We start from the raw sequence: 60,948 nt of genomic DNA, 5'->3' as shown, positions 1-60,948 counted from the left end.
TCAGAAATGTCTCCTTGAAAATCTGAAGTGAGATAGAACAGAGTAAGTGTTTGAAATGCCCTTGTTTGTGAAGCCGAACATACAGCCTGATTGTTCTCTTTTTGCATGCAACAGCCTCCAACAACAAAACGTGTTTATACAGTCAACATTTGGGCCATGCTGGCTCGCTTCCCCGTAATTGAAAAACAATGTGCAGCATATTTCCTGCAAATACTGGCAATCCGACCGGTGACACTTCCCAACACCTCCTGCCGATGTTTGTGCATAACAAATGAAACATTTAAGTTATCTCAGGGCAAAAAAAGAGAAAAAACTCTTGATTTAAACACTTCCATCAATCAGCTGCATATCCAGCACTCATCTGAGCTGTCAGGTGTCATAGATCTGACCTGCTTTCTTTCTTTTTTGCAACCACCAGCTGCAGGTTTGAATCCTTTGGAAAGATCTCTGTGGCCCTTCTGCCTCAGATTGCTCAGCATACAGAAAGCACAGGGACAATACTTTCAGGTTCAACTGATGCCTTTGATCGGAAGTCTAATGGGGTCAGAAAAACAAGACGTAACGAGGACTATCACATCCAGTTTGTGACCGCTCAGGTGTGATTAATGAGCCATTGTCGAGTCCGCCGGCCCGTTTGAAAGCCCAGAGGAACAAAAGGTAAGTACCTTTGGAAGAACATTGTCTGGCAGCTGCACTGTTTGTTATCACACTGTCTGTGTGTGGAGAAGGAGCACTTAGAGCTATTTCAGAATACTCCCACAAACTGAAGGTCCACTAACCGTGGAGGACGAAGTTTCCTGTTGCTGAGCAAACCAGTAATGGACCGAGGCGACGTTAAAATAGCACAATTAGCTGCTGCTGCTGCAAACTGCCTCCCAAATGCACACGTATGAACAAATAAGCTATGTTTCCAGAGGGAGGAAAAACCCTCTTCTTCTGCTGCATTTTCTGGTCGAAGAGAGGCAAACACGGCTCTTACCGTGAAGCAGGTCAAGCTTAATTTATTTGCTGACCCAAATAAGAGCCGGGCAGATGAATGCAAAAGATAGAATAAAAACAGATGGTGTGTTGTCCAAGCAACAAGGAGACGTGGCACCTCACTATAGGCAGAGAGAGCAAGGTCACAATACAAGTAATCTGCTTAGAAAACACATATATTCAGCAGTTATGGAGCCAGATTAGTTTTCATTAAGTTTTTTAATGCAAGGAAACAGGAAATGGGTGCAAATATAAATGTAGCTGCAGTGTTTACACAGTTTGCTCAGTTCTCAGCAGGTTTAAAGGGAATATCTGGTCTGAGCTCCTTTATTCTCCAGCCTGAACCCTCTGAGACAAGCTTTCTGTCATTTCTTTAAGGAGTCTTCAGGAATAGCTTTGGTTTCTACGTATAAAAACAGGAAATTGTTGCTCGAAAGTTAAAAAAAAAGCCTTCTTGACTGATTAAATGACAGAAATGTGATTTTCTTTCTTAAACAGAAACCAGTTCAGACAGTGAAGAAGCTCAGATGATGATTCTGAATAGATTTAGAGCCACATTTGCCCTTTTTCTTGTTTCACTGCGTATAGATGCTAAAAAAATAAGGAAAAAGTGTCCGATCAGACGTTCAAATGACTAAAACTATTCTGTAATAATTACATAATTAATCCAGTGTAGCATCAGCTCACAAATTGGACACTTTCAATCATCTCGGATCTGAATTCAACCAACTTAAAGGGAACTTTGGGCGTATTTGAGAAGATGTGATTAGTTAAACTGCAAAAGTTATGAGCCTAAATTCTTTATGTATTGTCAGGAAAACAGAAAATAGGGATTAAAACATAAAAATAACCAGAATAAAAGGCAAAAAAGAGTTCCAACGAGCTTTAAAGTCCTCTGAGACGAGCTTTCTGTCATTTCTTTAAGGAGTCTTCAGGAATAGTTCTCCAGGCTTCTTGAAGGACATCCCAAAGCTCTTCTTTGGATGTGGGCTGCCTTTTGTTCCGTTCTCTGTCAGATGATCCCACACTGCTTCAATAATGTTGAGGTCTGGGCTCTGGGGAGGATTCATCCCTCCATAAGACCTGTTGCCACTGATTTTCAGTCCACTTCTTGTGTCATTTGGCACAGCTCAGCCTTTTCTCCCTGTTTCCCTTCCTTAAGAACGGCTTCTTGACAGCCACCCTTCCATGGAGACCATTTCTGATGAGGCTTGGGCCAACAGTAGATGGATCAGCTGAAGGTCCAGATGCATCTCTCAGGTCCTGTCAGGTCACAGCTGGATTTTGTTTCCCAACACTTTCAGATCCTGTCCATCTGCTGCAGACAGTCTTCTTTTAAAGGTAGATAACAGGCAACTTTCGCTTTAGCGCGGTCGTGGCGAGCGGAGGAACGGAGGCGCTTGAACGCCCCACGTCATTTAAGTCCCCTGTACGGGGAAAAGAGGTTAGAGGATGAAACCGTGACGGTGTGAAGTTACCGTGGCACAAGAAAGTCAAATGACAGGAAACACATCGAGCATGGCCGCGCATTTGAAGCAGCATCAAACGGTTTCACTGACAGGAGAGAAAACGAACAGCCGCATATCACTGCGGCAGTTACGCAGCGCCTTGTTGCACAATCCGACCGGTTAAAGCGTCACAGACGCTGTGGGCGTGTTTATAGCTGCAGACACGAGGCCAAAGTTCGGTTAAAGGAAGGAAATGTGCCTTTTTATGTTGCACTTTGAGTTCTTTAGGGTTAAACAGAAGATATTATGCCTTGTGCACATTCAGATGATTTTATATATTTTAATTTAATCATTTAAAAGAGTTCATAAACAAACTTTTTTTTTGCAAAAACGATCCGAACCGTGACTTTTTTACATTATTAACATTATTTGATTCACTGGTCTTGCAGCACAGCTGAGGGGCCTCACAGGGGAAGGTCCCGTCACCTTTACTTTTGAAATCTGAGCGAGCAATGGCCAGGAGTCCTTCTGGAGAATCTCAGGTTGCATTTAGGCCCGTAAAAGGTCAGGAGGTCAGCCATATATTCTGGAGCTAACCGTCTGCGTCTTAACCTCATCCAACCCTTCAGCCTCCTCCAGTCAGGCAGCGTGAAACTATTCTTTTAGAGGATTTCATGCATCTGTTGCGTTACGTCGGTATGGCTGAGATTTCCCCAGCTTCTGACCCTCTGGCCTCGCTGCTGTGCAACCGTCCCTGAATTCATTCAGGAGGGTTTTTCAAAGCAAATTAGCATTTTTCCAAAAAAAAGCAAATAGTTTACAGGGTTAAAGCTGGTTTAAATCTATTCTAACACTGAAAGGGAGACCACGAGTTGGCGTTTGTTGAGGTTTTATTTACTCTGGTGAAAGATTGTATTGCAGCTATTGATCATCAAGTTTGATAGAGAGCTTTCTGCAATAGTTTCTCATGTTTAATGATCTTTGATCTTTCTTTTTCCTCAATAGTTTGACTAGTTAATATCACAAAGTTATGATTATCAACAATATCAATATAATTGGAGGTCGTATAAACCAGGGATGTCAAACTCCGGTCCTGGAGGGCCGCTGTCCTGCAGGTTTTAGATGTTTCCCTGCTTCAACGCACCTGATTCAGATTAAATGAAGCTCTTCAAAAGATTGTTACATTCTGCACAAACCAGCTAATGAGGCATTGATCTCAATCTGGTGTGTTGGAGCAGGGAAACATCTAAAACCTGCAGGAAACATCTAAAACCTGCAGGAAACATCTAAAACCTGCAGGGAAACATCTAAAACCTGCAGGAAAACGTCTCAAACCTGCAGGGAAACGTCTAAAACCTGCAGGAAAACATCTAAAACCTGCAGGAAAACATCTAAAACCTGCAGGGAAACGTCTAAAACCTGCAGGAAAACATCTAAAACCTGCAGGAAAACGTCTAAAACCTGCAGGGAAACGTCTAAAACCTGCAGGGAAACGTCTCAAACCTGCAGGGAAACGTCTAAAACCTGCAGGAAAACATCTAAAACCTGCAGGGAAACATCTAAAACCTGCAGGGAAACATCTGAAACCTGCAGGAAAACATCTAAAACCTGCAGAGAAACATCTAAAACCTGCAGGGAAACATCTAAAACCTGCAGGGAAACATCTAAAACCTGCAGGGAAACATCTAAAACCTGCAGGAAACGTCTAAAACCTGCAGGGAAACGTCTAAAGCCTGCAGGGAAACATCTAAAACCTACAGGGAAACATCTAAAACCTGCAGGGAAACATCTAAAACCTACAGGGAAACCTCTAAAACCAGCAGGAAAACATCTAAAACCTGCAGGGAAACGACTAAAACCTGCAGGAAAACGACTAAAACCTGCAGGAAAACATCTAAAACCTGCAGGGAAACATCTAAAACCTGCAGGAAAACATCTAAAACCTGCAGGGAAACGTCTAAAACCTGCAGGGAAACGTCTAAAACCTGCAGGAAAACGTCTAAAACCTGCAGGGAAACGTCTAAAACCTGCAGGGAAACATCTCAAACCTGCAGGAAAACATCTAAAACCTGCAGGGAAACGTCTAAAACCTGCAGGGAAACGTCTAAAACCTGCAGGGAAACATCTAAAACCTGCAGGGAAACATCTAAAACCTGCAGGAAAACATCTAAAACCTGCAAGAAACGTCTAAAACCTGCAGGGAAACGTCTAAAACCTGCAGGAAAACATCTAAAACCTGCAGGGAAACGTCTAAAACCTGCAGGGAAACGTCTAAAACCTGCAGGGAAACATCTAAAACCTGCAGGAAAACGTCTAAAACCTGCAGGAAAACGTCTAAAACCTGCAGGAAACGTCTAAAACCTGCAGGGAAACATCTCAAACCTGCAGGAAAACATCTAAAACCTGCAGGGAAACGTCTAAAACCTGCAGGGAAACATCTAAAACCTGCAGGAAAACATCTAAAACCTGCAGGGAAACGTCTAAAACCTGCAGGAAACATCTAAAACCTGCAGGGAAACATCTCAAACCTGCAGGAAAACATCTAAAACCTGCAGGGAAACGTCTAAAACCTGCAGGAAAACATCTAAAACCTGCAGGAAAACGTCTAAAACCTGCAGGGAAACATCTAAAACCTGCAGGAAAACGTCTAAAACCTGCAGGGAAACATCTAAAACCTGCAGGAAACATCTAAAACCTGCAGGAAACGTCTAAAACCTGCAGGGAAACATCTAAAACCTGCAGGGAAACATCTAAAACCTGCAGGAAACATCTAAAACCTGCAGGGAAACATCTAAAACCTGCAGGGAAACATCTAAAACCTGCAGGAAACATCTAAAACCTGCAGGAAACATCTAAAACCTGCAGGGAAACATCTAAAACCTGCAGGAAAACATCTAAAACCTGCAGGAAAACATCTAAAACCTGCAGGAAAACGTCTAAAACCTGCAGGAAAACGTCTAAAACCTGCAGGAAAACATCTAAAACCTGCAGGAAAACATCTAAAACCTGCAGGAAAACATCTAAAACCTGCAGGAAAACGTCTAAAACCTGCAGGAAAACGTCTAAAACCTGCAGGAAAACATCTAAAACCAGCAGGGAAACGTCTAAAACCTGCAGGGAAACATCTAAAACCTGCAGGAAAACGTCTAAAACCTGCAGGAAAACATCTAAAACCTGCAGGAAAACATCTAAAACCTGCAGGAAAACATCTAAAACCTGCAGGGAAACATCTAAAACCTGCAGGGAAACATCTAAAACCAGCAGGAAAACATCTAAAACCTGCAGGGAAACGACTAAAACCTGCAGGAAAACATCTAAAACCTGCAGGGAAACATCTAAAACCTGCAGGGAAACATCTAAAACCTGCAGGAAAACATCTAAAACCTGCAGGGAAACGTCTAAAACCTGCAGGGAAACGTCTAAAACCTGCAGGGAAACGTCTAAAACCTGCAGGGAAACGTCTAAAACCTGCAGGAAAACGTCTAAAACCTGCAGGAAACGTCTAAAACCTGCAGGGAAACATCTCAAACCTGCAGGAAAACATCTAAAACCTGCAGGGAAACGTCTAAAACCTGCAGGGAAACATCTAAAACCTGCAGGAAAACATCTAAAACCTGCAGGGAAACGTCTAAAACCTGCAGGGAAACATCTAAAACCTGCAGGAAAACATCTAAAACCTGCAGGGAAACATCTAAAACCTGCAGGGAAACATCTAAAACCTGCAGGAAAACATCTAAAACCTGCAGGAAAACATCTAAAACCTGCAGGAAAACATCTAAAACCTGCAGGAAAACGTCTAAAACCTGCAGGAAAACATCTAAAACCTGCAGGAAAACATCTAAAACCTGCAGGAAAACATCTAAAACCTGCAGGAAAACATCTAAAACCTGCAGGAAAACGTCTAAAACCAGCAGGGAAACATCTAAAACCTGCAGGAAAACATCTAAAACCTGCAGGAAAACATCTAAAACCTGCAGGGAAACATCTAAAACCTGCAGGGAAACATCTAAAACCTGCAGGAAAACATCTAAAACCTGCAGGGAAACGTCTAAAACCTGCAGGGAAACGTCTAAAACCTGCAGGAAAACGTCTAAAACCTGCAGGACAGCGACCTTTGAGGACCGGAGTTTGACATCCCTGATATAAACTGTAACTGATATTGGCAGATATGGCAGCATTTACATGCAAAATAATAAGAACCCAACATCTTAACTCGGAAAAGAACCAAACCAAAGTCAAAGCTAAAGAGTTTGCCCCCTTTTTGAGATGCTACACCTTAAGGTTGTTAGATGTTATGAACCCTTAACTGTTGTACTTTAAGGTTAACCAAAGGTTCTTTTTCCAGAGAAGCGCACCTTTGGATATGGAAGAGAAACCTTGATTTATCTGTGTTGACAGATCATAATCCATAAGGATTCTCATACTACCTTAAAACTTCTCTAATTAAATCTGTTCTGTTACAGTCTTGGAGTGAAAGGAAGGACTGAGATGTCCAACCAATTATTGGAAAATCTGGGTCACTGGTAAAGTGGTGCCTGATGTTCCTCTGGATCCGAATTAAGTTAAAATTCCCCTCCACTGAAAACCCCCTTTTTGGTCTTTATCAATGTGTTAACTTGATGCTGTTATCTTTTATGTGTCACAAGACAAATCAAGAGCTGCATCAGCCATCGATGACTTTGACCAAACATGTCCAAAGTCACTGTTGGCAGGCAGAGACGAGGGAAAAGGTGGCGTCACAGCCAAGCCACTTTAAGACCACGGGACACAGATAAGTCTTCAGGGAATCTAATAACTGCTGGCATGAGACTTCAAAACTTCTGCTTTCTCACTCCAAGCATCATTGGAAAATGAGTAATGGGTTCAATCCACTCAGTAACCAATAAACACATCAACTGATGCCAGAGAGCTCCACACAGACTTAGAGAAGTGAAAAAAAGACTCGGAGCACTGGATGTGATGCCCAATCAGAGGGGTTTTAGAAGTGAGTGCCCTATAGTGTGCACTTTTAAAGGGGAACTCCGGTGTTTTTAAACCTTATTTCTGGCATGAAATACGTTCAAATCTAGTCACCGAGAACAGTTTGGTGAAAGTCGGCGTCCTTCAGAAGATATTTAGATAACTGGAGATCCATATAACGGAGTGAACGGGGCTTAGAGGATGCAGCCTCTAAATAAGGCATTATCTGTCTTTATTTCACCAATACTTTAAGAAGAATGAATGAATGAACGTGTGCTATAGCTCTGTTAGCTCATAGCTGCTGTTATGTGGCTACTTGCAGCTATAGGAGAGCTAACGGAGGGATTTCTACACAGGCACTCTACTGGGCCCACTTCATCCACACGCCCCCCTGCAGCACAGTTTATTCACTCCGTGCTCTGTGACAGTCGGCTAACTTCACACAGAGTTTGCTGCTGATAGTTTTGTGCAACATGGCAGGATATTTATCAGATTTTGACAACGTGGACGAGGACTTTGAGTAAGATGGACGTGGCAGCAGTTTACCCGTTAATCTCAGGTGCGGTTTAATCAGCTCCACTCACTCACATGTCTTCATCTTCTCAGCTGCTGTCCTTCGCTCATCCGTTCCTCCACAGTATTTAAGCTCCTGGGTTTGTCAGATCCTTACCGTTACACCTTCCTAGTTTCCTCTTGTTCATGTCAGTTTGTCACTTCAGGTTTTTCTGTTCTTAGGGTTTTGTTTCACAGTCTAAATTGATGATATTCCGGCTATCGTATTAAAGGGGAACTCCGGTATTTTTAAACCTAGACCTTATTTCTCCGGTGAGAACGTCCATCTTACTCAAAGTCCTCGTTCACGTTGTCAAAATCTGATAAATATCCTGCCATGTTGCACAAAACTATCAGCAGCAAACTCTGTGTGAAGTTAGCCGACTGTCACAGAGCACGGAGTGAATAAACTGTGCTGCAGGGGGGCGTGTGGATGAAGTGGGCCCAGTAGAGTGCCTGTGTAGAAATCCCTCCGTTAGCTCTCCTATAGCTGCAAGTAGCCACATAACAGCAGCTATGAGCTAACAGAGCTATGAGCTAACAGCAGCTATGAGCTAACAGCAGCTATGAGCTAACAGCAGCTATGAGCTAACAGCAGCTATGAGCTAACAGAGCTATGAGCTAACAGAGCTATGAGCTAACAGAGCTGTGAGCTAACAGCAGCTATGAGCTAACAGAGCTATGAGCTAACAGAGCTATGAGCTAACAGAGCTATCAGCTAACAGCAGCTATGAGCTAACAGCAGCTATAGCACACGTTCATTCATTCATTCTTCTTAAAGTATTGGTGAAATAAAGACAGATAATGCTTAGCTTCATCATTTTGCCATAATTTAACTCTAATATACTGTCTGTTTTTTTTTACACATCTTATTTTGGAGGATAAGTCTGACTTTTGTCCTCTAACATCAACAGAAATGAGTGAGTCGGGTCCTCGTTTCACCCTGTTGTATAAAAACCATGCAGGGATCTTTTTATAGTCTTCACTCCTGCTGATCTATTCATAAAACCTCGAAGACTAGTTTCTCCCCACAATAATGCTGCTATTCCTTACTGTGTATTTATAGCAATAAGTAGACACAAGTCTGTACATGCAGTAATACTGCAGAGACTCGCCTCCCTTCTGAGGACAAGATCTGCTCTTAGTGACAGCAGAAAGGTCTCGATACACATTGTGTGCGCCTGCAGTCAGGAAATGATACAAGTTGAAGGTGAGGTCACAGCTATAATTACTGATCTGCCTCCCCTCACTTATGATGAAGGGTCAAAGGTCTTCACAGATGTACAGATGCAGAAGTCAGAGGTTGGGGTACACACCCCGAAACATTTAGATTTATAGGTGCTGATTAAAGACTAAAGTACAGCTGATAAACTAAAGCTCATTCATCTTTTTTCTTAAAATAGAAGACATGCAGCACCTCTTGCTCACAGAAAACTGCACCACTCACATTTTGCCCCCATTGTGTTCCAAAGTATGTATCATGGCAGGACTTTCTGTGATTTCTGGCCCAGATGCATCTTGTTAGGTCTTTATGTGCTGAACAGGTGGGCTCAGTTTCCCCAGATGGAGTCTGTCTTTTCTTACTGTGAAAGAGCACAAAGCGAAGGTGAAGCTCCATCCCTTACCTTCCTGGATAAGTCTCTCCTGGCAGAGAGCTGCCCTATCTCACATTGTTCAAACACGAGCGTGGAGCCAGCCTTTGGTTCTTATCCAAAGTAGCTGAAGCAGCTGTGTTTGGACAGACAGGAATTCTCCGAGCCTCTGGTGCGCAGAGGAAAGGCCGGATAGTGCTGTGAATGACGTCCGTTTCAGCTCTGTGCATCACGCAAAAATCCAGTTAGCAAAGATGCGTTCATTCACATCTGCTAGCTTAAACCGTGGAATGTTTCTGCTCTGAAGCAGCAGAAGTTAAACAAAAAAACTCATAAATTCCATTTAACTTTAACCATCTTTGAGCCAACAATAAGAATGAACATTGTCAAGTTTCAGCTTCTCCGATGTGAAGATTTTACAGGTTCATGTATCTTTGCTGGTGTGAGAAAACTGCCCAACAGTAGCCTAAATGGGCCAAAGTGGTTTTGTGGTTTAATCGTTTGGTTTCAGTCTGCAGTCGGCTTTGTTGAACACTCTTTAAGGCTTTGAAGGCTGGAAAACTTCAGTGTTTTGGATGAAAATTGTCCAGTCAGAGGTCAGAAAACACTGTTACTTTAGCTGTACTTTCAGTTAAAAAGTAACCGATCCATCCCCTGCAGCCTTTAGGAGCAGTTGATGCTATTTCACCTGAACACTGTGGGTCAAAGGTGCCTAAATGAAGCCTGGTGAGATCCACCTCCAGAGCATTAAACCCTCTGCAGAGACTTCATCTCCAAAAGCACCTTGAAAGATGTTCTTGGGGAATTTTCAAGCCTTACATTATTATTCAAGCCTGGACTTAAAAGTCCGGACACAAAGTGAACAATCCCTCATTGCCAAATCATTTTCTTTTATTCAAAGAACACAAACAGGAGTTTCCTCTATGCATCGAACACATTCTTTCCTTCTGAGTGCATCTCATGTCCGAGTTTATATCTGAGGTCACATGAATGTGAATTTCATCTCCTGAAATCTTCCTGGCAATAAAAATACAGCATTTCTCCTTTTGTCAGGCCTATGAAATGTGATGTTACAGATACTTTTGAGTGTTTATTATCTCCTTTTTACTTTACCGAAGCATTTTATTAATTGGATCTTACACTTTTGCTGCAGAGCTGTTTTAAGGGTCCCATGCTGTTCTATTCCAGGAGGAGCTTTAAGATGGACTCTTTGGCTAAATGAGGTGTTAACTATGGAGTAAAGTCTCTTTTCTGTAAGAAAATATATATATATACCTGTTCAAGGCGGCAGATGGGTGAGTCAGGGGTTAAACTGCTTGGCGGGGGAAGGAATCCCTGTGGCTCTGTGGTTATTATTATGATTTTTCACTGTTATTTGAACTCTTTAGAGGTAAGGACCAAGTTCCTTTGGGTCAAGTCCTAAGTGTGCACAGTTCGCCTGGTCTGAGTAGATTTTACAGGAGGTTTTATTGTCTTTTTATCCTTTTATTCTGTTATTTATTTCCCTGCTATGTACTAGACGACTCTTTTCCAGTTGTATTTGTAAAAGGGAGACAGATGATGCTGAAATTAATGACAGATAAGAGGTGAGAGTGATGAGGGAAGCCAGAAATAATGAGAAATAAAGTGAGTGATGGGAAGAAAATTAGTTTTTCAATAGCACCCATTCTGTGTGGGTAAGCCTGCATTTTTCTGTCCACCTTTTTGACCTCTTCAATCATCACATCCGTCGGCACGGCGGTACCAGCGAGGCCCAGCTGACGCTGGAGCTCTAAAAGTACATAAACAGGAGGCAGGATGCGAGGAAGGATGACAGAAACAAGCAATTCCACGATCTGTTCAGTTTAAGAATATATTTACATAGATTACAATCATGTTTTAAACATGTTCGAATGCCATGAAAGGGGTTTATTTCAGTAATATTCTGCAGAAAATAAGTCCCCAGCCCTAACACTGGGACATTATAGACCAGTGCATTAGCCTAGCTGCTAGCTAGCTGTGCTGCCATGGTTACCAGGAGGATAACAAAAAGGAGTTCCCTCCCACCTCATCTTCACATGGTAGTGTGACAAACTTTCACTGAAGACAGCTGGAATTAACAGGTTTTAACCGAGTTGTGCCCTCCCTCAAAAATGCTGAGTCATTGGTAGGAGGATAGCTGGAAAACGAGAAAATAATTCACGATAAATCAGAATTTATTCCTTATTCATTCATTTTGTTGTTGTTTCTCTTTGGAAATGAGCCAAAATCCTCAGATTTTGCATGAATAACTGCTGCCACGCAGGGCGTAATGGCTGTAATTTAATGGCACAGCAAACATGGCATAATTAATCTATAAATCTTTGTGTTCCTCCCTTTGTGTTGCTACAGCAACGCTGTGGGGTCACATGATCATCCTTTAAAGCTGCAACAGGATTCGTGGCTCCTCCAGCATTGTTCCGATGTCAAATTTGTGAGGATTTTCTTCTTTATTTTGTTGAGAAAGTTGATTCTGTCTCTTCCAAAGTGTTGAAAATGGTTTTTAATGCTGTGGGGCCCAGTCTCCTGGTTCTTATTAACTCCTGCCTTAGATTGGGAACAGTCCCAGCTGCCTTTAAACACGCTGTGGTCAGGCTTAATCACATAATCATAATAATTTCGACCTGTTTCCAATCTGCCCAGGTTTTAGAAAAAGTTTTTATACAAATACAGTCCTTTCTTGAGGATAACTCTGTTCTTGAGAAGTTCCAATCTGGATTTAGGTCTGGTCACGGCACCGAATCTGCACTGTTAAATGATATCTGTGGATGCTAGGTGCCCTGTTGCCTTAGCCTTGGACTCCGTGGACCATGCAGTCCTCCTATTATCTATATATATATATAAGTAATTATGTTGGCATCCACAGCACTGCATTGAAGTGGTTTACATCTTACTTATCCAGCAGAACCTTCTCCGTTATGGTTGACCTGTCTTCTTCCATTGCTCCTCTCTCCTGTGGAGTTGAGCTAACAGAGCTAACAGCAGCTATGAGCTAACAGAGCTATGAGCTAACAGAGCTATGAGCTAACAGCAGCTATGAGCTAACAGAGCTATGAGCTAACAGAGCTATAGCACACGTTCATTCATTCATTCTTCTTAAAGTATTGGTGAAATAAAGACAGATAATGCCTTATTTAGAGGCTGCATCCTCTAAGCCCCGTTCACTCCGTTATATGGATCTCCAGTTATCTAAATATCTTCTGAAGGACGCCGACTTTCACCAAACTGTTCTCGGTGAGCAGATGAACGTATTTCATGCCAGAAATAAGGTTTAAAAACACCGGAGTTCCCCTTTAACTCCACATTTGTGGTGTGACACACTCAGAAAGATAATTTTCATTGGCTCTGACCTTTCAGATCAGCACCTTGGGATCCAAAAGCATGAAAAGCTACTAAAACCATGCGATAAAGCTACTTTCTCCCAATGCTAGTCAAGTCACACATTGAGAGTGTAACAGATCAAATTATGTAAAGATATCCAGCTAAAATGAGGCTGGTTACAGCAGAAGTATCGGCAAAAACTCTGATGCTTCCGCGAAGCGGAACGTGACACATTGGATGATAGCAAAGGCCTGGAGACTGGATGGCGGCGGCGGCGGGCTTCTGTTTAGCCTCCATTTTGGGCACGTGGAGAAGGTGGCGTTTGGGTAAAAGTGGGATTCGTGACGCACAGCCGAGAAGGAGAATAATAGAAGAAGTGAGATTTTAAAAGGACAGGAAAGAGATGCACTGCCTGGATGAGAAAGGAAGCAGGAAAACCTCTGGATCAAAGCAGTGACATCATGACTGATGTTTGACAGCGTGGGAAAGAGGGCAGACAAGGAGAAGCCCAAGTGGTAAGAAAGAGTGAACAAAACGGATCAGTTCTGCCTTTCTGAACCTTAACCAAAGCTGCATCGGTAACAGAAAAGGTCGGATTCCCTCCAGTGCCTTTGGCCTTCTGACATGTGCTGGAAGAGACGATAATTAGTCAAGAGCTTCAGATTTGATCAGAAGGAACCTTTTGTTCACTCGTGCCACATTATTACATTATAATTCTCCTTTTCCAGGTACAAACAAACAGAAAGATTAAAGGCTTGTGTGTGCTAATCAATCACAAACCTACAGAGTTTATGGCTGACCAAGAAAGAAGTTTGTCCTCCACAATGATTGATTTCACAGGTTAATTAGCAGAAAACAAAAAGCAAGTTTTCCACAGACACTGTAACCAATGATACCAATTATACCAATCAATCACAAACCTACAGAGTTTATGGCTGACCAAGAAAGAAGTCTGTCCTCCACAATGATTGAATTCACAGGTTTATTAGCAGAAAACAAAAAGCAAGTTTTCCACAGACACTGTAACCAATGATACACACACTTCAAAACACGTTTTCTGCGTTTTTTAGCACGATATTCACTAAATTATCAACACGGTGAGTTCCTAATCACCTTCTTAAAGGTACAGGCGCTCACTGTCATCATCTATTAGCTTCACTGAAGCTAATAATGACATTAAACTATGAATTATGAGTGTTTTATGTACAAATGATAATGATAATAATGACTTTAATTGCTTATTTGTATTTCTATTTGCCATAAAATCCAAATAAATTCTCCATAATGAACTCAAATGATTACAATACCAAAACATTCAGTTTGGTAAAAGATGTGCATCTCCTGTTGGTGAGAATAAAAAAAGGGTTTGAATTAAGCATGAAAAAGCTCCCTAACAGTAAGGTTAAAGGTTAAAAAGCCTTTTTGAACCCTGAATCCTTCTCATATTATAACACTGGTTAATGCACCCATTCTGAAAGGTCAGTATTATAATTCTCCTTTTCCAGGTACAAACAAACAGAAAGATTAAAGGCTTGTGTGTGCTAATCAATCACAAACCTACAGAGTTTATGGCTGACCAAAAAAGAAGGATGTCCTCCACAATGATTGAATTCACAGGTTTATTAGCCAAAAAACAAAAAGCAAGTTTTCCACAGACACTGTAACCAATGATACACACACTTCAAAACACGTCTTCTGCGTTTTTTAGCACGATATTCACTAAATTATCAACACGGTGAGTTCCTAATCACCTTCTTAAAGGTACAGGCGCTCACTGTCATCATCTATTAGCTTCACTGAAGCTAATAATGACATTAAACAATGAATTACGAGTGTTTTATGTACAAATGATAATTAAATAATAATAATCATGACTTTAATTACTTATTTGTATTTCTATTTGCCATAAAATCCAAATACATTCTCCATAATGAACTGAAATGATTACAATACCAATGATTACAATACCAAAACATTCAGTCTGGTAAAAGATGTGCATCTCCTGTTGGTGAGAATTAAAAAAGGGTTTGAATTAAGCATGAAAAAGCTCACTAACAGTAAGGTTAAAGGTTAAAAAGCCTTTTTGAATCCTGAATCCTTGTCATATTATAACACTGGTTAATGCAGCCATTCTGAAATGTTAGTATTATCATTCTCCTTTTCCAGGTACAAACAAACAGAAAGATTAAAGGCTTGTGTGTGCTAATCAATCACAAACCTACAGAGTTTATGGCTGACCAAGAAAGAAGTCTGTCCTCCACAATGATTGAATTCACAGGTTAATTAGCCAAAAAACAAAAAGCAAGTTTTCCACAGACACTGTAACCAATGATACACACACTTCAAAACACGTTTTCTACGTTTTTTAGCACGATATTCACTAAATTATCAACACAGTGAGTTCCTAATCACCTTCTTAAAGGTACAGGCGCTCACTGTCATCATCTATTAGCTTCACTGAAGCTAATAATGACATTAAACAATGAATTACGAGTGTTTTATGTACAAATGATAATTAAATAATAATAATCATGACTTTAATTGCTTATTTGTATTTTTATTTGCCATAAAATCCAAATACATTCTCCATAATGAACTGAAATGATTACAATACCAAAACATTCAGTCTGGTAAAAGATGTGCATCTCCTGTTGGTGAGAATAATAAAAGGGTTTGAATTAAGCATGAAAAAGCTCACTAACTGTAAGGTTAAAGGTTAAAAAGCCTTTTTGAATCCTGAATCCTTCTCATATTATAACACTGGTTAATGCACCCATTCTGAAATGTTAGTATTATCATTCTCCTTTTCCAGGTACAAACAAACAGAAAGATTAAAGGCTTGTGTGTGCTAATCAATCACAAACCTACAGAGTTTATGGCTGACCAAGAAAGAAGTCTGTCCTCCACAATGATTGAATTCACAGGTTTATTAGCAGAAAACAAAAAGCAAGTTTTCCACAGACACTGTAACCAATGATACACACACTTCAAAACACGTTTTCTACGTTTTTTAGCACGATATTCACTAAATTATCAACACGGTGAGTTCCTAATCACCTTCTTAAAGGTACAGGCGCTCACTGTCATCATCTATTAGCTTCACTGAAGCTAATAATGACATTAAACTATGAATTACGAGTGTTTATGTACAAATGATAATGATGATAATGACTTTAATTGCTTATATGTATTTTTATTTGCCATAAAATCCAAATACATTCTCCATAATGAACTGAAATGATTACAATACCAAAACATTCAGTTTGGAAAAAGATGTGCATCTCCTGTTGGTGAGAATAAAAAAAGGGTTTGAATTAAGCATGAAAAAGCTCGCTAACAGTAAGGTTAAAGGTTAAAAAGCCTTTTTGAATCCTGAATCCTTCCCATATTATAACACTGGTTAATGCACCCATTCTGAAATGTTAGTATTATAATTCTCCTTTTCCAGGTACAAACAAACAGAAAGATTAAAGGCTTGTGTGTGCTAATCAATCACAAACCTACAGAGTTTAACAAGCATAAGTACACTGTAACCAATGATACACACACTTCAAAACACGTTTTCTGCGTTTTTTAGCACGATATTCACTAAATTATCAACACAGTGAGTTCCTAATCACCTTCTTAAAGGTACAGGCGCTCACTGCCATCATCTATTAGCTTCACTGAAGCTAATAATGACATTAAACTATGAATTATGAGTGTTTATGTACAAATGATAATGATAATAATGACTTTAATTGCTTATTTGTATTTTTATTTGCCATAAAATCCAAATACATTCTCCATAATGAACTGAAATGATTACAATACCAAAACATTCAGTTTGGTAAAAGATGTGCATCTCCTGTTGGTGAGAATAAAAAAAGGGTTTGAATTAAGCATGAAAAAGCTCACTTAAAGGTCAGTATGGGAGAAGCAGGGCAGAAATACAGACTAGCTGTTGTAGGATGTGGCAGCAGGAAACAGTACACATTATGCACAGGATACACCGTACAGAACGGGCGTCTCTTTGAAGACCAAACAGGCGTTGGGAATATGTTTCCTTTTGGACTCTCAGTGCAGCTGCAGATTCATTTCTTTGAGTGAGTGAAATGTTCTCAAATGTTCCGCATATCGTATAAATGTGGCTTTGCAGGTGATTTTATCTGCGATCTCATCTGTGAATGAAGGGCAGCGGATACTGCTTATCAAAGATCGTACTGCATGGGGAAAACAGTCTATAGACACAAGCATTCAGCTGCTGGTGCAGATTCTCCGGATCATGGAAATCTTAGGAGCTTAATGGGGGCAAATCTGCTTTTGAAGATGTTCCTGAAGGCGTTTTAACAGCCATTCGCATCGTGGGTCCTGTGACCAAGACATGAGGTCGGCTGAAGCTGTCAACTCATTTAAATCAGGGCTTAAAACATTACTATTTACTGCGGCTTACCAGTGAACCAGATATTGTAGGATAATCTGCAGCTATTGTTTTTATATTTGTCTGCTGTTGCTTTTGCTTTTTAAGTGCATTTTCTGCACTGTTTTTCTTGCTTTTAGCTTTGGTTTTTAATGCTCTATTGTTCCTTTAATGTATTTCTCTTGTAAAGCACATTGAATTGTCTTCTGTATGAATGGTGCTATAGAAATAAAACTGGTCAGGTGACCCACTGACCTCATGTGACCTTGATGACCTGCCTAGTGTGAGCAGCTCCTCTGCTACATTAGCATTAGCCTCTGGCTGCAACTCCATGTTTCCCAGCCCTGGTCCTCAAGGCACCCCACCCTGCATGTTTCCCTGCTCCAGCACACCCGATTCAAATGAATGGGTCAGGTCTTTAAGCTCTGCAGAAGTCAGAGGACGGCCCACCAAAGCGCCACCTGGTGGACAAATATGAACAATTTAGATTTGAATCTTAACATAAATCGATAGTTGATGTTAAAATAAATGTGGGAACAAAAAAATTTTTAATGAGGGACTTTTTTTTTTGCCATTAAGAACAAATGCGTCAGTTTTTGCGTAGCTTAGCCATTTTATGCTAATTCAAGGAACTGAGACAATAGTTCCAATTTTTTTTTTTTTTAATTAATATCCTCAAATTGTAGCTATATCCATTCAGCACAGCCAAAAAGGCTTGAAAGTGAAAAACTTAATCGCTCAAAATGTCCCTGGGATCCTCTGAGGGTTATCTTATATCATTGCTAAAGCTAACGTTAGCTAATCACATTCATCTCACAACCTGACAACAGCAAAGTCAACTAAGCTTGGTTTTAATCCTCCATGATTGGCAAATGTATTAAAAACTCATAAGCATCATCAAAAAAGAAACTTAATTTATATACAGCACAGTTTTAAAACGGCTGGCTAGCTTACAAACGACAAGTTTAATAGAAACACGGCACCGTACGATAAATCTCTATCTATTAAAAACACTAATAACAAGAAAAGGGTCACAAATGAAAGACGAGCTGCTTTTTAACCGACATATTTGGATGAGAGCGGTCACTTTATTTCTATAAAAAGCCTGTTAACTAACTCTCTGAACATTCACACAATCGGACAGTTTGGGCTTTAATGGTAAAAGTGTGCCACTGTGAAATGGGTTTTCTTCTTCTGGTGACTTCTAGGCACTGATACCAGCCGGCAATTGGACATAATTCAGCATAATGAGTCCTTTTTCTGCTGTTCAGATATAGAGCCTAAGGATATCCGTGCATAACAGGCTTTTTCTCTTTTACAAAGAGCGCTGAGGACTGTGTTCCCACACTTTGGAGGATTTGTTGGGAATGGATGGTCCCTGAAATTATTCAATCGATGCCACTGCAGCCTCAGTTATCATTTAAGTTAATGATGTAAAACAGTTTTCTTTCAATTCTGCTGTTTTGTTGGTTTCATCGATGCTTTAACAGCAAAAATGGTCACATGCAAAGCATTTATATTCCTTCAAACTCAAACTCAATCCCTTATATTCCACTCAAAAGCACCTTTTTTTACTTGAAAGCATCAACGACTTGAGGGGTGGATGAAAGAAAAACTATAGAGGCATTTAAGGCTGTAGGTCTTTGCTAGTAGAGGCTGAACGCCCCAGGATTAGAAGGTGGGACAATGGGTGGAGGATATGGAGAGATAGAGGAAGGGATAGGTCTCAGACAGGAAGAGGCACTAAGAGGAATGTGTCAGACGGGAGGATATGGTCATTCTCAATGCTCTGTGTCTCTTTTCCCAAGAGAAAACGTCATGGTGTGAACATGACAAACACAACAGACACAAAGAGCAGACGTGGTACCACATTCTTTGCTGCACCACCTCTGGTTTCCTCTGTAAGTGTGAAACCCCCCCAGATGAACTCGCTGTGGGCGCATCAGCTGGATGGCGGTAGCTGAGCATCAGAGGTTCTGGCAACTGAAACATTCAGGGGAAAGTGGTGAATAAAGGAGAGATTATCGGGCAGAAGAGAGGCGATGAGCAGCTAGAAAGCATCATCACATGGATGGAGTGTAGCTTATGTCCTCTAGCAGCTATCACCGCTTTTATGTGGACTAAAAACACATTTCTTGCTACAAATACAAAGGAGATGTAAAGATGAATGGATGCTTATTTGCTGCTCTCATCAGAAACGTATCTGCAGCTTTTGAGTCGTGTGTTTGAGGCTATTTTTTGAGGTTATGATCAGCACAAAGCGGACAGAACGCCGTGTTCACTGACTTCTCCTGGTAAATCAGCCTGGTGCCTTATGTTTATTATGTTCTTTATGGCTCTATGGGGTCCAGTTAAAGCTTTTCAATGCATATTCAGAGTATTGATGTGATAAATCATTTATTTACATTCCAATGTTTTGATTCTTTATGTCTCTACTCCATTAAATCTCAGAGGAAAAGTTTTAATTGCCTTGAAAATGTGGGTCATCGATGTGAAACATACCTGAACCTGAAAGCTGGTTGGCTGAGCAAAAGGAAAACAAGAACAGATTGCAATGAATTGCTTTTATTTTTGATCAGAAAGCCCCATTTGACCTCTTCCCATCTTTACCCTGAGGTACCTTCTGCCTCTCTGTTTTAGTTCCTAGACTCTGAACAAGGGCAGAACCTTAAGGGACACATTTATGGGTCTTATTCAACTGGTCCCAGTGTACCTGCACCCTGCAGCGTTTTACAGTTTCTAACTCATGTCGAGGGGTTTGTCTGATGGAGCTGAGGCTGTAAATCAGGATTTTATTGGAGCAGCTTTGTTTAAATGTACTGACACAAACTGACACATTCCCTGTTTTACGAACAGATGGGAGCGGGAGTCGAGTGATTCGAGGTGTTTTTAGCTCAGGTTTTCAGTTTTAAGAAGCCCAGTTTTACCGTTTTATGGCAGTTTAGTTGCACACCGTAGATTAATTTCCTGTGGAGCCACAGGAAATCAACCTTAAAGGAGATATTACACCTTCCTTTTTTTTAATCTGGCACTTTCTCCAGAGGCAGCTCGGACTGACAGATGCCCCGCTGCCACACCTTAGCGTGGCTGGATTAACTCGAGCTCTGCTGCTGCCGTGCACATCGGCCCAGACTTTGGGTGCATCTCAAACAGGACAGGCTTGCAAAAGGCATGTGTATTTCACCATTTAACAGTGTTGACAACTCCCTCGATTGTGGTTAACATCACCTTACAGCATGAAGGTTCCTCATTCAGATCATTTAGACTGTTCTCTCTCCGCCTGTGTGACATTTCACCCACAACCCCCCTCCACTGAGGGCTTTTTGAGCTGCTCATGCTCCCAGTGTTTCATTTTCTTCTGCTCATTCTGAGTGTTTAACGGCACATTTGTCCGTGATGTCGTGTCAAACGAATCATGCATTTTGCTTTCCTCTGACTTTAAAGTACAGTTTGATATGAGTATAAATACAATGCTGCAGAAAGTGAAAAACACAGGGGGGGGTTGAACTAAACTGTCAGCTAATGTAAGCTAATTAAAAGTTAAACTTGGTTGATTTGGTTCTTTTTAGCGACCTCTTTGAGTTTGCTTTTATATAAACCCTTATATGAAAGCCACTTTAAAGTTTAATTATCCTTTAAAACAATAAGCATACCTGAGACTGCAGAATGCAGAAATGAAGAGGAACAGAGCATTCTGGGTTCAGTAAAGCGCTGCTGCAGAAGAAGAATAACCAGCCAGAACTCGAAGTTTGTGGTTTAGTGTTGCAGCAGATGTCACTGTGGTCTGGGCTGGCGCTAAAAAGAAGAAACGGGGTAAAAAACTAAAGCTTCCGAAAGCCCAAAGGGCTCAAGGTGCTGCTCAGCTGTCACTTCACTGCAGACATATGATCTACACTAACAGCCGACCCCCGCTCTCTGATTGGCTACTGTCCTGCTGTGACGTCACCAGGGCTTGCTTATAAAGAGGGGGGGGACAGGCTCAGCTGCTTGAAAGTGAGGGCTGAAAGAGTGTGTTCACACATGAGTGGGAACAAAAAGGAAGCGTGAGACAGAGTGTGTCCCACACGAAAACCCACATTTCCACCTGTAGGAGAAGCCGGAGGAGCCACGTTTTAAAGATGTTGTGGACTTAGTCGTATCTGGAATATGAAGTCACTGGACTGAAGCTGAAAACAAAGCCTGGAGGTAAGAAAACCAACCTTCACAGGCACGCGCTTCGCTCACGCACTGGGCGCAGTCACACAAACATAAAACCCACCATGTGTGACATCCTGCCTGCTTCAGGTGGCACTTAAAGCTTCATTTTTATAGAATAAAAGGAGTTAAAAGAGTTTTATTAACATTTTACTCAGATAACCAGGACCTAAGTGAAGCTTTGACCAGTTTGAAGCTTCTCTCGTGAGGTCTTTCCATCACGCACATCTTTAATATCTTAAAATAATCTTTCAAATTCATTCATCTGTCAAATGAAAGACATTTTTCAGAGAGTTCCAACTCACTTTTCTCTTTGCCGTGAATGTTTTCCGCCATCAGATCCTTTGTACTTTTCACTCTTCGGTCATCTGTTTATTCCGTTAAACGTGTTTACTTTGTGTATTTTCCACAAAGCCTGTCCACGTGCACGCACGGTTGCGTGCACTGTCGCGGGCTAAGTGCACGGTGCCGTTGTAATCGCCATCACTGAGACACCTTTGCTTAATTGTGGAATTTTTATGCCTCTGTAAATGTTTGATAATGGTCCTTAGAGAGCAGGCTCCGCGTGCGCCTGTTTAAACAGTCTGCGGGTAACTGCCGGGATAGTTATTGATCTGATTAGTGGGGGGGGGGGGGGGGGGGGGGGGGGGGGGGGGCAGTGAACAGCCACAACAGCTCGAAACAGTTCGAGGGTCGTCAGGGTAAAGCGCGGCAGGGTCAGACTCACCCTTTATGGACACTGGCCACTGTAAAAATGGGAATAATGAGGCTGGAAGCAGTTTCACGGCTGGTTTGACCCCGCGCGCGGCGCGTAATAATCCATCAGGGCCACGCTCGTTACCACCGAAACGAGCGCGAGCGCAGGTAATGAAAGATCGATTTTTAAAGCGGCACAATCCATCATTTCTGTGTTCGAGGATATTCTCAAAATTGAAAATGCTAATTGGGGGACATTTTCCAGGCGACGACAAATTGTCACGCACGAGCTGTTAAGAGCTGCAGACTGACACGCGCGTGGTAAATATCTGAGGCCGTGTGACAACAGCGTAGCGGCACTGTGAGGCTTTCTGTCCAGGACAGCAATTTGTTCCACTTACGGGATGATTGCCATGAAGCAACAAACTTCTCCGCCCTGGCGGTTTGAAACCATCCCAAAATTCAACAATTTGCTCATTGACCGCAGGAAACACGCACGCACTTTGGTAAACGCGCGTGAATCAATGCGCCTCTTCAGGGCTTCCATTAAAAGTGCGTTTTGATTTTATTGGAATAAAACGCAGCATACAAACAAAAAGAGATGATCCAATGAACCAAACAGCTTCTAGATGCGCGTTAAACCCATAAACCTCACATGTGGCTTCCTTTAAAAGCAAACAGAAACGCTGTAAAACACACGGAGAACCGCCCGATGACTGACTTATCTTAAGCTTTTGCTGACTTAGCGGGATTAACCATCCCCCGACTGCTGATAGGACAGTCAGAGCATGGATCACCACGTGTCTGCTGTCACTTTGGCCAACTCTGAGAAGGCTTCCCTGTAAAGAAAAGTCTTGTTTTATTCATACAGGATAATTAGCGCAGCTTTTCGTGTATTTTACGGGCTCAAAGCCGCTCTGTGCTGCCATACTTTCACATGTGTGTCCATTTTATTCTGGCTGCTGCGCTGCAGCTCTGCGTAATGCATCGGCTCCCATAACCGTAGCTCTTCCCCAGCACCAGCCCGTGGCCCTGCTGCACACTTCAGTGGAGAATTTACACGAGAGGAAAAAAAGAAGACTGCGGCTCAGCGAAGGAGAGACAATGAAAAACATACGATTACATAACACCATATCAGGAGAGAACGCTGCTCGTGGACAAAGGTTATCGCTCGGAGGAGAAAAACGCAAAGACATGCACACAGTTAAAGTGATTAACTCATGATAACACCACGGCACGTTTCCCTTCCCGCGTGAACGACCGCATATGCTCAGTTCTATAAGGTAGCCAGAGTATAGAGACCTATAAGGGCCAGTGTACAGTATCCTTTTCAGAAGATAAGGCGTTCGTTTGCGTGGAGCCAGCTTCAGCATTCCAGAGAGGATTTATGCCTTGTTGGGGTCCCACTGCAGGCTGATATCAGGGAGTGGTACCTTCAGCCTTAACAACCACAAGCAGTTCCCTACATCACTGCCTCACTGAAAGCTGAAAATATGTCAGCAGTTTGTAAGCAAGCCTGGGAAACGTTGCCAGCTTCAGTCCTCCCAGGAAAACTGATGCCAATAAGTGCCGTTAAATTCAGGAACAGTTGTAACACGATCTACTATTTAAAGATCTTAATCTTTAGGTGCAGTTTTGCTCAGAGGTGGCAGGAGCCTTAAAGACGGGCTCGTTTTAGGCTTGTTTTAGGCTCGTTTTAGGCTCGTTTTAGGCTTGTTTTTAGGCTCGTTTTAGTCTCGTTTTAGGCTTGTTTTAGGCTCGTTTTAGGCTAGTTTTAGGCTCGGTTTAGGCTCGTTTTAGGCTCGGTTTAGGCTCGTTTTAGGCTCGTTTTAGGCTCGTTTTAGGCTCGTTTTAGGCTCGTTTTAGGCTCGTTTTAGGCTCGTTTTAGGCTTGTTCTAGGCTCGTTTTAGGCTTGTTTTAGGCTCGTTTTAGTCTCGTTTTAGGCTTGTTCTAGGCTCGTTTTAGGCTCGTTTTAGGCTCGTTTTAGGCTTGTTCTAGGCTCGTTTTAGGCTCGTTTTAGGCTAGTTTTAGGCTTGTTTTAGGCTCGTTTTAGGCTAGTTTTAGGCTTGTTTTAGGCTCGTTTTAGGCTAGTTTTAGGCTCGTTTTAGGATCGGTTTAGGATCGGTTTAGGCTCGTTTTAGGCTCGGTTTAGGCTCGTTTTAGGCTTGTTTTGGGCTCGTTTTAGGCTCGTTTTAGGCTTGTTTTGGGCTCGTTTTAGGCTTGTTTTAGGCTTGTTTTAGGCTCGGTTTAGGCTCGGTTTAGGCTTGTTTTAGGCTTGTTTTGGGCTCGTTTTAGGCTCGTTTTAGGCTTGTTTTGGGCTCGTTTTAGGCTCGTTTTAGGCTTGTTTTAGGCTAGTTTTAGGCTCGTTTTGGGCTCGTTTTAGGCTCGGTTTAGGCTCGTTTTAGGCTTGTTTTGGGCTCGGTTTAGGCTCGTTTTAGGCTTGTTTTGGGCTCGTTTTAGGCTCGTTTTAGGCTTGTTTTGGGCTCGTTTTAGGCTTGTTTTAGGCTTGTTTTAGGCTAGTTTTAGGCTAGTTTTAGGCTCGTTTTGGGCTCGTTTTAGGCTCGTTTTAGGCTCGTTTTGGGCTCGTTTTAGGCTCGTTTTAGGCTCGGTTCACAGGATATAATAATACCTGGGCTTCTGAGTGTATTCCCATTGCTGTTCTTGAAATGTATGTAGATTTTTTTGCAGTTTTACAGGGACTAAAGGAGGAATCAGACCCAGCACTTAGGCCTCATCAGAGTCTGTGTAACCTTCCTGGAAACTGTGAATACCATCATTGGTACAAATTGCATTAGAAGGCACAAACCTGCCTCTTAAAGACCTGCCCTATAAGTTTCTGATCATCTTCATGGATTCTGACTGTGTTGCTCTCTCATTTTGACATTAGATCATGACGAGCACCGTGTCGGTACTGGCTAACCAATCACTGAACGGCACCCTCACTCTGGGCTCACCATCAGGGTACAGCGATGCAGAACTCGTGCTGCTCGGAGTTGCCATGGCTGTTCTGGTTTTGGCCATAGTCTTTGGTACGTAACCAAGCAGCTGGATGGATCGCTAGGGACTCTCCTCTGATTTGATTCACCCTTTCACCGCAGCATGACTTTCTTCTGTGCAGGTAATGTGATGGTGATCACAGCCATCCTGCGGTTCCAGCGGCTCCAAACCGTCACCAACCTCTTCATCGCCTCGCTGGCAGTTGCTGACCTCATCATGGGCGTGGTTGTGGTGCCCTTTGGCGCCAGTAATATCCTGCTGGGAATGTGGAAGTTTGGAAACTTTGTGTGTAACTTCTGGACAGCAACAGACGTGTTGTGCGTCACAGCCAGCATCGAAACGCTGTGTGTGATTGCGCTGGACCGTTACCTCGCCATCACCTTGCCTCTCCGCTACCCAACACTCCTCACCAGGTATAAAAACAGGCATCCAAAGCGAACATTTTCATTCGTACACAATCAAAGCTTCAGTCCTCCACGTTCTCAGATTTTCCAGCATCAACCGGTGATGTCACATCAGGTGTTTTCAGTCTTCTGTCGAGCCAAAGCCTGCTGTGACATCCCAATTTGGGGCGTGGCCAGAGGTGCAGCTTGCTGGAAAATGTGAAGCTATTAACCCATAAAGGCCTGAGGCACTTTCTGCTCATGGATGCAGGTGCACTCATATGTCGCATCAGGTCCTAATGGGTTAAGCAGTGCCGTGGTAATGATTAGCCCTTTTAACTCGGCACGGATATATTCTTCTTCCTGCAGAGGTGGCTCCTTAATGCCTCTCAATTAGCATCGGTTTATATTCCTTTGAATGTTGTGAGGCATTTTGGAAAGAAGCAGTTTTTCCGCTTCACTTTAAAATTGAAGTGCACGTTCAAAGAATGTGTTACCAGCTCTATAATGGCTCTTATGTCTCTGCAGGTCACTGTGCAAAGTCACTGGAGTCGGTGTCAGTTGGGGGTGAATACAAGTTTAAAAATGAAAAGAATCTGGAGGTGTAGAGTTACAAAGAAGTGAGCTCACCAGACTACTGTAGCCACTATGTTCTTAACTTTGCTTGAGGATGGAAGCCCGAGGCAAAACCTGGCAAAATGTTCCACAGACTGATTGAATTGTACTGCAGGGATCGGGCTTTATAAAGGGCGAGGAATGCAGTGTATCATAAAATGGCAGCATCTCTTGGCACATTGTGCTGATTCTTCATTAAGAAATCAATGATCTGTATACAACGTTAAGCCTGTTCTGTACTTGACTTTTAAAGCTTCCACGAAATGGCTTTGGGGGGGTCGCCATGTTCTTGAAAAGCTCAGTAAACTCTGATTGGTCGGGTCCAGTGGCCTGATAAGGCTCCGCCCACCACTCCAGAACAAGTGTCATTGAACAGAAAATATCGTGTACGCTCACGAGTGTAGGATACTGTGCCTTCCAGGTGTTTTAGGCTATGTAGAGGGACACCGATCATGGAAAAACCTTCAGAAAATAGTGTCTTATTGCACAGATTTTCTTTATAAGCCCGACAACAGCAGAATAGCATCGTCCTTTAACAGTTCTAGGAACTATAGATATGTGTTGCTTCCGGCCTGTTACCTCTGCCTGGCCTTCCCCGGACCGTCTTTAACATTTTCTGCCATTTAATACTATAATATAAAATATTCATTGTCTGTTATGTTTCTGTTTCTGTATTTATCAGACGCTTTTATCCAAAGAGACTTACAAATGAAGATATAACAGCTTTATAAAAAGCTAACAATAAGCCAACAATAAGCTAACAATAAGCTACATAGAAGGAACCCAGGAGTCCGACTCTGTCAGAGGGGACAGAGTAGAGATAGGGTGCAGGCATAGAAGGAAGTGCAGAAAGATAAAGTGCAGAGATAGAGGGGGGAGGGAAGTACAAGGTAAGTGCTGGGATAGGAGATGCTCTCTGAAGAGCTGGGTTTTCAGGAGCTTCTTGAAGATAGACAGGGACGCCCCTGTTCTGGTAGCGCTCGGTAGGTCATTCCACCATCGTGGGACGACACATGAACAGAGTTTGGATTGTCTTAGGCGTGGTGTAGGAGCTGCTAGACGACAATCCTGGGACCAACGGAGGGACCCAGTTGGGACAGAAGCCTTTGCAAGAGCCTTCAAGTAGATGGAGCCGTTCCATTAAGCTCTTTGTAGCTAACATCAGGGACTTGAACCTGATGCGGGCGGCTAAGGGCAGCCAGAGGAGCTCAATGAACAGAGGGGGGACGTGTTCTTTTAGGCTGATCCAAGACCAGACGCACCGCTGCGTTCTGGACCATCTGCAGAGGTTTCACAGGCTGGAGACCAGTTAGGAAACCAGTTAGGAAACCAGTTAGGAGACCAGTTAGGAGACCAGTTAGGAAACCAGTTAGGAAACCAGTTAGGAGACCAGTTAGGAAACCAGTTAGGAAACCAGTTAGGAGACCAGTTAGGAAACCAGTTAGGAGACCAGTTAGGAGAGCAGTTAGGAAACCAGTTAGGAAACCAGTTAGGAGACCAGTTAGGAGACCAGTTAGGAAACCAGTTAGGAGACCAGTTAGGAGACCAGTTAGGAAACCAGTTAGGAAACCAGTTAGGAGACCAGTTAGGAAACCAGTTAGGAGACCAGTTAGGAGACCAGTTAGGAGACCACTTAGGAAACCAGTTAGGAAACCAGTTAGGAGACCAGTTAGGAGACCAGTTAGGAAACCAGTTAGGAGACCAGTTAGGAAACCAGTTAGGAGAGCGTTGCAGTAGTGAAGGTGGGAGATGACCATGGCCTGCAGCAGGAGCTGGGGGGCATGTTGGGTCAGGTATGGTCTGATCTTTCTTATGTTTAGTAATGCAAAGCGGCTGAACGAGTAACCGAGGTAACGGGATCTTTGAAGGTTAGTTGGTCACCAATCATGACACCCAAGTTTCTAGCAACCTTTGATGGAACCAGAGAGGGGCTTTAAGCCTGGATTTCAACACGAGATGTGGTGTTGAAGGTGGAAAACAGCAATTCTCAGTAGAAACACGCTCTTGAATAACATCTGTGGACGTGTCCCCAGGCTGGCAGCCACTTCAGTCGGTAGGCACGTGCACGCTGGACAGCACGTGCACGCTGGACAGCACGTGCACAGCTTTTGAGAGACACACAATGATATTACATGCAGTGGATTCTCTAAAAGTATTGGCTAACCTGAATCTCGCCCCTTGTCTCCTGCTGCTGACCAGGGGTCGGGCCTTTGCAGTGGTGCTTGGCGTCTGGGCCGTGGCCTCCCTCATCTCCTTCCTGCCCATCTATCTGAAGCTGTGGGTGTCGGACTGCCCTGAAGCCCGCGAATGCCTGGCCAACGAGAACTGCTGTGAATTCAACACCAACGCGGCGTACGCCGTGTCTTCCTCCATCGTGTCCTTCTACCTGCCTCTGGTGGTGATGATCTTTTTGTACAGCCGGGTTTTCCAGGAGGCTCAGAAACAGCTGGAGAAGATCAGGCGGCGAGAGAGGCACTTCTACAACCTGCATTACTCTGCACAGCTGACTTATCCCGAGGATAGCGATTCCCTGAAAAAACTCGGGGCAGGGACTGCGGCGGAAGAACCGGCAGGAGAGGACCGACTAAACATGCAGCAACCAGGAGACGTCGACACCGATAAAGAAGAGAAGGGTGAAGATAACACGGTGAGGACAGAGAAAGTGGAAGGAAGGCATTGTGCCGCAAAGCGTCTTAAGTTCTGTCTTAAGGAGCAAAAAGCTGTGAAAACTCTGGGGATCATCATGGGAACTTTCACATTGTGTTGGCTACCTTTCTTCATCCTTAATATCATCATAACGTTCCCTAGTGTTGGCGACATTAAGGTGGCGTTTGGATTCTTCAACTGGCTGGGATATTCCAACTCAGCCTTCAACCCACTCATCTACTGCCGCAGCCCCGATTTCAGGCACGCCTTCCAGGAAATCCTTCATTTGAGGGGTAAGGGACGAAGCTGGGGCGGGTGGCGAGTGTGGGGATGGTGCAGCAGGAGGGACCGTTACTCCAAGTCCCCACACAGGCAGAACGGGGACTCAGACCTGGATGCTGTTCAAGAGCAGGACACTCAGGTGGCGTCAGACTGGAAGGGCAGTTTGGAGAGCTCGCTCACCCGAGCTCGACCAAATTCTTGCTCCGTGCAGGTTTTGGATGTCGCTCCTGGTACCTTAACCAACTGGCAGGCCGGCGGCTCGGCCAGCTGGAGCTGTAAGGAAAATCTGGCATCGACTGCTTGACCTGTGCGGATGTTGGTGGTAAATGTCGGTGCCGTAAACCCCGATTTGTTGCAGCTTACTGTATTTGAGTTGTTTGAGACTGAAACGACATCTTTTATGAGGCTGCGTTGTTCGGTGATATTGTGACAAAGTGTTTTTTACTCTACTGCTGGAGCCTTTTCTTTGCAGGCCTCCTAACAAAAGCAAATCCCAAAGGCTCGACTCGTCTCACATAAAAAGAAAACCTCCCTTTACAGTCTGTACCTTTCAGAGAATCCTCATCTACATTCAGCAACTCACCACACCAACAAAGTGATTCCACACATTATTCACCAAAACGCTATCGCTATAGGAACACAGCTGGAAGCAGATGTGAGGAAAGAGGTTTTTACCGACAGCTGGAGCTAAAAACTAGCCTGCTTATCCATTCCAAACATCTTCATCTTAGAAATGTTGCTGGTTTCCTTCCTCACAGTTTGAGTTAAACGCCGTTATGCACTGATGTTGTAGCAGTGCCTTGTTTAAACGAAAGGAGCAAGCCTTTGTGCATTCAGGTCCTTCTTTATTTTCTCACAAATGAAGGACTGATTGGATCCGTCAAACCTTTTTCTCCCCACATGCGACCAGCCCACTTCAAGTGGAAGGTCTGATTAAAGCAGAGCAGCTTAAATAAAGAAATGTGCTGTGGAATAACAAGCAAACGCTCAGACTTGGCATTAACTTTGTGTGTTTTGTTGGAGTTTGTCACTCATATCGCAGAGAAAAAACAAAGTTTCAGGGCCAATAAAGACTTTTCATAGCAGAAGCACCCAGAAACATGCGAGTTAGATAAAATCTCCACACAGCAAAGATTTAAAAAGATAGACTGCACTTTGTTTGCCCCGAGGCTTCAGTTCTCTTTGGAAACAGGAGATCCTGTTTGAGGCTCTGATAAGTTCTGATAAGACTGCCTGTTTTTACCTCTGCTCTGATAAACCGTTAAACCATTTACTGGCGTATATTCCTGTCTAAGATAAACATTTGAGATCCAAACTCGTGACTATCAGACGTCTTCTTTCTTTCAGCATATTCTCTCTTTCATCACTTACTCGCTGGAACGTTTTTTTGCCCCCACCAACATCGCCACGCTCCTTTTATGCCGTCTGCTTTAACTCTATAAACACTGACAGAACCTGGGAGATCATTTCCGTGCAGTTGGGTCTGCTGTTTACATACTGTTGTCTGTTACGCTCGCTGTGAAAGCAAAGCAATCGTTTACACATATTTCAGTGCTAAAAATATGTGGAAACTCGCTGCTCTGTGGAGATATGTGCAAAGTCTGCTCCTACGTGTATTTCTGAGCTGAAACTTGAATTCGAAGGTTGATTAATTGGATTTTTTGTTTTATTTCTTGCTTTTATGTGTCTGTCATTTCATTTTTAAGGAAACTACATCTGAAAGTGGTAAATTAACATGTAAACAAGTCTGAACATGTGAATGGGATTATTGTGATTTAAGTATTTGTGCAATTTAAAGCTTGAAACATGCCATGAATTCCTGTAACTTTCTGTTGGTTTATTGTTGTTTTGCTGTCTATTTTTACTTCACCAGATTTTTTCTGCCACTGCTACTCTGGATAAAAGTAGGAAAACTAATATGTACTGACTGAACCTACTGTGCCACAGTAATACGCACAAAGGAAATGAATCGTTTTGATTTAGGCTTGTGTGTCTATCTTAGGAGTTCTGAGAGAAAAAACGATTTGAAAGTTAGTTTGAGAAGATCTCAAGAAGAAATTATTTTATTTCTACCTCTATCAGAGTCAAATAAATGACATCTCATCACTGTAAATATTTTTCATAAGCTGTAAGTAAAAGAACAAAGTTTAAAATCGTGTTGTTTAAAGTTGTTTAGGTGCGAGTGTGTGTGTGTGTGTGTGTTTATATCCATACAAACAGAGAGGAAAAAATCAGCGGCTGGTTATCTCTAACATGTTTTTTTTAAATTTTTTAAGAGACAAGCTGCATAGTTTTATTTTACACTGATGTTACATGTTTTTATGTTTTAATTCAGCTCAAATGGGCTGCAAATTTAAGTGTTTTGGTGTCACAGGACAGAAGTTTTGGACTCAAAGGCTCAAAGCTAATGCAGTACTTTCCTTTTACAATGCCAGCTACTGCAGAGCAAAGCTTCATCTCGGCACTGGCAGGCGGCGCAGATCCATAATGGGCAGCATACAGCAATTTGTCAAGTTGCCAAAAGCGCTAAAAAAAAACAGAAGGGGAAAAAAGTATCTGACACATTGTTGACCAGGCAGAAAAATTTAACCATGGTTTCCAAGTCTGGGAAAAATCTGGAAAACCTGAGAGCAGGAAACGTGATTCATGTTGCACCGCACCTCTAACCTTTTTAAAGCCCTCGAGACAGTAGCTTTTTGTGCCTGTTCAGCCATCCAAATTATTCATCAAGACTGACTGAGCTTGGATCTGTGGTCTGAGAGGCCTGATGCACAGTGACAGGTGCAGGCAGTCCCAGCAGCTACAGTATCAGCTGCTGGACAGGAAATACAATCACACCCATACACAGCTTTACACTAAGAGGTGCAGTGCATATGTCTGTTTTCAAGGAATGATCCGTAACACGCATATCTTCATTCTGCTTTCCCTCAGTCCTTCATTCATTTGCAGTATTACAACATGGAAGAAGCGTCATCGGTTGGGATTTTGTTTACTTACTTTTACTGGTTGAAAGTCTGTGGTACATTTGACTACATTCAGTAGGACTTAAGCATAAAATGAGCGCCCAGGTGAGTCCATGAGGATATTAAAACATTTTAAGGCCTAAGACTTGACACTTATCCAGTAGATTGTGTCTGTTTACTGCTTTATGCTTTAAATTAACGGTGTTGCAGAGTCTCCTCCTAATAAAGGAGAAGGGCCAGTTGCTGGAGACATGAATTAAATGTTTTGTCACCTTCCTTTTCCCTAACTGTGTATATTGCTGCTCTCACTTCTCAGCCAAAAGCTGCTCTGGGTGTGTCTGTCTTTATCCTATTAAGAGGTGTTAACTGGAATTATGGAACAAACAATCGCACTAACTCTGTGATCAGTTACCCACAAATACTCAAGCACTTACATGCATTATTACACTCCAAACAAAGAGGAATACACGTACGTGCGCACAACCCTTTTGACGGACAATTGCAGTTGATCCGTGTGGATCAGAGGAGTCCGAAAGGGTGTCTTTTCACGCCTTTGCACACATTACACAGCCTAATGTATGTCCTGTAGATAAACACTGGACTACATGCACTCTTTGCTCCTCAGAAGTTGAGGCTGTCCCTGTTCACACTCCATAAAGTGCATGCAAATACAGCACATGTGCACACATGCTCACACATGACAAACTGCGCCATGTAAAATGCAGAAACACACGTGCAACACATCGGAGCAGACAGGCTATGCAGGGTATGGAGAGCACACATTTCACAGATACACAATGTCCTGAGGGAGTGTGCGTTACAGAGAGAAACCTTTGCCAAGTGTATCTTATGATCACAGAGTTTATAGTTGCTGCCGGAGCTGCTGCCGACCCAGCACCTCCTGCCAAAACGGCGGAAAGACTGCAGAAGCATGCAAATAGGCTGCCTGTGTGCTGGTCTGTCTGCTGGTGTCACACATGTGCAAACACCTCCCGTTGCTGTGAGCATATCATAAAGCTGAAAAGTTGGGCTTTGCTGCCTGTCTCAGGGTGCAGTGTGAGAAAAAGGGCTTGACAACACCCGGGTTCTGTTAATGCTTCCCTTAAAATGTCAACAGCCTGAACAGTATCTGCAGTTGCAACACACAAATGCCGATGTTTTTCAAAGGGAATGTTAGTTTTGCACGTTTGGACGTAGATAAAAAGAAATACACAAGCCAAAGATAAAGTACAGTTTGGACAGCTGTGGAGTTTAATTTATACTAAATATGGAATATTTGAATTATGGCATTAATTCCTCTATCTCACATGAGCTTATGTGTGGTTACCTGTACAATATCCAGGGGACATGTGGCGAGGACAGATTCTGTAGGGACATTATTTTTGTTAGGCTGAAAGTATCCTGAGAGTTACTCGACACAAACTGACCTGCGGCAATAAAATGAAAGAGAGGAAGGCAGTAAAAATGATGCATTATTAGTGCCAGCCACTGGGTGGTGTTTGTGAACCACACTGACAGGGTCAAAAAATTGCATTAACTGTGCAAAACACTGCATTATCACTGTATATTTCATGCTAAACTCGCGGGCTAGCTAACTAACATTGTTGCTAGCTAAAAATGTTTCCTGCTTAGCATGATGTTTTGTTTGTTTGTTGTTTGTTTGTTTGTTTGTTTGTCTTCCTTTTAAGGTTTCCAATGTTAAGATGGCTGAGGTGAGAGCAAATACTCTGTACAGATGCCTCCAACAAGAAGCAACTAAAAGCTGTTAAACGATATTGCACAGGCTAAAAGTGTTAGCATAAACGCAGACCTCACCCACACTGACAGATCAGTTCAGTCCAATAACTTAGCCTAATGAAGAAATTCTTAATAAATTTTTTCTTCTTTTAACTAACTGCGACTTTCTCACCAAACTCTGATTGTGTTGTTTGTTAAAATGAGATTTTCCTCATTAAATACATGACTGATGCTGCTTTAGCCCATCAAGAGCAATATATTTTCGTTGATCGATAGCTTCCTTTACCATGCATGTAAAGGGCTTTGTGTTATTCAGACCGAATCACACGCACTTTATCAGGCCTGTTACTTTCTAAAGCTGGCAAAGAATTGAACATGTGACATGAACAGTTATATTGAGACACAACTCAACACTATTCTGAGTTCTTGTAGTTTCAGCCTATAGATGAGGCCTCTTATTCTTGTTCTATTCAGTGGTTGCATTCAAAACCAAGAGACTAAGACCTTTGTTCTAGTTTTGGATCATTGCCCCTAAGTCCCAGTGTTTTTTTTAATAAACTAAATGTTCTTTCTTTATGAATCATACATTTCTGTTGTCGTTTTGTTGTTCTTAAACAGTTTAAACTAGTAAAAAGTGAATTTTTCCATGATGTGTGCAAAATAAAAACTTTGCCTAGTACAAGGAGGGACTTTCTTTCTAGGGTGATAAAGATAGCTTCACTTTCTTGCCAGAAGTTAGATGACCTGATAACACTCACACACATTTGTCGACTATACTTGATAAAAAACAGCTTTGCTTTGCATGAAAAAATTCAAGCGCAGGCCTGAAAATATAATCGTCTTCTTCCTCAGTTTAGTCAAAAAGTCAAATTTATCTGTAGCACATTTCATGTACAAAACAATTCAAATTGCAGAAGAAGAAGGGAGCAGAAAAAGCATTAAAAATATATAAAAGAACATAAATAGAATAAAAAATTAATAAAAACCAGCAACAGTCTGGATAAGTTAAAGATATCCTGCAGATTTAATGCATAGAAACATGTTTTTAACCTGGATTTAAAAGCATTTGGTGATAGTTTAATCTCCTCTGGCAGTTTGTTCCTCTTGTTTGCAGCATAGCAGCTAAATGCTGCTTCTTTAGAATAAGATGAACTGTTTGCTCATGAAGGACAGCATCTTCACAGCTCATCTTTTACATCAAACCCACCTCTGATAGTCTTGTTATTGAGCACAAGCAAAATTGGCATCCTGGCTGGAAACAGGCCTGTCTTCCATGTTGTTAATGTCCCTAAAAGATATGTTTGAACTTGGACCAATACCTGTTCCTGTTCCTAGGAAAAGCAAGTGAATAAATTATCATCCAACACAAACACAGGTTTCCTGGGTGGAAGTAAGTTAATCCCACACCCCGAGCCTTCTTACACAGGTGTCATTAGTCCATGTATTTCTTTTAAACATATTGTTTCATATTTTACGAACTCCCACAGTTTGGGATGCAGGGAACTGGAGTGTCTCAGATGGACAAGATAGGCTGTAAATGTGTCTAAAATGTCCTGCATTTTGCTGATGCCAAAGTGACTATTGCATCTTCCACTGTCCAGTATCTCAGTTTAATGCTGATGGCTGAACGATTGATTAGAGTAGCTCAGAGTAGTGATTGAGAAACCTTTTCCTGCCTCAGCAGCAGCAGGTTTGTTGCCTTTAGAGGTTGCTGTGAAGCGTAGAATCCAGTCTACGGTCCACACAAAGACCTTCAAACCCTCAAAACAGCGGCGAGGATCTCTAAGAGGCGCTCTGCTTAACTTGCAGATGACATTTGGAACCTTGATGGTATTCTTAGAGTTGTGAGTCACGGTCATCAGTGCAGGGTGTTCCTATAATGTCTGTATAGATTTACATGACAGATCCAAATGCTACTGAGGTGATATGCAGCTAGTTCAAGCTCAGCAATGTCAAACTGCATATTTCTGATGTATGAAAATAAAAAAATAAGGCATGCAAAGAGACAAGACATCTTGGGAGTTCCTCAGATAACTTTAATTCAGCCACTTTCACATCAACCTGAGTCAGCTGGACCGTAACTTCCGTCAGGAACTGAGCTCCCTTCGGAGTCTGAAAAGGCAGAGTTGAAGAGTGTGTGTAGGTCCTAGCTGCTCCGCAGCCCGTGACCGAGCACGTGCTGCAGTAACACTGCAACATATGGTGTTGCGCCGGCCGATGGGCCAGTCCTGGCAAAAGCGTGCGTGTGAGTACGTGTCAGCGTATGGATATAATTCCACAATCCTCAGCCTCTCTTTGCAAGGGCTTCATTGACCTTGTTGACCATAAATCCCCCTCCATATCAAACACAATATCGTTCTTCACTCACTTCAAATGAGCACTGATGAGGTCATCAGCACCGCGTTTGAATTGCCATTTAAAGCCGGTGTGCGCGACTCGGAAGTCATCTGTTACCATCCTAATAAAGCCAATCAGTGAGCGTTAATGGATTACATTATATCAGGCCCGATTAGATCTAATTAGATGAGGATCAGATTATCACTCAGACACCCTCTCAGCCAGGCACAGCACCACGCTGACAAAGAAGCGAGACGCAGCCACTACAGTCCATGCAGGCTATTTGAAGCTGCTCTTCTCGCCTCATCGTGAATTATATTATCCAATCATGCCAGCGCGCTTTAGGAGACAATTCAAATACTAAAACCTAATTTGACTCACACTGCTACCAAATAATCCAAAAAGGACACTGAGGTGTTTGAGGCTCGCTTTATGCTCGCATTTTCTCGCTGCCTGGAGGCACTAAAAGGCCATGTAAAGTGAAGAGAACACGCGCAAAAGATGTGTCATAGGCGCATGTGTCGCGTGCATCAGGACGAGATGCGCATTCCCTGGGGTTTCATGTGCAGCCACCAGTAGGTGAACTGCCTATTTAATCCCTCTCTTGTCAAACAGGAGACTCTGCTGGTTTATTTCACGATGCTGCTAATTGCCCTTTAAGCTCTGCCAAAGCCTGCTGGATTTTTCCACCGCCCAAATGCACATTACAGAGGCCGCTTGTGAAGACAGAGAGCAGGTTAGTAGAAAGGTTCCGATGCACTGGCTGGGAGAAAAAGCCCAAAAAAAGGATTAGATTTGACATTAAAATTGAAAAGAACCCTTAAGAAATCCTTTTTTTCTGCTGGCTGCTGACTCTTAAAAGCCAGGCACAGAACAAACGTGTTGTTCAGGGTATAAAGCATCGAATATATCTTCAGTTTTAGCAGTGCACACCATATAAAAACAACCTGTCGTCAAATATTCACGTTAGATATTTCACAAAAAAGTCCCTTTTATTTTCGCACATAAAGAAATATTCCAGGGAGGTATTAGACATGCAGTTAATCAAAGTAACAATGCAATCTGACCACTTTTTAGTTAAATATGTAGGCAATATAGCTCAGTCTCTGATAAAGCCACAAGAGCACCAATAAGCTGAAATAAGTGAATCACAAACAGCCGCACGGGCGCGGATTTTAACTGGAGGGGGGCCGGCGGTACTTAGAATTGCTGTGGAAAATGTTTATGTATTTAGCAGATGCTTTTATCCAAAAAAATAGGGTAAGGGGGGTCTTGCCTAAGGACCCCTACTGGAGGTAATACCTTTCATCCAGGGGATTTGAACCCAGATCTCCTACATGAAAGGTGGGAATCATACCACCAAGAGTTTGTATACTTAGAAGATGCAAAGTGGTCAGATCCTGAACAGATGTTTCCAGGTGTTCTCTCCAAAGGACACACAGGAACAGGCAATGAAAAGGGCACCAAGGCTGTGATCCCCTGTGAAATGAAGCCAAGAAGCTCACAAGCAATGAAGAACAACAGCAACAGCTGCTCTGGTGTCTGATTTTAAATGGCACTGACAGACAGATATTAGTTCTGAGCATTAGTCAGAATCAGTCTCAATCAGCTCATGAACTGTGAAAAGATCTCCGAGATGCACCCTGCCTTTTTGGTGATAACTCAAGACACGAACCTGCACTCATCTCCTGGAAAACTCATTTTCTAAAGTATGTAAAACTGCACAACCCTCATCTTCACTGAATGTTCTGAGGGTAAATAAAGGTTGTTTGGACTGTGAAACAGTCAAGATGAATCTCACTGTGATGGAGTCGAGGAAGGAAACGAAACCGTGGCGTTCGACCCCAAAAAATGTCAAGAAATGGGAAAAAAATGGGGAAAAAAAACCTTTTTACAGACCAAATAAAATGGATGATGGAACATAAGGCTGCTGTAGCTTGTTGTAACTGTTTTTTCTTGTTTTTAATCATAAAAGTTAATTTGTGACAGGATGCACTTGGAAATAAATCTGTACTGAAGCTGTAAAGTCAGCAACATTTCTATACCTCTCAGTATACTTTGCAGTATCTGCAAAAATGACCAAAATAAAGCGCTTAAAGCTAACTTATAGTGTGCTCGGGCCAAACTTTTATAGCCTCCTTTCCTGTGTGAGTTTGAGTCACAGCTGTGCTTTGACCCCTATGTTAAAGTCATGCTAACAGTCTGACTTACAGTGTTCGCCATGTTCACCTTAGCGTGTTACCATGCTGCCACATGCTTCTATTCCAACTGCTCTCCTAACTGGTCTCCTAACTGGTTTCCTAACTGGTTTCCTAACTGGTCTCCTAACTGGTTTCCTAACTGCTCTCCTAACTGGTCTCCTAACTGCTCTCCTAACTGCTCTCCTAACTGGTTTCCTAACTGGTTTCCTAACTGGTTTCCTAACTGGTCTCCTAACTGCTCTCCTAACTGGTCTCCTAACTGGTCTCCTAACTGCTCTCCTAACTGCTCTCCTAACTGGTTTCCTAACTGGTTTCCTAACTGCTCTCCTAACTGGTCTCCTAACTGCTCTCCTAACTGCTCTCCTAACTGCTCTCCTAACTGGTTTCCTAACTGGTTTCCTAACTGCTCTCCTAACTGGTCTCCTAACTGCTCTCCTAACTGCTCTCCTAACTGGTTTCCTAACTGGTTTCCTAACTGCTGTCCTAACTGCTCTCCTAACTGGTTTCCTAACTGGTTTCCTAACTGGTTTCCTAACTGGTTTCCTAACTGGTCTCCTAACTGGTCTCCTAACTGGTTTCCTAACTGGTTTCCTAACTGGTTTCCTAACTGGTCTCCTAACTGCTCTCCTAACTGGTCTCCTAACTGGTCTCCTAACTGCTCTCCTAACTGCTCTCCTAACTGGTTTCCTAACTGGTTTCCTAACTGCTCTCCTAACTGGTCTCCTAACTGCTCTCCTAACTGCTCTCCTAACTGCTCTCCTAACTGGTTTCCTAACTGGTTTCCTAACTGCTCTCCTAACTGGTCTCCTAACTGCTCTCCTAACTGCTCTCCTAACTGGTTTCCTAACTGGTTTCCTAACTGCTCTCCTAACTGCTCTCCTAACTGGTTTCATAACTGGTTTCCTAACTGGTTTCATAACTGGTTTCCTAACTGCTCTCCTAACTGGTCTCCTAACTGGTTTCATAACTGGTTTCCTAACTGGTTTCCTAACTGGTTTCCTAACTGGTTTCCTAACTGGTCTCCTAACTGGTCTCCTAACTGGTTTCATAACTGGTTTCCTAACTGCTCTCCTAACTGCTCTCCTAACTGCTCTCCTAACTGGTTTCCTAACTGGTTTCATAACTGGTTTCCTAACTGGTCTCCTAACTGGTTTCCTAACTGGTTTCCTAACTGGTTTCCTAACTGTTCTCCTAACTGGTCTCCTAACTGGTTTCCTAACTGGTCTCCTAACTGGTCTCCTAACTGGTCTCCTAACTGGTTTCCTAACTGGTCTCCTAACTGGTTTCCTAACTGGTTTCCTAACTGGTCTCCTAACTGGTCTCCTAACTGGTCTCCTAACTGGTTTCCTAACTGGTCTCCTAACTGGTTTCCTAACTGGTTTCCTAACTGGTCTCCTAACTGGTTTCCTAACTGGTTTCCTAACTGGTTTCCTAACTGGTCTCCTAACTGGTTTCCTAACTGGTCTCCTAACTGGTTTCCTAACTGTTCTCCTAACTGGTCTCCTAACTGGTTTCCTAACTGGTCTCCTAACTGGTCTCCTAACTGGTCTCCTAACTGGTTTCCTAACTGGTCTCCTAACTGGTTTCCTAACTGGTTTCCTAACTGGTCTCCTAACTGGTTTCCTAACTGGTTTCCTAACTGGTTTCCTAACTGCTCTCCTAACTGGTTTCCTAACTACTCTCCTAACTGCTCTCCTAACTGGTCTCCTAACTGGTCTCCTAACTGGTTTCCTAACTGGTTTCCTAACTGGTCTCCTAACTGGTTTCCTAACTGGTTTCCTAACTGGTCTCCTGACTGATTTCCTAACTGCTCTCCTAACTGGTTTCCTAACTGCTCTCCTAACTGCTCTCCTAACTGCTCTCCTGACTGGTTTCCTAACTGCTCTCCTAACTGGTTTCCTAACTGGTCTCCTAACTGGTTTCCTAACTGGTTTCCTAACTTGTTTCCTAACTGCTCTCCTAACTGCTCTCCTAACTGGTCTCCTGACTGGTTTCCTAACTGCTCTCCTAACTGGTTTCCTAACTGGTCTCCTAACTGGTTTCCTAACTGGTTTCCTAACTGGTCTCCTGACTGGTTTCCTAACTGCTCTCCTAACTGCTCTCCTAACTGGTCTCCTGACTGGTTTCCTAACTGCTCTCCTAACTGGTTTCCTAACTGGTCTCCTAACTGGTTTCCTAACTGGTTTCCTAACTGGTCTCCTGACTGGTTTCCTAACTGCTCTCCTAACTGGTTTCCTAACTGGTCTCCTAACTGGTTTCCTAACTGGTTTCCTAACTGCTCTCCTAACTGCTCTCCTAACTGGTCTCCTGACTGGTTTCCTAACTGCTCTCCTAACTGGTTTCCTAACTGGTCTCCTAACTGGTTTCCTAACTGGTTTCCTAACTGGTCTCCTGACTGGTTTCCTAACTGCTCTCCTAACTGCTCTCCTAACTGGTCTCCTGACTGGTTTCCTAACTGCTCTCCTAACTGGTTTCCTAACTGGTCTCCTAACTGGTTTCCTAACTGGTTTCCTAACTGGTCTCCTGACTGGTTTCCTAACTGCTCTCCTAACTGGTTTCCTAACTGGTCTCCTAACTGGTTTCCTAACTGGTTTCCTAACTGGTTTCCTAACTGGTCTCCTAACTGGTTTCCTAACTGGTCTCCTAACTGGTTTCCTAACTGGTCTCCTAACTGGTCTCCTAACTGGTTTCCTAACTGGTCTCCTAACTGGTCTCCTAACTGGTCTCCTAACTGGTTTCCTAACTGGTCTCCTAACTGGTTTCCTAACTGGTTTCCTAACTGGTCTCCTAACTGGTTTCCTAACTGGTTTCCTAACTGGTTTCCTAACTGGTTTCCTAACTGCTCTCCTAACTGGTTTCCTAACTGCTCTCCTAACTGGTTTCCTAACTGGTCTCCTAACTGGTTTCCTAACTGCTCTCCTAACTGGTTTCCTAACTGGTCTCCTAACTGGTTTCCTAACTGGTTTCCTAACTGGTCTCCTGACTGGTTTCCTAACTGCTCTCCTAACTGGTTTCCTAACTGCTCTCCTAACTGCTCTCCTAACTGGTCTCCTGACTGGTTTCCTAACTGCTCTCCTAACTGGTTTCCTAACTGGTCTCCTAACTGGTTTCCTAACTGGTTTCCTAACTGGTTTCCTAACTGCTCTCCTAACTGCTCTCCTAACTGGTCTCCTGACTGGTTTCCTAACTGCTCTCCTAACTGGTTTCCTAACTGGTCTCCTAACTGGTTTCCTAACTGGTTTCCTAACTGGTCTCCTGACTGGTTTCCTAACTGCTCTCCTAACTGCTCTCCTAACTGGTCTCCTGACTGGTTTCCTAACTGCTCTCCTAACTGGTTTCCTAACTGGTCTCCTAACTGGTTTCCTAACTGGTTTCCTAACTGGTCTCCTAACTGGTCTCCTAATTGGTCTCCTAACTGCTCTCCTAACTGGTCTCCTAACTGGTTTCCTAACTGGTTTCCTAACTGGTCTCCTAACTGGTCTCCTAACTGGTTTCCTAACTGGTCTCCTAACTGGTCTCCTAACTGCTCTCCTAACTGGTTTCCTAACTGGTCTCCTAACTGCTCTCCTAACTGCTCTCCTAACTGGTTTCCTAACTGGTTTCCTAACTGGTCTCCTAACTGGTCTCCTAACTGGTTTCCTAACTGGTCTCATAACTGGTCTCCTAACTGGTTTCCTAACTGGTTTCCTAACTGCTCTCCTAACTGGTCTCCTAACTGGTTTCCTAACTGGTTTCCTAACTGCTCTCCTAACTGCTCTCCTAACTGGTTTCCTAACTGATGAAAAAGTATTGTTTAATCCCTTTTTAATTGCATTTATGTACCCATAATTGCATGAAAGTGGCATTTTTGTTCGTGAGCGGGATTAAGACATGATGTTTCGGTTTCCTTTTGGTCACAAAACAGAAAGTTCAAACACGCCTTTTTATCTAATGCAGCCTCAGTTAGCAGTCTATGGCTGAGTTCAGCTCCCGGGACATCGCATAAATACCAAAATAAATACCAAGCCCGAGCAGAGAAGTTACGTAAATGTCCTGAGCCACAACCTGAAGAAGCTGTGATGCTGTGCAGTTTATATCAAGAGATTAAACCTGTGTTTATGAGGCTAAATGGAATATATACACTGGGTGATGGGGCCTGGATGGCACTGGGGGGGGCGGGACTTAAAGCACAACCGGCAACAGACGAATCTCCATGTAACTAAGTAACATTACAAGTTAAGTCCATGTTTGGGCCTTGCACACACATCAAAAGAGAGAAAGGCTGACTCTGGAATGATGAGATGAATGAATCCACTAGTACTGCTGCAGCAATGCCCAAAATTAGTAAGAGGAGGTAAACTCACCCCCCCCCCCCCACACACCCGTCTCCATCTCTCTTTAAACCGTCACAGTTTTTCAGCTGCATTTGTGGTGATTTAAGGTTTAATTGCAATCTTTCTGATGTATTAACACAGCACAGAGTTCTGTTATGGCTTCATGACTGAAAACGTATGTCCTTGTTGAGATTATTACTGCTGACATACAGCACTGGAGCCTAACAAAGCATATATTAAAACACCGCCCTTACAAAATGAATATAGTGAGCCCCTCGTAACTGTCACACAGCAATTTAGACAAATAATAAATCAAAAATGTGTTCCAGCACGCTCAAAATGCCAAGTGGCCGCGAACATTTGCAGGATTTTCAAAGAGATTTAGGAAGTCTGGGCCAAGGATTCAGAAGTTGGATCAAAAGTCAGTTGAAATGTTCATTTTTCTGCATTTAGAAGGACGATTTTATCCAAAGTGCCTTACAAATGGGTACAGAAAGTGCAGAAAGTGCAGGGGAGTAGCCTACCTGGCATTGTGCTCTCATCAGTGCCATTTAGAGCCTAGAAATCCAGTACCTGCCACTACCTAAGAGGCGTTTTATGGGGAGCTGAAAGCTGATGAAACACTTCTTTTTTACACTCAAAAGCTAGCCGATGGCAGGCGTTAAAGGTTTTATTTTGTCGGCTTATTTCTTGGCCTCAGTTTTCTTCTCCCGGTGTAAAACGGACAGAAGTCGTAGTCAGCAGTTTATCTCTTTTGTTGCCACGGCAGCGCTGGAGGTCAGGACTGGTGAGCTTCCTCCTTTGTTCAGTGTCTGATTCCTGACTTCAGGGGGTGTTCCTGTAGATTTTTCCTTTGGGACTTTAAAATTGTGACTTCCAAGTTCAAGTTTAATGCACCACATGTGCTTTGACCCCTATGTTAATGTCATGCTAACAGTCTGGCTTACAGTGTTTGCCATGTTCACCATCTTACTTTAGCGTGTTACCATGCTAACACACGCTTTTATTAGCATTTCCTTAGCCGCCCGCATCAGGTTCAAGTCCCTGATGTTAGCTACAAAGAGCTTAATGGAACGGCTCCATCTACTTGAATGCTCTTGCAAAGGCTTCTGTCCCAACTGGGTCCCTCCGTTGGTCCCAGGATTCTCGTCTAGCAGCTCCTACACCACGCCTAAGACAATCCAAACTCTGTTCATGTGTCGTCCCGCGATGGTGGAATGAGCTACCGAGCGCTACCAGAACAGGGGCGTCCCTGTCTATCTTCAAGACTTACAAATGGGTACAGAAAGTGCAGAAAGTGCAGGGGAGTACCCTACCTGGCATTGTGCTCTCATCAGTGCCATTTAGAGCCTAGAAATCCAGTACCTGCCATTACCTAAGAGGCGTTTTATGGGGAGCTGAAAGCTGATGAAACACTTCTTTTTTACACTCAAAAGCTAGCCGATGGCAGGCGTTAAAGGTTTTATTTTGTCGGCTTATTTCTTGGCCTCAGTTTTCTTCTCCCGGTGTAAAACGGACAGAAGTCGTAGTCAGCAGTTTATCTCTTTTGTTGCCACGGCAGCGCTGGAGGTCAGGACTGGTGAGCTTCCTCCTTTGTTCAGTGTCTGATTCCTGACTTCAGGGGGTGTTCCTGTAGATTTTTCCTTTGGGACTTTAAAATTGTGACTTCCAAGTTCAAGTGGAATGCACCACATGACCAGAGAGTCTTAAAAAAGGCCAGACAGTCTTCTTAGTGTGTGCTTTATCTTGGGAGTCTTGTGCTGAATGTCGCTGTTATCCTCAAGGTCAATTTGACCTTCAAGTCTAACAGTCTGGGTGTGTTTTAGCCATCTTAGCTGGATTTTCAGCCCTCATCCTTTGTATCTTCTCAGTTTGTCCGTCACCCGGCTCTTTGTCTCTTTGGGAAACTGTGGTGGATCGATGGGGCCCAGCTGGTTCAGACAAAGCAGGTAATGGTAAAATCAATGAAGTTTGAAAGCTTCAAACACCCCCCTCTTTCTGGGCATCATCAAGCACACTCTGTGGGGGGAGCACTTGGAAGATGGCAATAAATCAATGGGTCCAGGAGCAGCCCCATCTCAACACAGATGGGGTAGTTAAGCATCTTCAAATGGCCCCACAACTGGAACCACAGGTACAGATAATAGGGCAGATGTGAGAATAAAGACTTCGGGCCCCTGGCAGAGGACTGCAGTTAGGAATCAATCAGTCAATCAATCAGTGGCAGTCCCGTTAACCTCCGTGTCACGCCGCTCTGTTAGCTACATGCAGGAAATGGGAGGAAGAGAGGCTGCGTCGAGCACGATAAACAGGAAAAGAAACGAGGCGGATAAATTATGCCGTGAAAGCAGCGGCAGATAATTGGCTGCAGCCCGACTCTCGCCCAGTGACGGCTGGGAGGGGCTCCGGAGAATAAGCCGGTACAGAAAATGGATGCATGGATACTGTTTGGAACTGAATTAGAGCTGCTGGGTGGTTCAGATCTTGTTCTCTCGTCCTGCCACCATCTGAAAAGGTTAATTACTCATTCCAAGGGTCCGGTCTGATAGCCTTTTTTGCTCAGGAACCTTTCCATCTGAGTATAATAAACCAGCGGCAGCTAAGGAAAGGAGAATTTCACCGTTCTTTATGAAAGAAAAGACACTCCTTTCTCCTGCAACTTTCACAGCTAAACTCACTCGATTATTTCTCCAACACAGTTTTTAATCCTTTTTAAATGATAATGAAGTAATATTCTATGTCATTTCTAATATGATATGCACGAGATAACCCTGAAGATGGTTAAACCAACCATGGTAAATGTGAGTATCTGACAATAAAATTAACATTTTGAACAGTTTGGTGTGTTATTAGAGCTTATTAGTCCATTTTCTGTAGGCTCTCTGCTGCCACAGTAAGGTGCTCCAGGAGTTATTGAGCCTAAAAGAGGCCGAGCCTGTGAAAGAGGGGGCCAGAGGCATCCTAAGATGATGGAGGTGTGAACTGATGGGAGGGAAAACAGAGCTGAGGCACTGCTCCTCTGTGTTATTGTGTAAGTTTGTGGGAAAAGGTCATATCATCTCCTATAAACTGCCTTAAGAAGACTTCTGCAGTGAAAAGACATTGAATTGCATCACTCAAAGCTCTTTATTAACTATAACTTATTAACTTATTAACTTAGCGCTAAATTTACAGACACATTCAGGTCTAAATAGGCTGCGTCAGTCTGCTGTTCAGTCTCTCCAGCGCCACCTACTGACTGAGCCGTGTACAACCTCACTCATTTTTTAAAAAACAGGCGAAGAAGACACAAAAACACTAAAAATATTGCAGCAGACTGCATTAATAGAAATAAAATGATGTATTTTGTGTCATTTTGACACATTTTGAGCTGTAACTCTGTCTTTGTGTCACTATTAAAGATAATTTAAATATCAAAACCATCGTCGCCATATTCAGATGAAACGATACTTGGTGCAAATTCAGTCGTGCTGTCTGATAAAAATGAAGTCACTAGAGGTCACTCTCGCTATTAGGAACAAGCCTTCGGTGAGAGTTTACTCAGCATCTTATTCCTGCCTGAAGCACTCGGTGCTGAGGCCTCAAACACGGCTCACCATGGCGCATTTTACCCCGAGTTTCCTTCTAACCTTCTCAGGATGCCTTCAAAACAAAGCGAGATGAGACTCTTTGACCAGTGGTTTCCATAAGAGCAGCGTGACCTCTGCGCACCAAGGGTGACACGCGCCTGTGGAGCCGGGTTCCTGCGCAGAAGACTCAGTGAAATCTGCTGCTATGACCTTAAAAACCGCATATTTCATCACGCAGTTCGTTTTAAAAAGAGATTGTTTCCAGCATTGAGAAATAGCTGTAATTCCAGACAGCTTTGTTGTAAAATGACCCCCCCTATCCCGTTTCTATTGTGCGTGTGCGTCTTAACAAATGTGTGAGTGACTGCGTGCACGTACGTGTGCCAGTGTGTCAAATTACAGCCAAGTCTCTCTGAGACGGTCCTAAAGATAGTGACCAGGCAAGAGTTTGTTTGTCGTGGTGCAAATAGCAGCAAAGCGTCCCGGAGCAGAGCAGCGGGTAGAAGAAGCCGAGCAGCAGCAACACTGCGGTGAAATGTGGTGAAATCCACCCCCAGTGTGCACGGAACCAATAAAACACAATGTATTTACAATAAAACAATGTATTTACAATAAAACACAATGTATTTACCATAAAACAATGTATTTACAATAAAACACAATGTATTTACAATAAAACAATGTATTTACAATAAAACACAATGTATTTACCATAAAACACAATGTATTTACAATAAAACACAATGTATTTACCATAAAACACAATGTATTTACAATAAAACACAATGTATTTACCATAAAACACAAAGTATTTACAATAAAACAATGTATTTACAATAAAACACAATGTATTTACCATAAAACACAATGTATTTACAATAAAACACAATGTATTTACCATAAAACACAATGTATTTACCATAAAACACAATGTATTTACAATAAAACACAATGTATTTACCATAAAACACAATGTATTTACAATAAAACACAATGCATTTACAATAAAACACAATGTATTTACAATAAAACAATGTATTTACAATAAAATACAATGCATTTACAATAAAACACAATGTATTTACCATAAAACACAATGTATTTACAATAAAATACAATGCATTTACCATAAAACACAAAGTATTTACAATAAAATACAATGTATTTACAATAAAACACTATGTATTTACAATAAAATACAAGAACACTTCAATGGCAGCAAAGCATCAGCAACTATTCGCTCATTTTAAACCAACTAAAAAAAGTTGGAACTGGGGCGACAAAATGCCGTAAAAATGCTTTTACTACAACGGAACACCTGGAGGAACATGTTAAAAATGATATGTGGTTAACTGGCAACAGCTCACCGACATGGCTGGGCTTGAAAAGAGCACCTTAAAGAGGCAAAGTCTCTGAGACGCAATGAGCAAAGACTCGGAAATCTGCAAGGTCGTCATTGAACGCAGCCCCAAATCAATACTGGATGCCTGTGATCTTTAAAAATAGACTTTATTCTGCCACTGAATCTCTGAGGAACACCTCTGGAAATCCACCTTCAAGGTTCCAGCTCGATCACGCACAGAAGGCGCCGGGGAAAGTGTCTCACTTCCGTGTTTTATGGGATTCAACAGCAATGCAATGCGTTGAAAAATCTACTTTTTCAGAACTGGGAGTTTCGTCCTGATTTGACCACAAACATCCATCGTTTGCTGAGGCGGAGTGGGAAGTTTCAAGGGTGCATTAGGGAGTATTCTGATGGTTCTTCATCAGGACAGCAAACAGCTGCTCATAAGAAGCATCATGACATCAGATGCGTCAAAATGTCATCATCACTACAGATCTGTGCCAAGAAAACACTTAGTGCCCCCGAGCAGCCGGCATCTTCTCCTTTGTTGCCTTCATTCCTCACCTTGAAACGATGCTGAACCATTTTCTTTCCTCTCCACCTTCCCCGCAGATGAGGAACACGCCGCCTGCTGTGCCCCATAAACGCTGGGAGGAGGGGGGGGTGGGGAAGGAGGAGAGGTAAGATGGAAGGAAACGAGGGAAAAGGAAAGGACGCGTGAGAGGAAGGAAAGAAAAAGGGGGGAGGGGGGGAGAAAACCGAGAGAGAGTTAGTGGATGTAGCTCTAGCTGTGGGCCGGGGGGTGAGCTTCCTAACCCGGGCTGCTCTGCTGATATCCATGGGTGGCTGTGTCGGGAGCCACCACGACTCTTCCGGCAGCTTGAACGAGAACTCGGACGGCACAGGAGGTAACTTACGGGCTTTATTCTGCTGTTTCAAGGGCTTCCTCCAGGTTTTTCTGCATGTTTTCCTGGCTGGAGGTCTTCTTGCCTTCCTCAGTACCGGAGCCAGACGGAGCCGCAGATGGCCGGAGCGGACCTCCCGGTGCCTGATGCCACACGGCCGCCCGGGAGGCGAGCGGCGCCGGCTCCGCTGCGCGCTCCCCGGCACACCGGAGAACATTTACTGCGCTACGTTGTGTCTCTTTGTTCTTTGATGTTGACTGAGCTAGCCGGCTAAAGCCTAGCTGCTTAGCTTGCTAGCTCCGTGCACAACAAATATGGGTCACGGGCATGAGTGGCACCGCTCAGGAGGGATTTGAATGACTCTGCCGAACTTCAGCCCGCTATTAGCCGCGGATGCGTGCTGCATTTACGGCCCCTGTAGCTGTGGCTGTTTTCAGCAACCTTTGCACACGTTTGGCAGCGTGTTTTGTGCTGGAAAGTGCAGGAGAGGAGGTGTCACAACAGCTCGGTGGAGGAAGTGTGTGCTTTTAATAGTTGGCTGCGTTTACATGCTGTGAACGAGGCCTGTGGTCAGAGCAGGCACCGCTGAGCGTGCACGCAACGCTGCAGAAACGCTGTTTTGGGTGACTTTACATCCTGGTGACTGAGGCTGTGACACACTGTGACTTTTGCATGAAAAATGCATGAAGAAAAGGTGTTTTTTTCTGCTGATGGGCCGCTGCTGGATCCAGGATGGCTTGTTGAAACTTCGTTAAATGTGCAAAATGTGCAGGATTGCTGTGATGGCTCCCAGAGAGCGTGCCGGCAGGGCTGAGGCGCGCATCAGGGCGCCTGGATGGACTGTGCATCCTCAGCAGAAGGCTCCTGGAGCGTGGAAGGCAACTTTGTGGTGTAGTTTGCTGGTTGGTCCGTTCTGGGGAGGGGATCCGCTGCTGGCCACCGAGTTATTTTAATTGCAGGCTGGGAGGGGGGCTCATAGATGCTGAGATAAGTGTGATTTCCTGTTTGTCTCTACATCAGAACCTTTGCCTATCCCAACCCTTTTGCTCAACCAGATGCATTCAGAATCAGTGGTTTGGGTAGCTGCGGGCCGTCCGCCGTTCAAATGCAGCCAAGCAGCTGTTATTTGACACCTTGGTTGGACCTGAACACATCTGCATTTATGTTCTGGTGCAGCAGATGTCAGGTTTTCCGGGTCTAAGTGGGACAATAATGTAGTTGTGGCCTAGATAAATCCTGAAGGGTTGCCCAAGGACGGCCTGAGAATTAGGCTCATGCTAAAGAGCCGTTTGATAAAAATGGTTTGAAGCAACTTTCTGACCATTTTATGTCACTTTTAGGCTGTTTTTTTTTCTTTTCCACTGCAGATCCAATAAATTGCCTCATCCGACTTAATGGGTTTTCCATCTTCATCGGCCGTAGAACCAGAACGTGCCGACATTGTTGCCGAGGCGCTTGGCAACCAAAGCAAAGACGTTAGCCAAGAATGCTTTAAGTAAGAGAAAAAGGGTGTCGTGGAGCGCTGCCAATCCGCCTCGACTGATGACGGTGCAGTTTGAAATGTCTGAATTATAAGATGGATTTAAGAAAAAAAAAAGGAACAGGTCCATGTTTCACCTGTCCTGCTAAGAGAATTCAGGCTGAAAATGAGGAATAAATGGTTAAAACGGGACATTTTTAAGCTGAAAACGTGTGAAGTGATCAAGTCCAGCATGAGCCAGCAGATCCCTTCACAAATGCTTTGTGGGATCACATAAATCCAGTCATTTCTGCCTGCTCCAGCAACTCTTCCTTCTTCCCTTGAGCTGCACTTAAAGGCTCGTCGGGCCTTATTGGATGGAAACGAGCTTATTTATTTTCTGTAAAGCGTTGGCTGAAGGCATGAACATATATACTTCTATATTTCTAGATGTCTTGGAAAGAAATCTAGAAGCAAGTCTAAGCATTGATTGACTTCTAGACTTCTTTTCTAAATATCTAGAAAGAAATCTAGAAGCAGGTCTTGACAGCGATAGACTTCTAGATTTCTTTCTAGACTTCTTTTTTAAATTTTCTAGATGTCTTGGAAACAAATCTAGAAGCTAGTCTTGATGTTGATAGACTTCTAGATTTCTTCTGATCTTTTCTGATCTTTTCTGATCTGGTCTGATCTTTTCGGATCTTTTCGGATCTGATCTTTTCTGATCTTTTCTGATCTTATCTGATCTGATCTGATCTTTTCGGATCTTTTCTGATCTGATCTTATCTTATCTGATCTGATCTGATCTGATCTTTTCGGATCTTTTCTGATCTGATCTTTTCGGATCTTATCTGATCTTTTCGGATCTTATCTGATCTTTTCTGATCTTTTCTGATCTGATCTGATCTGATCTTATCTTATCTTATCTTATCTTTTCTGATCTGATCTGATCTGATCTTATCTTATCTTTTCTGATCTTTTCTGATCTGATCTGATCTGATCTTTTCTGATCTTATCTGATCTGATCTTTTCGGATCTTATCTGATCTTTTCTGATCTGATCTTTTCTGATCTTTTCTGATCTGATCTGATCTTTTCTGATCTGATCTGATCTGATCTGATCTGATCTGATCTGATCTTTTCTGATCTGATCTTATCTGATCTGATCTTTTCTGATCTTTTCTGATCTTATCTGATCTTTTCTGATCTTTTCTGATCTGATCTTTTCTGATCTTTTCTGATCTGATCTTTTCTGATCTGATCTTTTCTGATCTTTTCTGATCTTATCTGATCTTATCTGATCTTTTCTGATCTGATCTGATCTTTTCTGATCTGATCTGATCTGATCTGATCTGATCTGATCTGATCTTTTCTGATCTTTTCTGATCTTATCTGATCTTTTCTGATCTTATCTTATCTGATCTTTTCTGATCTGATCTGATCTGATCTGATCGGTCTGTGCCATGTGATCACATGTGGAGCAGCAGTCGGTGCGACTCAACACCTGGACACACTGCCTTCCCCTTCAGAGGTGATCCAGATGGTGTTGTTCATCAGCCACTCTGCTGCAGATGGAGCCCCCCCCCCCCAACCTTTTAACTGGGTTTAATAACAGAAACCCGAGCGGCCCGAGGTGTGCAGCTCCGTGTCATTTACTGGTGAACGGTGCCGTGTTTCATCCGTTTCTTCTGCTTTTTCAGCAGACGCTTTGCTTCACATCAATATTAAGTCTTTAAATAATTATTCTCTCCTGATCTCATTTCTATCCTCTTTCTTCTTTCGTCATCTTGGTAATTCCTCCTGTATTTTCTTACTGTTGCTAATCGATCCCGTTCTTTTTTCTCTGTCATTCACTCCAACCTCCCTCATTTTCTTCCTCCACCCTCCCCTCTTCCTCTCCTCTTGTACCCTTCACATCCCTCTCTTGTCCTCCCTTCCAGTGGCTCTTGGGCGTAACCAGCCCCTGAAGAGAGAGCGGCCTAAATGGAAAAGTGACTACCCGATGACCGAGGGCCAGCTGCGCAGCAAGAGAGATGAATTCTGGGATACGGCGCCAGCGTTCGAGGGCCGAAAGGAGATCTGGGATGCGCTGCGGGCTGCAGCCAGCGCATTTGAGAGCAATGACCACCTCCTGGCTCAGGCCATCCTGGACGGGGCCAGCATCACACTGCCTCATGGTAACTGTCTCTGCTGTCTCTGCTGTTTCTGTCTCTGCTGTTTCTGTTTCTGCTGTTTCTGCTGTTTCTGTCTCTGCTGTTTCTGTCTCTGCTGTTTCTGCTGTTTCTGTCTCTGCTGTTTCTGTCTCTGCTGTTTCTGCTGTTTCTGTCTCTGCTGTTTCTGTCTCTGCTGTTTCTGTCTCTGCTGTTTCTGTCTCTGCTGTTTCTGTCTCTGCTGTTTCTGTCTCTGCTGTTTCTGTCTCTGCTGTTTCTGTCTCTGCTGTTTCTGTCTCTGCTGTTTCTGTCTCTGCTGTTTCTGTTTCTGCTGTTTCTGTCTCTGCTGTTTCTGTCTCTGCTGTTTCTGTCTCTGCTGTTTCTGTCTCTGCTGTCTCTGTCTCTGCTGTTTCTGTTTCTGCTGTTTCTGTCTCTGCTGTTTCTGTCTCTGCTGTTTCTGTCTCTGCTGTTTCTGTCTCTGCTGTTTCTGTCTCTGCTGTTTCTGTCTCTGCTGTTTCTGTCTCTGCTGTTTCTGTTTCTGCTGTTTCTGTCTCTGCTGTTTCTGTCTCTGCTGTTTCTGTCTCTGCTGTTTCTGTCTCTGCTGTTTCTGTCTCTGCTGTTTCTGTTTCTGCTGTTTCTGTTTCTGCTGTTTCTGTCTCTGCTGTTTCTGTCTCTGCTGTTTCTGTCTCTGCTGTTTCTGTCTCTGCTGTTTCTGCTGTTTCTGTCTCTGCTGTTTCTGCTGTTTCTGTCTCTGCTGTTTCTGCTGTTTCTGTCTCTGCTGTTTCTGCTGTTTCTGTCTCTGCTGTTTCTGCTGTTTCTGTCTCTGCTGTTTCTGTCTCTGCTGTTTCTGTCTCTGCTGTTTCTGTCTCTGCTGTTTCTGCTGTTTCTGTTTCTGCTGTTTCTGCTGTTTCTGTCTCTGCTGTTTCTGTCTCTGCTGTTTCTGTCTCTGCTGTTTCTGTCTCTGCTGTTTCTGCTGTTTCTGTCTCTGCTGTTTCTGTCTCTGCTGTTTCTGCTGTTTCTGTCTCTGCTGTTTCTGTCTCTGCTGTTTCTGTCTCTGCTGTTTCTGTCTCTGATGTTTCTGTCTCTGCTGTCTCTGCTGTTTCTGTCTCTGCTGTTTCTGTCTCTGCTGTTTCTGTCTCTGCTGTTTCTGTCTCTGCTGTTTCTGTTTCTGCTGTTTCTGTCTCTGCTGTTTCTGTCTCTGCTGTTTCTGTCTCTGCTGTTTCTGTCTCTGCTGTTTCTGTCTCTGCTGTTTCTGTCTCTGCTGTTTCTGCTGTTTCTGTCTCTGCTGTTTCTGCTGTTTCTGTCTCTGCTGTTTCTGCTGTTTCTGTCTCTGCTGTTTCTGTCTCTGCTGTTTCTGTCTCTGCTGTTTCTGTCTCTGCTGTTTCTGCTGTTTCTGTTTCTGCTGTTTCTGCTGTTTCTGTCTCTGCTGTTTCTGTCTCTGCTGTTTCTGTCTCTGCTGTTTCTGTCTCTGCTGTTTCTGCTGTTTCTGTCTCTGCTGTTTCTGTCTCTGCTGTTTCTGCTGTTTCTGTCTCTGCTGTTTCTGTCTCTGCTGTTTCTGTCTCTGCTGTTTCTGTCTCTGATGTTTCTGTCTCTGCTGTCTCTGCTGTTTCTGTCTCTGCTGTTTCTGTCTCTGCTGTTTCTGTCTCTGCTGTTTCTGTCTCTGCTGTTTCTGTTTCTGCTGTTTCTGTCTCTGCTGTTTCTGTCTCTGATGTTTCTGTCTCTGCTGTCTCTGCTGTTTCTGTCTCTGCTGTTTCTGTCTCTGCTGTTTCTGTCTCTGCTGTTTCTGTCTCTGCTGTTTCTGTCTCTGCTGTTTCTGTTTCTGCTGTTTCTGTCTCTGCTGTTTCTTCTACTCCCCAAACAGAGACGGCTCAGCCCAGCATCACTGCACGCTTCTCCTGCTGTAACTGGTCAAAAGTTCTGCCTTTAATAGCTTCCAGGGTGCGGGCAGATCATGTGACAGTGGCGCCTGGGGCCACGGTTACTTTAAAAGTGGGTCTAAAGAACCTTGTAAAGCTTCCCCAGAAAATCTCTTTTATTTTCTGATGCTGGAGTACAATAAATGGGACCTAAAGTTAGCCTAGGCTTAGCGTAGCTGTTGATTTCTGCTTTGGGGGGTGGCTTCTGCCCACTCCTTCTCACTGTTATTGACATTTCAGAGAAAAGGGAGCAGATTATAAACCTCTGCGTCACTCAGACTGCAGTTAAAAGCAGATCAAGAGCACATTTAAGAGATTAGACTTCAGGAAGCACAGGATGGAAGGATCGATGAATAATAAATGGAAAGGAGCGTCTTCCTGGTCCCCTGGAAGTGGGACTAAATGAAGTAATCACTCAGAAGTATCCCAAACAGAGCACACCCTCCTGAGCATTAACGGACAGCGCTTGTCCGCAGTGCACGTGCACTCCTCGTGCACTCCTCGTGCACTCCTCCTGGACCTAAAGGTCGATTTTCAGTCGATTTCTGTGGTTTTTGCTCACTGGTTTCTAATCAGTGCTGCTGGAGTGGATTCTCCTCGTACTTCTGACACTTCCCAACATCTGCGCCAGCGGCTTTTCACATAGAAAATGAGCTTCTGTTTGTGTTTGTATGCAAGCAGAATGTCCATCGTGGTCTTTACCGCCTTCATTTTGCTGACGCCGCCCTCCTTGAAGCGTGACCCGGCATCTAGACTTTTATATGCTTTCAGGCTTTGCTTTGGGAATGTCTTGTGGAACCAGCTGCCTTTAATGTTCGTTATCCTGCCAATCCCACGACTTAGCAGCCGCCATGTTGAATATTTTCCCATTAATTCCAGCATTTTTGCACAGTACTGTTTAAATTAAATTAGTTTAAATTATTGTGCTCGCCCGACCAAAACAAGACTCTTAAAATGAACGTAAACATGTCAGTTTGACCACAATCTAATGAAATCAAGCCTCTGAGTCAAAGCTGTATGCGCTCAGCCCGACCCGAATGAGCCTCGCTGCTCTGTGCAGCTTCAGTCTTTTTCTAAACTCCCAACAAAGCTGCTCTCACTCGCATGCTTTTCGGTTTCTCCTGTCAGGTCAGCTGAAAATCAGCCCATTGAGACGCCTCTGCGCCGCCCTAATAAACGTTTAACCACAGCGTCATCTGACAGAACCGCCCGGGAAGCCACTGTAAGGCAGGAATTTGGCTGTACTTTCACTGTGATCTTCCAAAGCAGCGGCGTTTCTCACAGTCTCACAGCAAAGGACACATCTCAGTCAGTAGGTTAGCTGCATGCTGTTGTGGAGAAAAGGAGAAAAGACCAGCCCCCCTCTGCTCAGTCTGTGAAAACAAGACGAAATGATCAACTTAGAACCATATAAGCACCTTGGTGTACAATCCTGGCACAGCATCACGGTGCTGTGGGCATCAAATAACTGCACAGGTGGCTCGTCATTTCTTTTCTGGGTCAGTTACGTAATTTCTGAGCCTGGCTGGGTGCCTTTCTCTTTCCCCCCAGATGTTTGATGGTCTCACAGATGTGGCTGCAGGAGGGTTAAGGTACATCAGGTACCAGTGACAGGCCTTTCCTGAAGAATACTCAGCATTTAGCCCTGTTTCTGCAGTTTGGCTGGGCCAGATCGGACCCTGCTGGGCTGCAGCTGTGGATTCCCCAAAGCTGACATCACTGTTTCTCTGGGCGTTTTCGCACATGAACAGCAGAGATGTTCAGGAGGCTGCAGTCGCCCTCCACATGCGCACATCGCAGCAGAGTGTGCTCGTCTTCCTGGAAACAGCAGAGAGGTGGTGCGGGGTCACAGCAGGCCGAGGAAAGCTGAGGTTTTCTGGGAAATCTCAAAGTTTGGAGCGTCTTCTCGTACTGTTTCACTCAGCCAGTTCTGCAGGCAAACCCGTGCCATCCCTGCCACCGAGAGCATCGCGCTCCTCTGGTTTTGCATCGTAAATCCCAGGATTTGCTTCAGATTGTTCAGTGTCCTGTGCCGGTTTGGTCTTTTGACTTCTGTGATTTGAAATTCTTTCCAGTCGACGGCTTATGCAAGGACAGAAAGACTCTGTATGCTAACATTAAGCTAACGTGCTAACGCTAAGCACGTTAGCTTAATGTGTGGCCACTGAACACAGAGCACAGCTGAGGCTGGAGCTTTACGCATATTGGGAAGTCTTTATAGAGGTTTTTAACTATGAATGGGAACCCCGTCATGGCGTTGACAGATCACACCGAGGGGGGGGGGGGCGTAAAGATTCACATCCAAGTCTAGTTCTTGTGTTTTCCCTGAAGCACAGTTAGCTTATATAATATAATATGATTATGAAAGTAATCTGATGCATTCAGGGGACTTAAGGAGCGCTGCAGAGTGCGGTTTGAGGTGTTGCATCAGATGAGGGTAACTGTCCTTTAGTTCACAGGCCCTCAGACGACTTATTGTTAAACTGTTGATGTGACAGAAGAGTATTCGGCTGCATGGGATGAAGGTTTCCAGCATGAAGCTTTTTCTTTGCTGCTGTTGAGCAGCTCTGCTTCCCAATAAGATTGTTACTGGGTTAAGATGATGGATGTTTGCTGGTTTCTGGTGAAATGACACCACCTTGTTCAGAAGCAGAGTAAGCTGAGCTGCCCCCCCCCACCACCAAACCCACAATGACCTCTGCAGAAGTTTCCTTGGGCTCGGTGTTACTCGAATCCTCAGCTTGACCACGGCGGCTGCATCCTGTGGGCGTCGGGTGACTCATCTCCTTTACCTCCAGTAGAAACACGGGCAAAACTTACCTGACATTAGGTTGTTCTGAGGTCTCTGAAATCCCCTGGAGGACCCCTGGGGGTCCCCCACCAGCATAAAATAACCGCTTACTCTCCCTCATCATTAACCTTTCAGTCATTTCGTCTCTGGTGAAGTTTTTCTTCTCATTCTGCAGCAGCACCACGCATTTAATTTCCCTTTCTCCGGCTTTCACTCTCGTGCCTCTGCTCCCAGGCCTGGACTCATTTCTCATTCATTTGCTTTGCTAAAAGGGAAAAGTATGAGCCGAACTTTCTAAAAACTAACTAAATAACGTTTTAACTGGTGAAGTTAACATAAAGTCTCTGCTGGGAGTTATCAGCTGTTTTAGGTGATGATGGTTTATAGCTTCCAGTGTGTGGGTGAAATGAGATGAAAGCTTAAAATAGACGTGGTTATTACAGCAGATCGAGTAGTTTGCTGCTGAGGTAACTGGGAGAAATAATCACTTCCCTTTTACAGTTCTTTACTGATCTGCTTTGGATAACTGGGTCAAACCGACTCGGCTGATGCTCCATTTCTCCTTTCCTTTAGGAGCTCTGACCGAATGTTACGATGAACTGGGGAACCGCTACCAGCTGCCCGTCTACTGCCTCTCTCCCCCCGTCAACATGATCGAGGAGCGCTCGGACGACCCCGACGGCTCGGATCCGGACTCCGGGGCCGCGGACCCGTCCACGGGCAGCGCCGGCGACCCGGGCGCCGGAGGCGAGTGCCAGCTCCGGCTCCGGCTCTCCACAGGCCGCGACCTTCGGCTGGCGGTCCGCTCCACGGACACGGTGGGCATGATGAAGCGGCGTTTGCAAAGTCAGGAGGGAGTTCCCGCTGCCACCCAACGCTGGTTTTTCTCAGGCCGGCCGCTGACCGACAGGCTGCGATTGGACCAGCTCAACATCTCCCGGGACTATGTGGTGCAGGTCATCCTCAGCCAGCGTCCGCCGCCAGACGCCGTGGTCGCACCAGGACATGCACCCGAAGCCTCCGGGCCAGTGGAGGGGGGGCCTGCACTGCCTCAGGAGCCAACACCGGTGGAGAATTAACCCCTGAAGCTGGGCGGGCCACAGGCCCCGCGGTGGTGCTGAGGGACGAGGAAACGGCGATTCCTCTCAGCTGGTTTCACTGAGGAGGCCTTTGGTGGCCGTCTGCCGGAGCATAAAGACTCTGTTGAGAGAAGACTCTTCCTCTTGGTTTTACACGTTGAAATTTTGACCTTTTTTGGAGTCTTTTTAACTGTTCCTATGGAAACCAAACAACAAAAGGAGAACTTTGTCAGATGGCATGAAGGGTGTTTTTTTTTTTTTTTTTTTTTAGCAACACTGAGATTTGAATGTTCCTGTGTTTCAGTTTCAGATTAAGTTCTGCTCTTGGTGAGCTCTGGGGGGGGGGGGGGGGGGGGGGGGGGGGGTGGGTTAAGGCTACAGGGTCCTGAAAGAGAAAACTCAACAATCCTATCAGTTATTCTGGCATTTTTTTGTAACTACATGTGAATTGAATAAAGAATCCTTCAGTCCGGAGCCAACAGCTGCGAAGAAGCTTTGGTTTGGCTGCTTGGCTGCAGGTGTTTCCTTTATTTAGTCTAAAAGTTGCAGTCGGGAGGCTGTGTTTGGACCAAGCTGCTGCTGGATTCAGTACTTCTCTTCTTTCTGCTTCACTGAACAATCAAATGAATCATGTGATAAACCCGCAGCCTTTGGGTATGAATGAGTGAATAAATGTGTGTCTGTGGGAGCTCATGTGATCAGGACTCAATCCCCACTTATTCACGTGGCAAAAGGCTGGAGATCAGGAACACAGTTGCATATTTTGATTAAAAATAGAATGTTTTTAATTAAAATTGGTCGTTGTTTCTATTCTTTGGTCTCTGTCTGATTGTTTCAATGAGCTTTTAGGACTAAACGTGGCCAGAATTTCTCCCTCAAGCTCAAACCCCGGAGCAGGGCAGAGTCGATCTTTATGCAGATCTCAATTTCAATTCAATTCAATTCAATTTTATTTATAAAGCGCCAGATTACAACAATTGTCATCTCAAGGCACTTAAGTAATATAGTCCAATTCAAGCCAATTGGAATTCAATTCATTGTAATCATAATCCAATTAATTCATATGGAGCCAATTCAAAAAAACACCATAACGCCATTCAAAGGATATCTGTTGGAACAGGGAAACACAAGTTAATAACCACAATAATGTCACATGTACATAAAATCAATTTTGAAATTAAACAGGGGGAAAAAGAGAGCAAAGTGAGGAAAGGTGTGACAGATGAGGTCCCCCAGCAGTCTAAGCCTATAGCAGCTTAACTATGGGATGTTTCAGGCTCACCTGAGACATCCCTAACTATCAGCTTTATCAGAAAGGAAAGTTTTAAGCCGAATCTTAAAAGTGGAAAGGGTGTCTGCTTCCCGGACATTTACTGGCAGCTTATTCCACAAGAGAGGGGCCTGATAACTGAAGGCTCGGCCTCCCATTCTGCTTTTAGGGGCCTGATAACTGAAGGCTCTGCCTCCCATTCTGCTTTTAGGGGCCTGATAACTGAAGGCTCTGCCTCCCATTCTGCTTTTAGGGGCCTGATAACTGAAGGCTCTGCCTCCCATTCTGCTTTTAGGGGCCTGATAACTGAAGGCTCTGCCTCCCATTCTGCTTTTAGGGGCCTGATAACTGAAGGCTCTGCCTCCCATTCTGCTTTTAGGGGCCTGATAACTGAAGGCTCTGCCTCCCATTCTGCTTTTAGGGGCCTGATAACTGAAGGCTCTGCCTCCCATTCTGCTTTTAGGGGCCTGATAACTGAAGGCTCTGCCTCCCATTCTACTTTTAGGGGCCTGATAACTGAAGGCTCTGCCTCCCATTCTGCTTTTAAGGGCCTGATAACTGAAGGCTCTGCCTCCCATTCTGCTTTTAGGGGCCTGATAACTGAAGGCTCTGCCTCCCATTCTGCTTTTAGGGGCCTGATAACTGAAGGCTCTACCTCCCATTCTACTTTTAGGGGCCTGATAACTGAAGGCTCTGCCTCCCATTCTGCTTTTAGGGGCCTGATAACTGAAGGCTCTGCCTCCCGTTCTGCTTTTAGGGGCCTGATAACTGAAGGCTCTGCCTCCCATTCTGCTTTTAGGGGCCTGATAACTGAAGGCTCTGCCTCCCATTCTGCTTTTAGGGGCCTGATAACTGAAGGCTCTGCCTCCCATTCTGCTTTTAGGGGCCTGATAACTGAAGGCTCTGCCTCCCATTCTGCTTTTAGGGGCCTGATAACTGAAGGCTCTGCCTCCCATTCTACTTTTAGGGGCCTGATAACTGAAGGCTCTGCCTCCCATTCTGCTTTTAGGGGCCTGATAACTGAAGGCTCTGCCTCCCATTCTACTTTTAGGGGCCTGATAACTGAAGGCTCTGCCTCCCATTCTGCTTTTAGGGGCCTGATAACTGAAGGCTCTGCCTCCCATTCTGCTTTTAGGGGCCTGATAACTGAAGGCTCTGCCTCCCATTCTGCTTTTAGGGGCCTGATAACTGAAGGCTCTGTCTCCCGTTCTGCTTTTAGGGGCCTGATAACTGAAGGCTCTGCCTCCCGTTCTGCTTTTAGGGGCCTGATAACTGAAGGCTCTGCCTCCCATTCTGCTTTTAGGGGCCTGATAACTGAAGGCTCTGCCTCCCATTCTGCTTTTAGGGGCCTGATAACTGAAGGCTCTGCCTCCCATTCTACTTTTAGAAACTCTGGGAACAACAAGTAAACCTGCAGTTTGGGAGCAAAGTGCTCTGTTAGGAAAATATCTTTCAATGAGATCTTTAAGATGTGATGGAGCTCGCTCATTAAGAGCTTTATATGTGAGAAGAAGAATCTTAAATTCTATTCTGAATTTAACAGGGAGCCAATGAACAGAAGCTAAAACTGGAGAAACATGATCTCTCCTGTTAGTTCTCATCAGAACTCAGATCTGCTTCTTTGTCAGTAGCTACACGACTTTAGCACGAAGCAACCTGTGGTTTGCAGTCAGATCGCAACATTTAGCACGAAAACTACAACCTCGGTTTAAAAAAGAGAAGAAAAGATGTGTAAAACGGGCAGAAAACAATTGTGTAGCATCCCGTCCTGTGTTAACGGCAGTCTGGACCAGCTGCTGGGCCTTTGGGGGGGGCAGGTATCCAGTTGTTGTTT

General features: G+C 43.7%; 2 protein-coding genes across 3 annotated transcripts; both read left to right on the top strand.

Annotated features, from left to right (window-relative positions):
* The first annotated feature begins 570 nt into the window (after positions 1–570).
* LOC140279580 (beta-2 adrenergic receptor-like) lies at positions 571–29,482 on the top strand. Of its 2 annotated transcripts, none has more exons than XM_072374736.1 (4): positions 571–657; positions 25,045–25,186; positions 25,276–25,567; positions 28,352–29,482. In XM_072374736.1, exons 2-4 carry the CDS (start codon positions 25,048–25,050, stop codon positions 29,382–29,384), a joined length of 1,464 nt encoding a protein of 487 aa, XP_072230837.1. In that variant the 5' UTR covers positions 571–657; positions 25,045–25,047; the 3' UTR covers positions 29,385–29,482. The 2 variants fall into 2 exon arrangements, with proteins under 2 accessions (XP_072230837.1, XP_072230836.1); XM_072374735.1 differs by lacking the exon at positions 571–657 and adding an exon at positions 21,370–21,452.
* An 18,806-nt stretch (positions 29,483–48,288) lies between these two features.
* On the top strand, positions 48,289–58,188 carry ubtd2 (ubiquitin domain containing 2). Its single transcript, XM_072375269.1, has 3 exons — positions 48,289–48,453; positions 51,849–52,085; positions 57,339–58,188. The coding sequence occupies exons 1-3, from the start codon at positions 48,384–48,386 to the stop codon at positions 57,842–57,844; spliced, it is 813 nt and encodes a 270-aa protein (XP_072231370.1). The 5' UTR covers positions 48,289–48,383; the 3' UTR covers positions 57,845–58,188.
* The last annotated feature ends 2,760 nt before the right edge of the window (positions 58,189–60,948 follow it).

The sequence above is a fragment of the Leuresthes tenuis genome, unplaced genomic scaffold (assembly GCF_036924035.1).
Source record: "Leuresthes tenuis unplaced genomic scaffold, fLeuTen1.0.hap1 SCAF_21, whole genome shotgun sequence".
In the NCBI taxonomy this organism is placed as follows: Eukaryota; Metazoa; Chordata; class Actinopteri; order Atheriniformes; family Atherinopsidae; genus Leuresthes; species Leuresthes tenuis.
Note: the sequence above shows the minus strand (reverse complement) of the source record. Positions and strands in the feature narration are given on the sequence as shown.

Coding starts and splice junctions, on each gene's coding strand:
- LOC140279580 (XM_072374736.1), top strand. CDS start 25,048: ATGACGAGCACCGTGTCGGTACTGGCTAACCAATCACTGAACGGCACC. Junction 25,187..25,275: donor GGTTTTGGCCATAGTCTTTG/GTACGTAACCAA, acceptor TCTTCTGTGCAG/GTAATGTGATGGTGATCACA. Junction 25,568..28,351: donor TACCCAACACTCCTCACCAG/GTATAAAAACAG, acceptor GCTGCTGACCAG/GGGTCGGGCCTTTGCAGTGG.
- ubtd2 (XM_072375269.1), top strand. CDS start 48,384: ATGGGTGGCTGTGTCGGGAGCCACCACGACTCTTCCGGCAGCTTGAAC. Junction 48,454..51,848: donor GAACTCGGACGGCACAGGAG/GTAACTTACGGG, acceptor CCTCCCTTCCAG/TGGCTCTTGGGCGTAACCAG. Junction 52,086..57,338: donor CAGCATCACACTGCCTCATG/GTAACTGTCTCT, acceptor CCTTTCCTTTAG/GAGCTCTGACCGAATGTTAC.